Source organism: Equus przewalskii, chromosome 8 (assembly GCF_037783145.1).
Source record: "Equus przewalskii isolate Varuska chromosome 8, EquPr2, whole genome shotgun sequence".
Taxonomy (NCBI): Eukaryota; Metazoa; Chordata; class Mammalia; order Perissodactyla; family Equidae; genus Equus; species Equus przewalskii.
In genome coordinates this window covers 8,176,600-8,248,688 of record NC_091838.1, presented here as the reverse complement: position 1 = coordinate 8,248,688, position 72,089 = coordinate 8,176,600, and positions in this window count along the sequence as shown.

The window sequence follows — 72,089 nt, the reverse complement described above, 5'->3', positions numbered from 1 at the left end:
AAGACAAAAGTCATTTCCAAGTGGATTTCTTAGGAATGCCTGCAATCTCTGTGATCCCAGGGCACATGGATCTCTCACCGTTGTCCATTTTTTGAAGACTGAGGTCAGTGAGCCTTCAGACTGCAGCCACCTCCTACTCTTGAGTCCGAGGAGAAGTGGGAACCAAGCTACAGGCAAAACAAAGTCAACGATTTCAGGGTCTCGTCCTTGTCGCCAGTTCCGAGGAAGCAAACAGTCACATTTCATTGGCTTTACCCCAACAACAGTGAAAAATAATTCCCTTACTTTAGAACAGTCATGTTCAGGTCCTAAGGCTGCAGTCACACAGGACTTTATGGGAAGATGTGGTTTTAAGAGAATTTAGCAACCCAAGGAAGTGCTGCAATCCACGGTTTTAACGCCATCTTGGCACTCTCTGAATTCCCATTCCAGATGTTCCCCTAGGAGGCTGAGAGTGAGGGAGTCCCCCTGCTGTAGACAGTTTTTTCCTTGGAAATTCAGCAAATACCATGGCAGTGTGTAGTCTGTCCTCATCCCCAGAGAAATATGCTAAAAGGAATGCCTCACTTGGCACAAATTCAAAGACACACCTTATACCGGGAGAAATCATGCATCGTCCTAAAAGGAAATGTTAGATTTTGCTTAACATCGTCTACTTGCCTTAAGATATATTTTCATTTTAGACTCCTTCTGTGGAGGCTGCAGTCCAGGGAGAGTAAATGAACAAAGAGGTAAGATTATAGATACATGCCAGGCAGTAAAATCTTACCTAAAATATCAGAGACAGTGCACTTTATAGAAACTAAAGTGGTTTGAGCATTCCCCCTACATGTGGAATGGATAAGAAGTGTGCTGAATCCTGAGCAATCTTTCAATTTGCTATTGAATGATAGAATTTTGTTCTTCTTTTTTATTTTCAGTAAAATTTGACAACCTAGAATGGCATTAAAATTGTTCCCTTCAAAGTCCCTATGGTACCATCCTTGGATTAAGGCTGCCCCAGCTAGAGAAGCCCAAGGTGACCTGGCCTACATGCCAAACTATATGACCCGGTGGATTTTTTTATGGTATGAATTAGGGCTGCCCCAGGGAGAGAAGCCCAGGGCATCCTCACCTACATGCCGATCTACATGACCAGATTCGTATCTAAAGTTATATGACCACACAATAACCAGACCCCATCTGTACTGAAATCATTTAATGACTTTTTACATCATCTTTTCTTTTTCCAGTTAAAGTAAGTCACGTACCCATGCCTTATAAAATTAGCCCTAACCCTCAACTCAGGGCAGCAGCAGGAGCTCTGACTGCCCATGGGTCCTGTCCCCATGCTATTCCACACTATTCTCTAAATAAAAGAGCACCACTGCCAGATCTTGAGAGTCCAAGAAATCTTTCTTTCGACTCCTCGGCTCACCACTCCCGCATCACTAAGGCTGCAGTCACACAGGACTTTATCAGAAGATGTGGTTTTAAGAGAATTTAGCAACCCAAGGAAGTGCTGCAATCCACGGTTTTAATGCCATCTTGGCACTCTCTGAATTCCCATTCCAGATGTTCCCCTAGGAGGCTGAGAGTGAGGGAGTCCCCCTGCTGTAGACAGTTTTTTCCTTGGAAATTCAGCAAATACCATGGCAGTGTGTAGTCTGTCCTCATCCCCAGAGAAATATGCTAAAAGGAATGCCTCACTTGGCACAAATTCAAAGACACACCTTATACCGGGAGAAATCATGCATCGTCCTAAAAGGAAATGTTAGATTTTGCTTAACATCGTCTACTTGCCTTAAGATATATTTTCATTTTAGACTCCTTCTGTGGAGGCTGCAGTCCAGGGAGAGTAAATGAACAAAGAGGTAAGATTATAGATACATGCCAGGCAGTAAAATCTTACCTAAAATATCAGAGACAGTGCACTTTATAGAAACTAAAGTGGTTTGAGCATTCCCCCTACATGTGGAATGGATAAGAAGTGTGCTGAATCCTGAGCAATCTTTCAATTTGCTATTGAATGATAGAATTTTGTTCTTCTTTTTTATTTTCAGTAAAATTTGACAACCTAGAATGGCATTAAAATTGCTCCCTTCAAAATCCCTATGGTACCATCCTTGATTTTATGCTGGAGCATCTCCTTATACGTGAATCTGAAATTTAAAAATACAACTCTGCTTTCAGCATGTTGATAACCAAGTGCTGATGGAAACAGTTCCGTCAAGTCTTGTCTGACTCCGAATTTGGTTCCTCAGGAGATCCCAGGAGATTTTGCCCCAAGACGTTCTCTGCAGATGTGTCTCTGTAATTTAGAATTGCATTTATACATGCTTATATTCATATTTGAGGCAGCAAATAACTCAGTAATGTTTTTATTGATCTGACTTCAAAAGATGAGAGCTTAATTGGTAGGAAGAAATTGGTTCTGTCTGGGTATATTTGATAAGGTAGACCCTTAGGGGAGATCATTAAGGCCTGACTGAGAAAAGGAATTGGTTTTCCTGCTGTCCCCTCAAGCTGTTTCTGCTTATCTTATCAGGAGGTTGGTGGGTGATGAGGGGCTCTGTGCTTAGGCAGAAGGCAGGCCTGCACTTCAGGGAATCACCTGGGGGCTGGGTGACCAATGAGATGCTGTTGCTAAGGAGAGATTGCAACATATGCTAACTAAGTCAGAGTTGATATAAGTAAAAAAAAAAAAAACAGGAGAGGAAATATTATTTGTGCCTTTCTCTTTTCTCTCTCTTTCACGCTTTGAGTATTAGGTCACCTCTGTGTTTCTGACTATAGCACTATTATTTTTACCCCTTCTTTACCCAGACCTGGTTTTTTTCTTTTGCTCTCTCCATCTTATATACTTCAGCTATGCTTTTTATTCTAGCTACTCTATCACCTTCTTTCTCTACCAAGAAAATCGCCATCTCTCAATTTGTCCTGGGTAAATTGTTAATGATTCCCTTAATAAGAAATCTAAGATTGTAAAAAATATTTCACCAAATATCAAGAGTTCAAGGTGATAGGAATATGGTGGTGTAGGTCAGAGCAGCAGGCTGGGGAGGAAGTCTGGACAGGGTCCCAGGAACCAAAATGTCTGGCATCATTTCTGCTCACAGGGGAACCCACTTGTGCAGGATTCCACTTAATGGAATCAACAGAAACTCGTAAAATATGCCAGTTATGCAACATCCTCAAAATAATACAGTGGCTATTGCTCAATAATTATTTGTGGCCGATAAATGAATAGGAAATCAGTTGTCACTCTTCAGAGGCAATAATATACTATGGGTCCTTTATGTAGTTCAAGAACGGTTAAGATGACTCATAAGTTTACGAAACCCTCAATGTTTAGAGAAAATACACACATCCACCCACAACCCCCTCACATACATACAAACACTATATCGCATTAAGAGAGGGTTTTCTCTTTTTTCTCCTCTATTTCTACAATGAGTGATGTTGGATCTTTAATTAAACTAAGTATTAAAAGATGAATTCTTTGTTGAATTTAGACATGTTTAAAATTTTTTCCATGATACGGAGAAAAGTCTGTGTCAATTCCCCTAATTTGTTATTTGTGCCTTAAATAACATTTTAAATGCTTGCTATGTATTCGTAGTAACAGATCAGATAACAAAAAAAAAAAGAATTCCCACTTTCATTACTATTTACTTTTCCATTTCCAAGACAAGAGACTGGAGCAACACAAAGAAAGCTGTTTTTTGCTGACAATAAGGCCAAATTAGTTCTGTCTGCTATTCCACTGTGTTGACTGATACCTTCATCTTTCCAATCAAAGATTCTGGCTCCTGAGCTCAGTTAGTAAGAGCTATAGATATGGTGGCCCTTCTTGGTGCCAGGAGGACCTGGGATGGGCTCATTCTCAATCCCATTAAAACCGTTGTTTAATTTATTGCATGTCCTCACTCCTACAGGATTCAGGATGTACAAGCCTCGCTCCTGGCTGCCTAAGGTGGGACAAATCAACCTCGGAGATATAGCCTGACTCACTTTAATCCCAGGATGAGCATGTACGGTGTAGGGGCATCAAGTCTGGGGGAAAAGAACAACAGTTTTGTGCTCTCTATTGGCTGTTGTGAGAGGTAATCCCACATTTTATTTGCCAGACTTTTGTCTCTGCATTTGACTCTGAGCTGCCCTGCTAGTGTGTGGGATGTGTATGAAATGCCCAATATGTTTGTAATCTGCATTTCCCAACTCTATTTGGAAATCAATGCAAGAGTAGAGAAAAAAGCAAAGGCAACTATTATGTTGCCAAATATGTAATCACTCTTTTCCATAGTCCTTTTTTTCCTTGGAAATGATTACTTTGATATCAAGTGATGAGATGTGTTTATGGGAAAACAAGAACCATCTTTGCTGTGGCTTACTTCCTAGAGTATGTGTCACCAATGGATTCCTATCATTGTCAACATTTTGCCACTCTTTGCTATTCCCAAAAAACTCAGGACCTTAAATTTCATTTTTATGAAATGATCTAGTATTTCTGGCTGTGCAAGAAATTTTGCTATCATTTCTTAGGGCCCACCATGCCTGGCCCCACACTGTAGTTTCAAGCTATTTCTCTCACTTCTATTTATTCTCTGACTTATGTTATCCCTTGGCTGGTTTTTTATGTGTGCCATCAATTGTCCTAAATTATGCTGTTTCAACCTGAAAAATCATCCTTTAGTTCTTACCCTCATTCAAATTCTTTCCATTCTTCAACACCCAGATCAATTCTTTTCTATTCTTAGAAGCCTTGCCTTAGACTTCTGCTTACACTGACCCCTCTCTGAATTTATGCGTGTAATTTTTGTCTCGTCATCTAGATGCCAAATCACTTGAGAGCAATAGTCATCTCATACTTTTCTTGTGTTCCGCACGATAGCCTGCACAGCACTGGGCACAATGCAGACATTCACACTCACATATTACCTATTGGTTTTAAGCCACATTTAAGCCCTGAAGTCATATACGTTGTGTATAAGCCCCCAAATTAACGTTGCTCTCTACTGGGTGTTGCAATGACATGAGAAATGAGCACCTCTTCCCTTCCTGTCTTATGGGCATTTATTGTCTAAGATAAAAACAATAATAAAATAATATTGTCTTTGTCATTATTATTTCATGTATTGAGCGCCTATTATATGAGCTAAGCCCCACATATATCATCTCATTTGATCCTTATGACATCTAGCAAGGGATGTGTTGACATTGCCATCTTAGAGGTGAAGACATTGAGGCCCAGAGGCAGCAAATGATAAACCTGAACTGGAATCCAGGTCATCTTTCTCTTAAACAAAACAGAGGAATGTATTCTTTCTTTTTCTTGTCTCGTTTTGCTGTCTTTTAGAGTAAGAGTGAGGAGTCCCACTTGCCATTCTGTGTGTATGTGCCCCCTCCCTCTCTCTTAGGTCCCCACAGCCCTCAGCCGACCCCAGGCTGCCCAGGGGCCTTCTCTGCAGTCAGCACAAGGTCTTCCCATCCTTAGGGAAAATTATCCCTTCTCTACTCTTCTCCAGTTCTCATTGTTTCTCTTGTTGCTCTCAGTACCTTCCCAGGCGACAAGCTTGCTCATGTCTGACAGACTGATTTTATGCTGTACTACTAGATAATTATGACTTGATTTTCCTCATTCTTTCTAGAAAAATTTGTGTCCCTAAAGTGAGTTCCAAGAATCATAATCTTTTATCCTAAACTAATGAAGTTCCAATAATGAGAATATCATGGTTAAAGAAAGATCTAGAAGCCTGAAGCTTTCCACTGTGTCCCTCAAATCACATCTTGTAAGCAACTGCTTGTGCAGAACATTGGGGAACACCCGACTCTACCTCTCATTTCTTTTCCCTGACCTTTGCCTCAGAGCAAAATGGGATTGCCAGAAAGTGTGGAAACACTAGCTCCCCTTCTTACTGCCTTCTTTGTATTATTTTGCTCATTTCAGGTACCTAAAATTTTGACATCCATTCCCAGCAACTTACATGGCAGATGAACAGACTTGGTCTCAGGAATGTCACTTCCATGAGCACAGGGACTTCGTCTCCTGGTCGCTGCTGTGGAACCAGGCCTTAGAGTGGTGCCTCACAGAGCAAGCTCCCAAGAAATATTTACTGAATTTATTAATGAATTTATCATATACGGAAGCAATTATTCCTAAGGATAATCATAAAAACTAACATTTATTGAACTAACTATATGCCAGATATTCTTTTTTTTTTTTTTTTAAAGATTTTATTTTTTTTCCTTTTTCTCCCCAAAGCCCCCCGGTACATAGTTGTGTATTCTTCGTTGTGGGTTCTTCCAGTTGTGGCATGTGGGACGCTGCCTCAGCGTGGTCTGACGAGCAGTGCCATGTCCGCGCCCAGGATTCGAACCAACGAAACACTGGGCCGCCTGCAGCGGAGCACGCGAACTTAACCACTCGGCCACGGGGCCAGCCCCCCAGATATTCTTATAAGCACTTTGCACACACTGATTTAATACTCAGAACAACTATTCTGACCCCTGTTATACAGATGAAGAAACTGAAGCACGGAGATGTGATAGAGCTTACCTAGGCAGCAGCTAGTCAGTTTTGGATCTGGGATGTGAAACCAGACAAACTGGATGCAGAGGATACTAAACTTAACTGCTAAGAAAAGTTGTTCAGAAACCAAATCCTCCAGAAATCTTGCGCCAGCTACCACGCCTAGAACAGGCTGGGGAAAATGTCCCACTGGGGCTCACTGCAAATCATGTGCTTTGTATATATAACACTGCATTATAGTAATTCGTTTATGTTTGTCTTTGCCATCCTCAATTGAAATGAGTGGTCCTAGAAAGAATGTTTAAAAAAATTGAAATGAAATATTAAAAATAATTAATACGAAAATAATTAAAAATCAATTGGGGTTAAGATCAGAATAACCGGGCATTTTACAGCTAGAAAATTATTTTGATTATCACATCAAAAGATACAGCTCAATGCTGATTAGAAGAACAAACAAAAATAAGCAGTATCAGACTCCCGAGCCCAATAATTTCATATTATGTTAATTTCTGTGATTTGAATTTGCTGAGCAATAGCATCTGATTTTCTTTGTGCCTCCAATTTTAGTTTGTACTGTGCTATCTAGGTCAAATTAAACATCGTTTGTCACAGATATAATTTAATTAGCTCTCTATTCTGCTGTCCTGCATTAGGTACTCATTCTCCCTCCTACTTATTTGGTAAGTATGGACAAAGACGAAGTCTTTGGGAGATATGTTCCCTGAGTTAGCGTTATGGAAATGTGGAGCGTGACCCTGCCCTTGTTTACTGGGTCAGGTCAGAGATTGAAATGTCCCAGCTGGCTGCAGCATCTTGCAGCATGCAGGTCTGTTGCTAGGAGACCATATTTATCTTTTCTAGCCTCTTTGCTGATGACCTCTTCTACTTTCCAGTGATTGATGGCCATCATTGACAGCATTAAGTAGTTAGAAGCTTTGCCTTGCCTTCAATATTTATAAAGTTAAAAACTCTAATCACTTAAACTTAGAATGCTTTACGGAATTTTTTTTACACCTATAGCAGCCTATCATTAGAAATTCACTCTCATTTAGTGCGCCCAGTTGTGAGTATAGTTAAACATATATATTTTCCTACTTTAATATAAGTACAATATGATTATCAAAACCAACATGTTTGTATTAACCAAAGGCAATTTGCTTCCTGCTGATAAAAACTATCTTGTTTCACGTCTTCCTTACCCATTTCTTTGTCTTGGGCACAAAGCTCCAACTAGAATGGCCTTTCTCAAGATGACTCTATTTCAAACATTAAAGCACACCCCTTATGAAAAATAACAGAAGATTTAATCGTTCCTCAGCACTTTGACGTCTGGCCCCTAAAGGTCAAGTTGGACAGTGCAGTCAATAACTCGACAGCTAGTCCAATGAGAACACTGCCTTTCTTCCCCAACTCTCATGGTCCCCAAGGAGGAGCTCACTCAATCGGAATGCTGCTCTCATCAGTCAGGATGGAAGCCTATGCACTTCAGGTGTTCTGATTAGAGCGCTCAATGATTAAACGCCTGACAGAAATATAGTTCTGTCTAAAATTTTAGGGTAGATTAAAAATATCATATGGAAATTGTCTCCAAGTGGACAGGTTTTTATTAGATCTGTGAAAGATTCCACTTACGTGGATACCTCGGCAGTATTTTACCTATCCTGCCTCATCTGAGAGAGGGCCTTTCAGACTCCAGTATCCAATAAACCTTGAGTTCTCTGCAGTTTCTGGGAGAAAGAGAGATGTGATGGGAGTTTTCATAAAAATAATGGTAATAGATACTAGGTGCTTATTTTGTGCCAAACATTGACCTCAGTGACAGACAATTACAGAAAGGGAGAGAGATGACTTTTCTTATCCATCACAACAATCTTATTAGATATTATTATTATTTTAAATAAGATGAATATATTGAGGTACAGATGTGTCCAATGATTTGCTAGGGTCTACGCAGCTAGGAAGGGATGGATGGAGCCAGGATCAAGCCCAGGCAGTTTGAAGGCAGAGCCAGAACTCCTAACCACCACTAGCATGCTGTGCACTGCGGCAATGGTGGCTCATGTCTGGCTGAATCCAAGAGCATAACATTATTTTAGCAAAGTTCTTATGTAATCATCAGAGAACTCCGGAGACTCTCATCACTCAGCTCACCTCATCATCGGCCCCTCCATGCTTTATTGACAGCAGCCTCCATCAGATATTTTCCTACCCCAAAACATGGGTCTGATGATTGAATAGGGCAACAGTGCTTTTCCCATCCAGCATCCCCAGGGGAAGGCAGGAAGGGCTTTCCAAATCACTACCGTATAGAAGGATTGTCATTCCCTCCCCTGTGTGAACAATGACTATTTTCTTACATTTCCACATTCCCATTAATTTATACAATTTAATTCAGTTGCAGTTATCTCACCTTCCTAAATGCCCCTCAGTCTTCTCCCATGAAAAATATGGAGACGATTAATATCTGCAAAGCACTAAGTGAGATGCTGGGAATGAGATAGCATCCCGTTTTTGGAGAGTGGGCCACAAGGCGGACATTCTAAGGATTTAGTTCACTTTCCAATTCTGTCGATGTAATTTTTACTCTGCATGAGCTAATTCCTATGCACCAGAAGCCAATGATTTTATTCTTTCTCAGGCTTCTGAAAATATTGTCACTGAAACTCATGGAATATAAACAATTTAAAATATTCTAGGATTCCTTTTGTGATGAAGAATAATCTCTTAGAGAATTTTCAGTTTGGTCAGTAAATAAATGAAACTCTAGAAAATATGTAGGCATAATGTAGTAAAAAGGACAGTGTGGCTATCTCAATGGCTATATTAGTAAATTACAGTAATAGTAGCTAGCACATATGGAGGGCTTATTCTGTGCCAGGCAGTGTTCTAAGCGCTTTCCATATCTTATCTCTTTTAATATCCAAAACCATCCTATGAGGATGGTACAATTAGTATCTTCTTTTAACAGATGAGGAAACAGGCACATGTTAAGCAACTTGCCACAGGATACACAGCAATTAATTGCCAGAGACAGGATTTGATGCTAGGCAATGAGGCTGAAAAGCCCATATTCTTAAGTAGAGTGTTTACATTCATTTTAATTATTAGATGACACTTTTTCACTAAGTTAGTCTATCATGGCAAAATTTTCATTGTAATATGTTTTTGTGAGTTAGAGTTAACGGTTTATTAATATAATGCCTGAATTGGAATTTTTCTATTGGCTCAATTTTAAATAAAAATATCATTTTCCTCGTATTTCACCTCAGAGAATTAATCTCCATAGCAAAACTTGAGTTAAATTTACACAGTATCTATTGTGGAAAATTTTATTGTATCTCACAGTTACTCTAGAGTCACTATAATGCAACCAGGTCTGAAATGTGGTTGAGGAGAGCATGTTTCTGCACAAAAATCTTGAAATCTAGATATAAATAAATAAAAATGGTTAGTTATAGTTTTATGTATACAGTTGTAGGTAGTTTTTATAGAGCATTATATGATTATATATAGCTAGAAAGAGAGAGATGTATAACGTTATATAGAGGTGGCCATGGACCACAGGAAAGGTTGAAGAGCAGGCCCTCTCCAGGCCCAGAAGCTAAACCTTCACTAGCCTAAGAAAATCATGGCAATGACATTCCTTTTGCCAATGATTAGCTTATAAAAGGCATTGAGCACAATTATGGCCAATGAGACATGTTGGGGAAGTCAGATGGCTGGGTTTCTAGAAAAGTTATCCTTGGTTTCACTCAATTAACCACCCTGGAACCATGAACCAGGCTCCCTCTGAGCCAGTTGTTATATGAGATACATTTATCTTGTTGCCTAAGCCCATTTGATCAGTTTCTCATCACTCAGGCCATGTGACTACCCTTTCATGGAGTAAGTCCAAGAGAGATGACATAGATCGAGGTGAGCAAACATTTTCTGGAAAGGGCCAGTAGGTGTTTTTAGCTTTGCAGGTCATGAAATTTCTGCCACCGTAACTCAACTCTGCCCTCATACCAGGAAGCCGCCACAGATAGCACCAAACAAATGGGTGTGGCCGTGTTTCAATAAAACTTCATTTAGAAGACAGTTCTTTTATTCAATTAAATTGATTGAACAAATGCCTACTCAATCATAAAATCAACAATTACAAGACCCACCAGAGACCCACAGATGTTTCTTTGGAAGTATTTTCATGGGTCACGTTCATAATTTTGATCCGGGTTTGGGGGAGGGGCAGTTTCAGATGTGGGGTCCGGTCCCAGCCCTGTGACTTCCTTCCTGTGTAACCTCAGGCAAGTTACCCAGCTTCTCTGACCCTCGGTTACCTCCTGAGCGACATAAGGATGATATGGTATCTCCCCATAGTGCTGTGAGATTAGAAATGAGGTATGAAAGTGCTCAGCGGAGTGCCTTGCTATAGGAGGCCCCCACTGAACGTCGATTCTTATTCTGCTCATCCACAGGCGTTTCCACAAGGTCACTACTGCCAACAGGCTTCTCCCTGTGGGAGCTCAGGGGTTTGTAAACAAAGTTGCTTTTTTAAATAATGCAAAACAGATTTATTTGCGTGCACAACAGTGAGGATTAGAATTCTAGATAAAAAGAATGTAGTCTTCTGTCAAATGAAGTTCAAGGTTCTTAAGCAGCTGACTTTGGGAACTACTACAGTGGGAACACTTGCTGTGTTACCTTCAGAAGTTGTCTCTTTACCTTATGCTTCAGGAGGCTTTTCTAACAGTCCTTAGTGCTGGGCTAGCCTGTCTAATTTCTGACAGCCAAGATGGCTTCAACTGGATGTGGTCCACCGGCCACTCTTTGCCAACCTCTGATCCAGATGATGTTCTTCTGTTTTTTGAATTCGAGCACGCTTCGATGAATCAAAGTCTTTACATTGTCTGCTTTATTGTACTGTAGGACGCTTCCCACTGCACATGGGAACAAACCAAACCCAAACCGTCTTTTCCCGTGAAAAAGATTTATTAGCTCATATAACTGGAAAGTTCAGGCATCAATTTAACATTAGGCCAGACTTGATCTGGGATTTCAGATAACAATGTAAGTTATTTCTTTCTCTCCATCTCTTGGCTTAGGCTTCTGCCAGTTGGATTTATCCTCAGGCTGTCTGTGATGGTCCCTGACACTTCATGGCTCACTTCCTTCTGTCAAGTAATTCAAGGGAAAAAGCATCCGTACAAGTCCTGGGATTCACTGAAATCAAACCAGTTTGGGAAATATGTGTATTCCTGCACCAAACACCATGAGACCGGCACAATTGGAATTATGCTAATAGATGAATAATGTGCCAACAATCAAACTAATCTTCCTGATATATCCCTCAAGTCAGGAGTGACACCATTCCTGAATCGTACAGACCAAGAATAGGCAAATGATGGTCCCCAAAGGGAACGTGGAATACTGAGAAACATTACGGCTGGAAAATATCAATTGTATTTACTTCTTGCAATTGAATACAGTTTCTGTGACAAGGCATACTAACATTGTAGAATATGTAAGCAATGACTATCACCTCTTCTGTAAAGCCAGTCCTGACCCCGAAGAGAGAAATAACCACTCCATCCTCTGTGCTCCTACAGTTCTGCCCACCCTATGATATCATCACAACCCATTAATGCCCTAAATTTCTTGATTACATATAGATCTCCCCACCCATGACTGCCTTTTTCACAAGGGTAAAGAAGGTATCATTTCCTTCGTATTTCTCCATTGATTTCATAATTCCTGAAAAATAGTAGAACTCCTAATAAATGTTTATTTCTTGAATAAGTTATCTCCATACCTGATCATATAATAAGCAACAATGTTGAAAGATACCAGATTACATTAAGGAATCAAGTGAGACCAGCAGTTAGCCTGAGACTCTACGATCAATATCACTGTCTCTCTTCTCCCCCCAAATACTACAAATAAAGCTGTTCTTTGTTCAAAATGGTTTGCATATTGTAGAGATTGATTGGTCTGTGAGAGGAGATATTCACATAAATAGAAAGAGTAGTACAAAATCTGGGCTCCAGCCTCTAATTTGGGGGTTTGGTGACACTGCTTAAAATTAACATTGAAGAACTTGTTGAAAATACAAGTTGCTAGACAGTCACTGCATGTATAGTGTCTTATCAGCCCCATCAAACTACTTAGTTCTTTCAAAGGATTATATTTTTTTTATCCTAGGAGGCAAAAAGCTGTGTCGGTGGGAACACTGGACAGAGTATAGGAATACTTAAGGTCCAGTCTGAAATATCGCGCTTGATGGCTGTACGATCTTGGCAAGTCACTTAATGCCCCTGTACTTTAGGGTCTTCATGAATACTATGAAAAATGGGAACCATGAAACCCTTAAACTTCATCCCGGCTCAAGTCACTTATGGTCCTGACATATATCTAGGGTACTGTATGTGCTCAGTAAACATTTATGTGGAGGAAACTGAATCAAGACTTGAGTATTTTTTTAAATAAACTTTTCATTTTAGAATAATTTTAGACACAGAAAAGTTGTAAAGATAGTACAGAGAGCTCCCATACACCCTACAGCTACTTTCCCCTATTATTATCACCTTACAATATTATAATATATTTGTCACAATTAAAGAGCCAATATTGACACACTATTATTAAACAAAGTCTATGCTTTATTCCGATTTCCTTAGTTTTAACCTAATGTCCTTTTTCTGTTTCAGGATTCTATCTGGGATAGCATATTTAGATTTAAGTGTCATGCTTCCTTAGGTTCCTCTTGGCTATGACAGTTTCTCACTTCTTTTGTTTTGATGACCTGGACAATTTTGGGGAGGACTGGTCAGGTATTCTGTAAAATGTCCCTCGATTGAGACTTACCTGATGTTTTTCATGATTAGACTGAGGTTATGAATTTTGGGCATGAAGACCACGGAGGTTAATGGGCCATTCTTACCACATTACATCAAGGGTTCATATTATGAACGTGACTTGGGACTGCTGTTGATGCTGACTCTGATCACCTGGCTGAAGTAATGAGACTTGAGCCTTTTGTTAATCAAAAATTATTTTGTGCCTTCTATGTTCCAGGTACTATGCTAGATGTTGAACAAATAAAGATGGTCTCTGCCCCCATTGCAAATGTAGTTGAATAGGGAAATTTACCAAATAATTTCACAATTAATTGTGTCTGTATCTATATCTATATCATCTATATCTATATCTATGTCAATAGGGGAACCTAATTTAAATTGGTGGGTCAAGAAAAGCCTTTCTAGGAAATGACATTTAAGTGGAAACACAAATCACAAGTAGGATAAGGCTAGACAAAGATTTTCAAAGAGAGTTTAAGACATGGAAAACCATATCATAACATCCTGCTGAGCTGATTGGGAGAAAGAGAGAGATCCAGGAAATGTCCTGAAATGATGAAATGAATTGACCACAACACCCTTAGCATTTCCCTGAGCTTGATTTAACTTTAGATAGATTTCTTCCTGACTACAGGCCCCTGGCCTCCCTTTTCTTAGAGCATTTACTTCAGAAAACTGGCAATTATAAATTCCTTTGCTTGACTCTTTGAAATGTAAATCATTTAACAACCAAGATATGTTTTTCTCAAGGATCTGGAAACCATCCCTTTGAGAGGAACCATCGAAAGAGAGAGCACCTCTATCTCCCAGTCTCTGTAGGAGGCTAGAAGCCTAAATTCAAAAAGGGAATATTAACAAACACAGATGGCCTAATCACATTGACCAGCTTCCCCGTTAATGTGCTTTAGTGATTTTCCATTAGCTCATCCCACAGTTTAAATATCCGCCCCGCTCCCACCGTCTTTTCTTTCAGCAGAAGTGAGTTCAACTCCTCTACCCTATTGCAATAGTCTTGAATAAAGTTTTCCTTGCCTGTTTAATTGGTCTGTTGAAACCAAGAATATTTAGAAAAGGTGGGAAAATTGTTTAAAAAATATATTTGAAGGCAACAGAGAGTTAGAAAGTCCATGAGGACCTGAAGGGCCAAGACCTCAAGAGAAAAGAGAAGCCAATGACAGACAGCGCTTTGCCCGCAGACCATGTGAGTAATCTATACTGTTGACTGAGTGGCTGAGAATCTGAGTAGAATTTTCAGAAGTTTCATTTGGTGTGATTGTCCCAAATATTTCTATCCCTTCCTACGTACACAAGGAACTTATTTCCTCTCCTTTGGAATCTGGTCTGCCTCTGACTGCTTTGAACAATGGAATGCAGAAGTGATGTTCTGAAATTTCCAAGCTTAGGTATTAACAATACCTTGCTGTTTCAACTTCTTCTCTCTTGGGACACAGCCACCATACTGTGAGGAAACTCACAAAGTCACAGGAAAAGGTTCACATGGAAGATACTTGTAGAAGAATGACACTGCTGCATTGTTCTTAGTAGTTCAAATGTTTATCAACATTAGAATGGATAACCAGATTGTGATATGTTCACATGAGAGAACACCAGAGAGGATGAAAATACATTACTGCTTCATGCAACAACATGTATGAATCACACAAACATAACATTGAGTTAAAAATGGGCAAATCTAATTGATGGCCTATTAGAAGTCAGTAGATACCATTAGAGTGGACAGTGGGAATGTTATGACAGTGGGAATGTTATGAAGTACTGCAGGGTACTCCCTTAACACTAGTGCTGTTCTATTTCTTTATCTGGGTGCTGTTTATATTGGTGTGTTCACTTCGTAACAGTTCATTGAGCTGTTCTATATATTTATAATCTAATGATGTTTTTTCAGCAAAATAACTTCAGACTGAACCCAAACAGAAGACCTTTTCTTAGCAATGGGCTTAGTTTTTACCAATACTTCAGGGAGCAGAAAGAAAAACTGGAAGCATACAAGAAATAGTACCTCCAACTGTATGCCACAATATATATGCAATAGAAATGGATTTATTGTAAAGTCTATTGTATAATTTAATTTGTGGTGGTGTCAAGAATCTGTCTCATTTCTTGTTTTTTAGGTCATTTCCTTTAACCTTTGGAGTCCATTTTACCAGAAGGTTTGGATATTCTTTTCTTCTTTTTGGCGAGACCTCAGCTCCTTTTCCTTGTCACTCACTGATCTCATTCTATTTCACTAAATGGATTGTCTTCTGGGCCAAAGCAGTGCAGGTGGAAATGCTCAACTGTCTTATCCTTCAGGGTATTTGTTTTCTAATTTACATTTCTCCATCGAGTTTGCGTCTTTAAATGTCACACTCTAAACTGATGACTTTCAATCTGAGGTATGAAGCTTCTCAGTTTTCACAGAGGAAACAACCTTGTCTGCCAATCAAACATGAAGCATCAGAGAGAAATATGACTGTTTGTGAAGCTATTTCCACCGGTTCAGGGAGTTTGCTCTCACCTATTCACTTAGTGCCATTAAACCTGACAGCTTCCAGCCTTCAAATGACTCCTGCAGCGTTAAAAATCTATGTGTATTTCATGTCATCCAGCTAAGTTATAATGGTGGCTTGGCTATTTCCTCTCCACAGAGATCCTGTGCAGCCCCTTCTCACTGATAATCGCACATTTTTTTCCACCTATTTTTTCGCTGAACTGCTGGACACATTTCTCTACCATTTGTTGCCATTTAAAAAAATGACAGTGATATTCAGCTTTTTGCCCTTGGGTTTTATAAGATGGCAGATTATTACTATATTATGCTAAAGCATAAAGATACTTAGCCTAAAAGACACAACCACAGAGCACCACTGATTTATTAAGCTTTTCAATAGGGTGTTTTCTTTAGGAAGAGCTATGCAAAGCATCTTTATAATAGTTTGGAAGCAATGACACAGAAACACAACCCTTTAGAGAGCTAAAATAACGAATAAATTATATCAAGGAAGAAATACAGAATTCTCAAACTAAGTGGCCCTAAAGATCCAGTTCAAACCTACAAGCTTATAGCTGAGACGACTGGAGTCTAGGAAGGTAAGTGGCTGCCTAAGGCCTTCCAGTTAGTAAGGAAGAGCAGACCAACACTGGAAACAGGCATGCTCTATACCACACAACACACACATTTATAAACAAGTGCTAAAATGCGACAACAAAACCAGTTGTAAAACTCAGATTTATCTCATGATCTACTCCACTTGACATCCATTAAAACAATTTAGCCATAGGATAATTTTGCTCACTTATTAGGTAACCTCAGTTTTCCTGAACGAGTGGTATTAACTATCCTGCCCTCACTTTAGAATGAAAAACCAGGGAGACTCTGTCAGTACTGGATCCCTGAAGACAAATGCTGTCTATAAATATTTTATACGACAACTGATTTAAAGAGGTTTGGAAATAGCAGAGGCCAAATTGTTCTAAATGGAAATAAGTTAAGCGGAAACATGCCGAGTTGGAAATACTACAATATGGCCAAGAAAGAAAGGGAAAGTGGGAAAAAAGAAAGAAGAGAAAATATAAAAGAAAAAAAAAAAGAAGGTCAATGAATAGTCGTATGTTGAAAGAAAGAGAGAAAAGGGAAAGGAAATAAAATCCAAATATTCTCACTGAGAAGAGATGAAGGCAGACCATTCTGTGAAATACAGGGTCACACCAAGAATGACAATGTCCTATTATAGATGTCTTTTCAGGGCCAACCCTGAAGCACATTTACACTATGATATACAGTCTACTCATATTAAAAATGACGGTGCTAGAATTACAAATAGACTTTACTGCCACTGGAAATGAATGTAAAACTTATGTGATAAAATATCCACTCCCTAGGAAATTTTCTTTTTCTTATGCCAAAAACTCACACATATACCAATAAAATCTGGTTTTATTTCCAATGGTGCTTTTGTTTGATATGTAGACAGCGGGCTACTCTATTGAAAAATATTTCAACAAAACTATCTCCTTTTGAGTCCTGAAATAATGCTGAATAATTTGGGAGAAAGTAAAATGGACAGGCACATGAATAGTAAACACATCTATTATTAAGCCTGAAATGTTAGCAGTGGGTCCCAGATGAATCGAGATGACTAAGCACAGGAATGATCATAAATACTTTCCACATTGAGTAAACAATCCCAAAAAGATATAACAAAAAGGGAGCATTAAACACTAGCGTGAAGTGGAGGCGAGGAAGCAAGGGGAAATAGCGTTGTTCAAGAATGAGTTGAAGGATTAAGTCTTTAATCATAAATTTAAAATATCAAAGATTGTTGACTTGCAGAAAGCTACCATTTGAAACATAAAATGTTTAATGTTATTTGGATACACATTATAAGCAACATTTTGGTTTTATTTTTGATTTGATAAATAAACTAAGCCTGTAAACCAATTATTTTGACATTATATATACAAAACTGACTTTTTCCTTTGCCTTTTCTTCCTTTAGTAATCCAGCTAAATAAAAATGAATTAATCAGAATCTTTGGTGCATAGTACACTATCATCACTGGTCTGAGAGTGGTCCATGTTTACTCATTTATTCTTTTCTTCTTTAAATTATTTATTTTTTAAAACTTGTACATATGCATTGTTTACCATTTTAGCAATTTTTTTTTGGAAGATTTTCCCAGAGCTAATATCTGCTGCCAATCTGCGTCTTTTTTTTTTCTTCCCAAAGCCCCAGTACATAGTTGTATATCCTAGTGGTAAGTCCTTCTAATTCTTCCATGTAGTACGCCACCTCAGCATAGCTTAATGAGCAGTGTGTAGGTCCAAACTGGTGAACCCAAGGCCATCAAAGTGGAGCGTGCGAACTTAACCACTATGCCACAGGCCAGCCCCCATTTTAACAATTTTTAAATGTATAGTTCGGTGGCATTAAGTACATTGACATTGTTGTGCAACTATCACCACAGTCCATTTACACAACTTTTTTCATCTTGCAAAACTGAAACTCTGCACCCATTGAGAACTCCTCATTCCTCCCTGCCCCAGCCCATGACAACTACTGCTCTACTTTCCGTTTCTATGAATATGATGAATCAACCTAAGTACCTCAGATGAGTGGAATCATACAGCTTTTGTCTTTTTGTTATTAGCCTATTTCACTTCACATAATGTCCTCAAGTTTCATCCATGTTGTAGCATATGTCAGAATTTCCTCAGTTTTTAAGGCTGAATAATAGTCACTGTATGTATATCTCACATTTTGTTTATGCATTGATCCATCGATGGAAACTTGGGTTGCTTCCATCTTTTGGCTATTATGATTAATGCTGCTGTGAACATGGGTTTGCAAATACCTTCTCATGTGCCTGCTTTCAAATCTTTTGGATATATACTCAGAGGTGGGATTGCTGGATCAGAGGTTATTCCTATTTTTAATTTCTTGAGGAATCTCTGTACTATTTTCCATAGCAACGGCACCATTTTACATTAAAATCAACAGTGCACAAGGGTTCCATTTTCTCCACATCCTCACCAACACTTGTTATATTTTCGCATAGCCAATAAGAAATCAGTCAAACCTGTTTACTTCTTGTGGTTACAATAAGCTGATAAAAAATTGTGTGTTAATCAGTTAATTAAATTTAAATAGTTTGATTTAATGAATAGTTGCTAACTGTTCCAGTCATTACAGAATGTTCAAAGATCAATGTAAGTGATCCGTCCATCAACATTGTGCTTATAATCTTGCCATTTATTTGTTTACTTCATAAATGTGTTCAAAGCTGGGGGAGATACAAAGAAGTTTAATAGACATTGTCCCCTTCACAACCTTGCAGGAATGTAGGATCTATATTCTTAATCTGATGTCCTCTGTGGCAGACACAGGATTTTATTAAACCTATTTCCCTTTTCTTTGGAGCACACACCTAGAATACATTTTCCAGATCCTTTTATAGTTACCTGCGGCCACGTGCCTAGGATCTGGTTAATGGATTGTGAGAGGAAATGATGCGTGCCCCCTCTGAGACTGGAAACCTCCTGCAAACTTCCACTCACTCTTTACCCCTGTCTGCTGGTCAAGGACACTGAAGCCTTAGAGTATGGTGGAAACACAAGTTGGAAGGAGCCTCCATCCCTGAATCACTATATAGATGTCTGCCTGATGAACAATCACATTAAAGAGTCATTGAGCAATAAATAAACTTCCACAGTGTTCAACCTCCTGGAATTATTTAGAGCTTATCTGTTACCACAGATAGCATTTATTATATCTAATAATCCTCCTGCTCCTTAAAGGATCTAAATCCAAAACATTGCCCTTTTTCTGGCATGACGAGAACTGTAATTATGAAAACAATGTGTCTGTAAAGAGAACCTGAGGTTCAAATTATAGTTTTGTCATTTTATTGATTTATTCATTCAACAGATATTTTTATGCACAAATTCTTTTAACGTTGATGAAACAGCTGGTAAGCAAAGGGCCTGTTCACTGTTTTCATGGACTTGACTTTGTAAAGCAGAAAGATGGATAATAAACAAGCATATTAACATGTAATACAATGATGACAAATATTAGAAAAGTAGTGCTAAGAGGGAAGCTGAATGATTTAGGGAGATATTTAGATAAGTAAAATAAATACAATATTAGAAAATAATGAATTAAAATTTTCAGAGAAATATAAAAAGGCTGAATATTACTAAACTAGAAAAAATTTCATTTATTCTAACTAAAGATGATTTTTTTAAAAGGTAGTAATGTTTATGAGCCTCTTCTTCTATATAGATGTAAAGAGAATAGCCATATTTAATTTATAATGGTGAAATTTTTATAGGAATGCATTTAATGAGATAAATGCCTATCATTTAGTGGGTATTCACAGAATGATAATTGATTAAGTACAGAATTTTCTGAGATACGGTATTTATAAACCTCAAAATGTCAGTCCTGGGCAAGAAGAAAGGAAATATCACAAGTCAGCAGTGGAATAATCCTTAAATGGCTGATACAGACAAAAATATTATTAGAAGTTAGAGGAGGAAGGGCTCACTTGACAGAAAAAGATGGTATTGGGCTTAGTTTTAAAGGTTGAAAAAGCTTTGGTTAGGAAGAATTAAGGAGAGAGGAACCACTTCAATGCAATGAGGAGAAAACAGAGGTGTAAACAGAGAGAGAGAACAGCTGGACAGAGTGAAAAATATAGTCAGGGTGCAATGAAAGCTCATGTTATGGCTAAAGCCGCAAAACAAAGGACCTTGAATGCCAAGTTAAGGCACCTTGTAAACACAATTTAATAGTAGAAAGATCACACCAAAATTGATTAATTTCGTGTAGGAGACTTCTCTCGGCCACCTGACAGCTTTGGCAGCATAATGCCAATCATTGTCACTCTCCCAGCCAGAGGAACACTTCATAAAATTAAACAACATAACTTTTATTATTGGGGATCTTTACAAAGTCCCCTGGCCAGAGTCTATATCTAATGCATATTTTTCATTACAGATTTATCTAATCACCTCATAGGCATGCCAGTTAGCGTAAGATGAAATTATTTCTTTACAAGTCAGTGTAGACTAATATTTCTCCCATTATCCCAAAATGAGAAGACATGAGAAGCAGAAAATTTCAGAATACTGAAGAAATTAGCTCTGGTTAAAAAATATATATATATGTTTAAAATGACTTGCTTTGCCTAAACTTACACCTTCACCTCCAGGAGAACTGAGTGTAAATCTAAAAACTCTTTATTTTCCATTAGTGTCAAAAATGAAAACATTCTTAAAAATAGAAAGAGAAGAACAAAGGAATAAATAAAAGATATTCAGCTTATCCACATCTTCAGATAAAATAATTTCCAGTTTCATAGCCTTTTTATGGAGTCAGCTAAGATCTGCTTAATAATAAAATAAAACTTGTTCTTGCAATGATATGAGTCCTGGCTAATACCTCGCTCTGCTCTGTTCCACGTCACCAGTGGAGCAACCATGATAGGGAGAAATATTTTGACCAAAGCTGTAATTCCTTTAAGGGACATTGGCTAGCTGTATTTCAGCCAGGGGCCATTGGGAATTTTGAGAGCAGTCCCAGAAGGGAGCCAGAATGCTGAATTCTGTGAGCCCAGGGTTTCATTGTCATGTCTATAATTACAGCTTTCCTTTTCTTCCTATCACTTGGCAAGAGAATATGACAAAGGACATATGGAGAAGAAAATGAAAAAAAAGGAAAAAAAGGCCCTTGGAAAGCTGCATGTTAGCAGATTCTGAGAAGACAGTAGGTAGTGTCAAAAGTCTGTCTTCCCACTCAAAGAGGATTGCACTGGCAGAATCTGTCTGATGTAACAATTTTGGAACTCTAGAGTCTGTTGAAGTTTTGCTACTTTCAGGAGAAGGCTTGGATGGTAAATTGCCATTAATTTTGGTCAATTTCAGCTCTTATTTCTATAGTATCTATCTATCCCCCAACCCCAGCCAGGTCCCAGGCAGCTGTGCATATGTTCTTGGAGCAGCTTACATAAAGTTTTTGGGAGCCCAGGGTGGCCAGTGAGGACCCTTTCCAACAAATACTGGGGATCTGTGTTCTGATCTCTGATTACTGCATGGGATCATAGAAAAGCAGACACAGACGCAGACTGCCTTTGTTGTTGCACCTCCCCCCATTGTTGCAAGACCCTCCCCCTCTGGCTGAAGTGATTTTCTGGAGATTCAAAGGGCAAGAACCTTTTTCCTCCTTCGGTTCTCTCTTTTTGCTTTTGTGGGAACCTAATATTTAAAAGCAACTGCATATACAGGGAAAATTAGAAAGTCAATGCACATGCTTAGAGAAAGACACAGGCTTGGAGAGATTTGAAAAGAACCTAAATTTATATCTCAGGCTGATTCTCAGCACAGAGATAGCCTACAACAATGAAAAACAAACATGAAAATGGAAAATGCTAGGGAAGGGAGAGAAGTTGATTTCCAGAGTTACTACATTATTAGATTTAAATGTCTAGTTTTCAAAGAAATAAATCACAAGGCATACAAAGAAACATGAAAGTATGGCCTGTTCAAAAGAATTAAAAAAAAAAAATCAGAAATGGCTCCTGAGAAAGATTTGGAGAACTATGAGACAAAGAATTTAAAACTATCTTAAAGATGTTCAAAAAACTATAAGATGTGGAGAAAGTCAATAAGAAAACTATGTGTGAACAAAATAGAAATATTAATAAAGAGAAAGAAAATCTGAAAAGAAACCAAAAAGAAATTCTGGAGCTGAGAAGTACAACAATTGAAACGAAAAATTCACTAGAGACATTTGAAGGCAGATTTGAACAGAGAGAAGAAAGAATCAGTGAATTTGAAGATAGGACAATTGAAAGTATGGTGTCTGAGGAACAGAGGAAAATAAAGATTGGAGAAAAGTAAACAGAGCCTAAGGGACCTGTGGGATACCATCAAGCAGACCAAAACACTCAAGGTGGGAGTCCCAGGAGGACAGGAGAGAAAGAAAGGGACAGAGAGAATATGTGAAGAAATAATGGCTAAAAATTTCCCAAATTGGATGAAAAAATCCAAGAAGCTCAAAAAACTTCAAGTAAAATGAATTCAAAAAGATTCACACCAATACACATTATAATCAAGCTGCTGAAAGCCAAAGCAATTTGAAGGAATCTCGAAAGCAGCAATAGAGAAGTGACTCATCATACACAACACATATTCAATATGATTATAAGCAGATTTTGCATGAGAAACTTTGGAGTTCAGAAGGCAGTAGTCTGATACATTTAAAGTAGTAAAAGAAAAAACTGTTAACCAAGAATCCTATATCCCCCAAAACTATCTTTCAGAAGGGAGAAATTAAGACGTTCTGAGATAAACAAAAGTCAAAGGAGTTCATTACCACTAAACCTGCCTTGCAAGAAATGCTTAAAAAAGTCACACAGGTTGAAATAAAAGGACACTAGACAGTAACTAGAACCTGTATGAAAAGATAAAGATCACAGTAAAGATAAATACATGAGCAATTATGAAATCTAATGTTATTGTAACTGGTTTGAAATTCCACATTTTGTTTTCTACATAATTTGAGAGAATAAAGCATTAAAAATCAATCATTAGTTTATATTTTGGGACATATAATGTGTAAAGATGTAATTTTGCATCACCAATAATTGAAAGGGATAGACATGGAGCTGTAAAGAAGCAAAGTTTTTGTATGTTATTGAAGTTAAGCTAGTATGTATTCATATTAGAGTGTTATAACTTTAGCATGTTAAATATAATCCCCATGGTAACCATAAAAATATAGCGATAGGATATACACAAAGGAAATGAGGAGAGAATTAAAATATTTCAATACAAAAAAAAATCAACTAAACACAAAATAAGACAGTAACGCAGAAATGAAAAACAAAAAAGCTGTAGGCATAGAGAAAATAAATAGCAAAATGACAGGAGTAGGTTTCCCCTTATGAGTAGTTACTTTAAAAGTCAGTGAATTAAACTCTCCAATTAAGACAGAGAGATTGGCAGAATGAATTTTAAAAACATGATCCAGCTATATGCTGTCTACTAGAGACTCACTTTAAATCCGAAGACACAAATAGGTTGAAAATGAAGGACGTAAAAAGATATTCCATGAAGATAGTAACCAAAAGAGAGATATAGACTATAGAATATTATTTAGTCTTAAAAAGGAAGGAAATTCTGACATATGCTACAACATGAATAAATCTTGAGAACACTATGCTAAATAGGCCAGTCACAGAAAGACAAAGAATATGTGATTCCGTTTATATGAGGTACTTAAAGTAGTCAAAATCATAGAGAAAAAAAGTAGAATGTTGGTTGCCAGGAGCTGGGGGAAGAGGGTAAGGAGAGCCATTGTTTGATGGGTATAGAGTTTCAGTTTTACAAGATAAAAATAGCTCTTGAGATGGAAAGGGGTGATAGTGGCACAATAACGTAAATGTAGTTAATTCCTCTGAACTGTGCACTTAAAATGGTGAAAATGGTAAATCTTACGTTATGTATATTTTACCACAATAAAAAAATTGGGAAAAAATGTTGCATGTTTTCAAGAACAATTGTCTATAAGTACATAAGACAAAAGTCTATAAGAACAATTGTACTATAAGTATTTGCATGTTGATTCATTCTGAAAGGTTAATGGGAATAAAAATATTGATTTCCTTAGAAAATTGCTTTTAGATCATAAAAATAATCTAACAATATGCCAGAATTAACAATATAACAAAGTTTGGTATAAAGAGAAAAAAACTAACCCTAAATTACATAAGCTTAGAACTATAATTTTTTTTAAATTTTTATACATTTCCTTCTATTCTTTTTTAATATCATTTTTTAAATCTAGCCTTCCTCAGAATTTGTTTCTGAGAATACTAATTCCTTGAGAGGTTAATTAGTGCTACAAGGAAGGGGGGTTTTGGTGTTAAATGCATTTGAAAAATAAGGAGTTAAACAAAGGACAACAGAGTTCTTTTGTAGAAATTCTCACCGTGATTTATTGTGCTGATGTACATGGAGAACCTCTAAGAGGATGTATAGAATGCACAGGATATTCCAAACATATTTGAATTTCTTGACCATAGAGCATCTCTTGTAACCAATGTTTTATTGATTACACTTTTGGAAATACTACTTTAAGCAGTTGTTATTAGAGTACGTAGAGAGCTCATACACTGCTTTGTAATATGTCTTCATAATCAATGTTTTAACAGTGGAATTCAATATATACAATATTGCATATTGTGCTATATTCTGAAATATTCATAAAAATTTGATCCTTTCCTGAAAGCTGCAAACTATTTATTCGGGAGTGTATGTTGATGTGAACAGGCCATTTCAATCCAATGTGAAAAGTGTTATAATAAGGACAAAAAAGATTCTTGATAATTCACAAGAAGAATTTCTCACACAAGATTGGAGCATTTAGAAAGACATTCTAGAGGAAGTGATGTCTAAACTAAGATCTGAGGGTTAAAAAGGAGATGTCTTGGCAAAAGCGGATGAGAACAGAGAGTTCTCCTCACAGAGGGAGCAGGAGGTAAGAGATGCTTGATGACTCTTCAATGTAATGTATATACCATAATATACTGAACTATTGAACGAAAAGTCAAAGACTTTGTTTGATCATCTTTTTACTATTATATATTTTTCACATTATACAGAAAGAGGAGATGAGCATGTTTACCTGCATGAATTTTGCTACATTTTTTATTATTTTAAAGTGTTCTTCTGGAGATAGAACACTGAATGTACATAAATATTTTCATGGCCCCTCATGTATATCACCAAATGGCTTTTCAAGAGTTATATGAATTAGAAAAGTTAGTAACAGTATTTGTGAGCAAGAGTTTCACTGAATCCCCACCAGTAGTATTATATTCACCAAATCACTTTTCCTTACAGCACTGATTACCATCCCATGGGAATATTTAACGTTGTCAGGAACACATTTTTTGAAAACTAGATTTTAAGAAATCATTAAAAACAATAGAAAAACGTGTGCAAAATTAAAATAGCTGCAGCCCTAGGCTCATGCAATTATGGATTAGATATGTTCCCCTTTACAGTGTCTAGAATATTTCATTTTTCATTTTATAGTCTGAAATCAATTTTTTTATTTTTATAGTCTAAAATCAATTTTCTAATGCAATGAATATTTTTGCTTCCATTCCCCTTTCAAAACAAATGTATCTATCCATCTCTCTCTCTCTCCATGTATATAGATGTATAGATTATCTGTATCTATATGTAAAGTGTTGTGTATTACATGACATAAAATTTTATCATGTCTAACACAGTGTCACAGAATAATGTAGCAATATTAAATTATTAACAGCATTTATCATATACATTATATTATTAAAAATTTTGAAGTATAAAGTTTATTTCTCTTTCATGTAAATGTCTGGAGATGGGCATCCCAGGGCTTGTAAGTAGCTTTTCTCCATGAGATCCTTAGGGACCCAGGCTCTCCTCCTCCCCTCACTGCTCGACCATCCCCAGGCAGGTGGGTGGAGAAAAGGACAAAGAATTGGAAGGAAGAGCACTTAGCAACTTTCTTATGAAATGCAGATTGCTGGAAGCTGCCACCCACTTCTGCTTTCCTCTTGTTGATACCTGGCCACACTTAGCTGCGAGGTGCAGAAGCATGGAGGAAGCGGGCAGACTAAATCTGAGAGTCCAAGTATCCAATGGAAATTTCTTTCCTATGCTATGAACGGAATACAACATGAGTGTTCTAGGGAGCAAACTAGCATATCTGCTACACTATAGCACTAAAGTTTCTCTGTAACCCACTGTGGGGACTGGAATTGGCCACCCCAAGATATGTCTCTTTGGCATCAGGATTATTTGAGGCTGACTGCTTTTGATAAACTGGGACAGGGAAGGAGGCTCTGAGGAATGGAACTTGCCCTTCCTTAGGACACATAATGACATTGTGAGCTATTATTTCCACTTGGAAAATGAAGAAATTAAAATGCAGATACTAAATTATTTTAAGATCATGCAGTTAGAATTGGGTGGGGTCGGGAATGGGGATGCCCACTGTTTGCCAGAGAAACTTTTCATCTGTGTTGTCCCTTACAAGCTATGTGATCTTGGTAAGTCACAAGCTCTCTGAGCTACAGGTTGCTCAACTGAAAAACGTAGTGAAAATTCCTACCTCAAAGCACTGGTCTGAACATTAGAATAATGCCTTGTGTCTAACAGTGCTCAAAAATGGGAGGTGGTGACAGTCATCACCGAGGTGGTGATGGTGGCCTCAGCAGCACAGAAATAAGGAGCAGACTCCGGTTTCAGCCCGAAGCCTCTCTAGTTTTCTCCTGCATTATACTGCCTTTCAAAGCTCCTCGGTGACCTTACCAGTAATGAAAAAAAAATTTTTTTTGATATAATAGAGGCCAAGAAGCAGGGAGATTAAAAATGAGGTCTCAGTGATGCTGAAATAGCCTATTAATTCTGTCAGTTAGTCAGATCGATAGACATAATTGACCACTGCTTAACAAAAAGCCAGTCAATTTTACATTAAGATCCCTGATCCAGCGATCTAGATGAAATAACTTACTGCTTTACTGACTTTTCTCACTTTGCCCCATTGTCACTGCAGCTTTTAGGTATAGCTCACATCTTTCATCTCGAGTAATGGAGCTTAAACGAGGGCCTCCATCTCTAGTCTTGTTATCTTGTTTGCCAATACACCCTATTGCCAAACTTTCAGATAAGCTGATAGGTTTCTTTTTATTGTTTTCAGGGTTTGTTTAAAAGAATCTGTGGTTCTTTTTTATCACGAAGATTCTCAGACAGCACTTAAGTCCTATTAAATTAGAGTTCATCTTAATGGAACCCTACCGTCTGCCTATTAATAATTCTCCCGTGTTACTCTCATGCCCACACACATATATTTTGCCTTCAACCCTCCCTTGCATCACATCTCTTTTGCTAGTTATTCACGGTTACCTTAGCAGTATTAGAACCATAATCAATAGTCCTCTTATCTGAAGAGTTCTGCAAAGCTCTCTGCCTTAATGAAATTTTTAAAATATCGAAATAAACAAAGAAATCAAAGCCTGATGGAATTCTTTGCTAAGGCTCTCCCCATTCACTGACAGAGAAAAACCTGGTCAGCTGCAGTCTGTGTGAACTGCAGGATCCGGCTGGAAAAGTCAAGCAATTCAGAGCCTCTGGAACAGCAAGAAGACAATTTCGGACCTTGTCAGCATTCTACCCAAGCCATGAGCAGTCCTTACTGGGCCAAGCTCAGCATGCCCCTCTTGCAGAACAAAGAGCTGACCTCCACGCTCATTCTGCTGAGTCATTTTCTAAAGGCTTGCTGAGCCGAATTGAGTTGCCTGCATTAGCAGACAGACACCTTCACTTTTGGGCCAAGACTGTGGCTTGCAATCAGCACAACACGACCTGGCAGAACTATCACAGTGACCGCTTTACACCCTCACCAGCATCTTAAGTCTGCTCCATAAAATGTCTTACCTGTTTGCATGTCGTGCTAACTAGATTAAGAGTTCTTTGAAGACAGACATAATCTCTTTAGTTTTTTTAAATTATTAGTATTGTGGTGAAATATACATAACGTAAAGTTTATTTTTAAGGGTACAATTCTGTGGCATTAAATATATTCACCTGTTTTGCAATCATCATCACCATCTATCTCCAGAACTCTTTTCATTTTGCAAAATTTAAACTCTGTACCTATTAGAGAACTCCCCAATTTCCTCTTTCCCCAGCTGCTGGCAATCACCATTCTGCTTTCCGTCTCTATTATTTTGACTCCTTTAGGTGCCTCGTATAAGTAGAATCATAGAGGATTCTTTACTTTTCTTATTTAGTTTTGTATCCCCTGCTTAATCAGGAACAATGACTTTTCTACAACAGACATTCAAAAAATATTTGTTGATATAAACTGTTTGGGTATTTGGGTTCCACATGGAAAAAGTATTAGTTTCGAAATTTGAAAGAAAAAATAACGAAGCAAAAAAAGAACACCAAAAAATCGCTCAATTCCATAGGAAACTGAGTTGAGAAACATATGAATAATGTAATAGGCCTTAATCATTTCATTAAAGTCAAGGGCCTGAGGCAGGAATGCACTTGGACATTTCCTGGTGAGAAGGCAAGTGAGTGGAGCACAGTGAGCTGAGTGGGGCAAGGGGCGGCTAGCAAACGCTAAGACCTAAACGGTTGTAGGGAGACACATTACATTACCTTTGCAGGCATGGTCTGGGCAGTTATTGGAGAGGTAGAGCATAGGAGTCACATGATCTTATTTATTTACCCACTCTGGTTGCTCTGTAAGGGTTAAGAGTAGACCCAGAAGCCAATGAGAAAATGAGTTTAGCCTGCACTGAGCTGAGAGCACTGGAAATGGCAAGAAGTGGTAAGCTACAGGAGATATTTTGGAAGTGATGCTGATGTAGCTTAATTAGAAATAAGAGCTGAGAAAGAGAACAGAGCTTTGAATGAATACTATATTTTTTATTTTACTTGTTTTTCGCTCTAAGCAGCTCAATGAATTAAAGTGCCATTTACTGAAGTGGGAAAGATGGGGGGTGGGGATCAGAAATTTGTGGATGGGAAGGTGTCAGTTTTGGATATGTTAAGTTAGAGATTCCTATTTGACATTTAAGTGGGGAAGTGGAGTAGGCAGGACGATGATATAGCAGCCTGGAGTTCAAGGCAAAGGCTAGAAGACTAGAGATACACATTTGCTAGTCATCATCACAATGGTGATATGCAAAGCTGTGCAAGTGCCTGCATCAGACAGCCTTGGAATTGAATGTAAATATTTGAATACATTTATGTTAGCATATTAATAATATTTGAGTCTCATCGTTCTTCATACCGTAAGTGTTGTTAAATAGGAAGACTACACTATATATCTTTATCTCTGTCTACGTCTAAGTCTGTCTCTCTATCTATCATCTATCTATCGTTTCTCCACAGACAGTGCTATATATAACTGCAGGAAAAAAAAATGAAAATCTGTCTGCTACCTGAATAGACACACTAAAATTTCTCTGCTTTTTGACAAGCCAGTACATTTTTCCTTATAACTCATACATAATTGAAAACAGCAAACAGCTTACTGTCATAAAGAACTTTTATGTGATAGTAAAGGATCCTCTTGCACATGTTAGCATTGGTCATAAACAGAATACTGAAGTCAAAAGTAAATGGCATGAGCAAGAAATTTCATTAGATTTTAAATTAGGACAAATAAAATTCCATCGTGTTATAGTTGCTAATAAGTTCACTTCAATTAAACACATATTCATCGCATGTCTATTACGTGCCTGGTGTTGTGCTAGGGGAAAGGACATAAAGATAAGCCAAAAACAGTCACAGACCCTGGAGTTCACAGTCTGGCAGAAGAGAACTTTAATCCAATAATCACATTGCTGATTGTGTAACAACATATTGAAACAAAAGATGTGAAGGGTAGCAACTTGGATCTATAAAAGCATATGATAACAATAACTGACTTAGTCTGAGAAGTCAGAGATGACTTCCTGAGGAAGTGACACTTGAACTTGGGGAGGAGGAGAAGTTTATAAAGCAAATGGGGCTTGGAAGGTAGGCACCGTGTGGTTTCACAAAATGAAGAAAAACCCGGTGTCGATGGAGAATTGAGAAAAGTGATGAGAGATAAGGCTGTCCGCATGCTTCATCCTGCTTGTGGGACCTTTGAAAAAGATTTTAAAATTCTTTCATAATTTACTTTTCTCACCTGGAGAGCATGGTACTATTTTTTATTATCTCAAAGTTCTAACTCAAAAACTATAGAATTCTATCATTCCAGCTCACGATTAAGTTAAGGGTGCTGTCCACGGTACTAGAAAGTAGGTGTAAGAAGAGAGAAATGATCTAGGCCAAGGTTCCCAGACCTGACCATACTTTGGAATCACCTAAAACACAACACCCAAGATATACTGAATTGTAATCCTCAGGATTAGGGCCTTTGAATCTGTGTTTTTGTAGATATCTGCTCACAGGTGAATCTAACACAGAATCTGCAAAACTGGTTTCCAGGACTACCCTCTAGAGTAATGTTTTCAACCCTACCATATATGAAATACATGGAGAACTTTCAAAACAATTTACAACCAGACCCTTCTCCAGAATAACTAAATCAGAATCTCTAGAAGAGAAACTCAGTAATGAGTATTTTCTCAAAAATTCCCAGGTGATCCTAAGGAGCAGCCAGTAGCCACATGAGGGGATTTGAATTAGGAGAGGGGAATATTGTCTATGTTTACATGTAAAATGAATCACCAGAAAGGTTACCTATAAAGTATTTATGGTGTCAACACAGACACATACACATACACACATGCATGCAAATCAAAAGACAAGACTATTTTGCCAATGACATTTGAACCAACTGACTAAGAACATGTGTGGAAACAAATATTCAGAAGTATCCATTAAAACACATTTTATAAAAATGTTAATTAAATACCTACAAAAATTGTTAAATTAATACCAATTAGTTTGAGCACCCATAACTTTATATCAATTTTTCTCCCACTAAAAATATATTCAGTCAGAATAAATTTAATCATAATATTTTGATTGAGTGTACGGTATCTTACAATTTCCTTATGAAAGTAGGTCAGTAGGAACACGATATTTTGGGTTTGAGGTTATAATTAATTACACTTCTCTCATTATATTTCTGGATTAGGAACCATCCAAGAAGTAAAACTGGTAGTCAACAGATAGAAATAAGATAAATATATATATTTTATTATTGTTTAAAAGAACAGAATATGGAGAACACAGCTTGAGTGGAAAGCTACAATTCAGCTTTTGATAACTTCTTGGAAGTATAACCAAGAGAGATGATCTCACCATAGAAGAGTCATTTATCTTTCCTTGGGAAAGCATGAGGGAAAGGTAGAAAGAACCTGGAAATATTTCCTGCATATTCTTTTCTCCTGAGGACTAAAACATGAACTTCACTGGTAGTACGATAACATGAAGAGTGGAGTATTAGTATTTCTCACTACAAAGAGATACTTTAACTTTTTGAAAATATTTAATCCGGAAAGAATTACATCTAAAACTTAAGAATAGGGCAATTTGTTAGCTCAGGAAATAGACTTCTTTGCCTGGTTATTTTCATCACCAAATTGTCATAAATAAATGTAGAAAGACACTATAAAATGTTAATCTCAAAATAAAGCTGATTATAAATTATTTGACGTTGAGATTTTTTAAACATTTTTCTGTTAATTGTAGACTTTGTTGTTTTTTTTCAAAGTAGATCTTGTATAGGCTCACTCCTACTCACCACTGTTCCTGGACACTATGCTCCTGGCAAATGAAGGCTCTTCCTAGAACCTAGAACAAAGGCTCACCTTACATTGGCTCTGACCATGGTTTCAATGTACTGTTTCTTCATAATGTCCCAATCAACCAGTTGATTTGATACATTCAACCAACTAATCAAAATGGGTGTATACATTGATGGAGTATCAGAATGAGTTTATTCATCAATACAATGCAATCCAAAGCAAATGTTTAGAAGGCACCTAGATATCTTTCCAGAACTGTAATTTTAACGTCCTCAGTGATACTGTCCTGGGTCTTTCTACAATAGCCCCTGTACTACCGGCCCCACTAATATCTTGCTTATGATAAGGAGTCAATAATTACTGAATAATTAGATAAGATGAAAATTTGTCTTTCCTGACTGTAACAACTCAGATTTACTGAAGCTGATTCAGGCCCATGAGTGATCCTCGGATCTACTCAAAATTCTCTCAATTGTCAAAACAACAAAACCCAGTGTGAAAAATAAAATCTTGGGAAAGAAAATGAAAAAAAGATATTTCTCTCAGAGTTTCTAAACGTGCATTCTCTTGTAAATGTTGATAATATTAGCAAACAATATGGAAAAAAATTAGTTCAAAAAACAGAATATGAGGTTAAATAATCAATGTCAAAGTCCGATTTGGTAAAATTCAGCTACAAGTACTGAGCATCTGCTAAGTATCAAATATTTTTGCATGTTGGTTGTATGAAGGCCCCCAAGGAAGGACATTTTACCCATTGTAGATGCAATAAGAGTGGTAGTGGTGGTAGCGATGCTGGTGGCAGAAGGAGTAGCAGTAATAATGACTTTCATGAATTTGATAATTCTTTGAAAATATCTTGAATATCTTATTGGACTCAGAACAAAGATGTTAGATCTTATTTATCGTCATGTTTTAAGCAGACTTATAATGATGAGTATACAGCAATAAATTCAAGTTTCAGGAAGAATCAAAGCTAGGGATTAAGAGAAAAGTTTAATGAGTGGCCAGCCCTGTGGCCGAGTGGTTAAGTTTGCACACTCTGCTTTGGAGGCCCAGCGTTTGCAAGTTTGGATCCCACACATGGACCTACACATCGCTCATCAAGCCACGCTGTGGTGGCATCCTACATAAAAATAGGGGAAGACTGGCACAGATCTTAGCTCAAGGACAATCTTCCTCAAGCAAAACATAAAAAGTTTACTGAAAATAGTTCAAAATCCACAATAAAAGTTCAAGACACCAGGGAAAAGAAAAGATCATAGCAGAAAATCTCAGCATTAGAGCAAAGATCCTAAACAAAACAAACGTGAATGGATGCTGTATCCAGCTCTTCAGACTCCTGTCTTCATTATACGACAGGCTGAACCATTAGCCTGTGGCGGGAGCAAGTCCAGTTCCAGGGAGTACTGGGTCAGTGGGTTACGACTCTACTCCCATCAGCCACAGAAGCTCACTCATCATCTCAGGTGTGTCTGCTAGTCTTTGAAATACACCGGAGCAAAAAGAGAGAAACCTGGGTGAAATCTTTCCTCAGAGCAAGGAGATATGTAAATGGCTTGAATGCAAACCTCATGTTTTATTCATCATGCTTCAACTGATAAAATTTTAAGGAAAGTGTCAAGTAAGGCAGATAGATGATTTTAAAGGTCTTTGGTACTTTTGCTATCAGTGTATTTCCAGTTTTCCTGGGTAACATCATTTAACCTCCAAGTTCTCCTTCTTTATAATGGAAAAAAAGCAAATAAAATTCAATTTTTTTCCTCATTAGGACTTTTAAGAGAAATTATGCAAACGATTAAAAAGGATTTTTCAAGAATGATGTATTATTAAATGCTTGTGTCATATATACAAGCAGAGGACACAGAGATTCAGATGTCAAAGGAAAATGAAGCCCAGAATTTAAGACAAAAGATGAAGAAGACCAAGATCAGGAAGCAAACTAGGTGACCAAGACAGAGTAGGGCTACTTGCCCTCTGGGACTGTGGCCAGCAAGAAGTCACATGCCCTGAACGAGATTAAACATTTTTGTTGAGCATGGAAACCTTCCCAGAAGTTACTCATTATTCCAAATCATTTTACAGATGAGGGGGAAAATTATGTCTTCCTGCATGCCATTCAGAAGAAGCAGGCCTTAAATATAGTAAATATAGCAAATGGCAAACCATATAGGAAAAGACAAATGCGGTTATAACAGTGTTGAAATTATACGAAATAAAGAAATGTTATAAAAACAGGTGCAATAAGAAAAATAATGTTATTCATGAAAATAGGAGAAAGGGAGGAATTTTCAGTACTCTGAAGGGGAGAGAAGGCTAACCATCAAATAGCCCTTTTTCGTTCTTAATGGCAGTAAGTACGCAGTGGAGAAGCGTGACTACCCACGCTATCCCAGCATAAAGGGAGTCTCTCTTAAGAACATCCATGACTGAGTGCAGGCTGAGAGTCCAAGAGGACTAGAGTCAAACCTTATTTCTCTCTGATTGTGCTTCCTATTTGGTCCGACTCCAGTGGTCCACTCTACAGTTGCTTGAGAATCGCCTTACACCTCCCCAGCCAGATGTCCAGCTCCTTCTCAAGTGAGCCAAGTGAGGATCAGGAAGGCTAAGCTCAGAGTCCCCTGCTATGCTACCCAAGATTGGTGTGAATGCTTCCCAGGTCGGTCAAAGGGAAACCCAAGATCTGGTCTGTTTCCACATCTTTTTAAGATGAAGAGGACAGAGCTTCATTCTGCCCTTGGTGTGACCTTCATTATTCTAGTGCAAGTATGTGACCTTTTGCTCTCCTCCTTTATCACTGTTATTCTCTTCCTCTTTTTTTACATAAAGCTTTAGATCTAAGCCGTCAATTGTAGCTATTGGGGTGCTAAAGTATAAAATAAAGAAATTTAAACATTCTTTTTTCAAGACATTCAACGCTTTCAAGACTATTATCATCTTGCTGCAGATCATATTTTTGACTGTTAGAATCTCTCTTTCTTGTAGCATTCTTTCTAGAGAGCAAATTATAATCTCTACTCTGAGTCTGTTGGCCTACTTGGACAACGATCAGGGCTCAGACAAAGGGGATATGTACATTAATAACTTTCAAAATAACCCTCATTACACTTGTAAGAATGGTCCCTGGAATATGCTAAGCATTCAATAAACCACAGTTATTGCTATTTTTAAAATAATAATTATTTGTACTAATAATAACATTTGATAGTAATGCCCATTTAGTACTCATCAAATAGTGAGCATAATATCTTGAATTGTGATATGAGTAGGTATCTTCTCTTGCAAATTAATAGATAAGCTCTTATTCTTTGTTTATTTTATTTAGATTGAGACATCTAGAGCCTGATTTGCCTCATCTGTACCAGCAGAATTAGTGTTTGTGAACTCTGACCCTGGAGACAGTCCACAACAGCCCCTGAGGACAAGTGAATTCCAGGTCAGGCTCCCATGGGCAGCACTCACTCCTATAACAATTGGCCTAAGGACCAGTCAAGGGCTGCCCTCTGCTTCAGTCTGGTATGTCTTGCTGAATAACAGACAAAGTTTTGCACAACTCTCGGGGATGTTCTGGAAGCCATGATGAATCCAGAATTACCTTAGCAATAACTCCCCAAGCGGCCAAAGTGGATTGTTATACAGAGACAATGATTATTGAAAAAGAGGTTTGTGTTCTTGAAATATTTATTCCATGGGGCTTCCTGCTTCCAGAAAGCATATGTTTTTGATGCTTTCTGAAAATAGAAGTCCTGATGATGGAAAGAAATGATCTCATGAGGAAAGTTTCCCCCTGCCAGTGTAAATCTGAGCTCCAGCCTCGAGATGACACTGCATTTCTGTGACAAGGCAGGCACACCAGGACAGCCAGTGGTGCTGCAGTCACAAGCCATGCAGCAGATGCAGCTCCCCTGCCCTTCACATATCAGAATGGGTCAGCGTGACTAAAAGTGGTTTCCCCCATAGCCTAGATCAGCATTCAAGCCTAGCCCTCCAAGATGAAAAACGTGTATTGCAATGAGCACTTCCCATGGCAGCCTATTAGTCTCTATTTGGATTAATTATGGTTATAGGAAGGGCTTCACCTCACTAGTGATCTGTATCCAAAAAGCCCCATTAAGGCTGTCTACATTATTACTGCTTGTCTCGTCTGCTCATTCACTCTTCAGCTTGAGTTGACACGCACCCAGTGGGTTATTATGAAGCAGACATCTCCAGAAAGCCCACCAGAGCTTTTGAATCAGCTGAATGAAATGCTGTGCTCAGGACAACCTCTCGATCACATTCTGACGCTGCATTATGATTCTCTTGCTGTACTTTTCTCCCTTCAGGTCATCTGCCTGAATGGAAATGAACTACGTCTAGAAGAGATGATGTGGCAATGCATTTTAAGTCATGCATTTCTTTATGAAAATAACCATAAATCCTAGCAGCAGAGGGCCGGGAGAAAAGGACCTGCCCTGCCCACAACACTTTCACGAATTAATTTTTATCCTTCTTTTAAAAAAGAAATCCTGTAGTAAAATGGAATTTAGCTTGCCAATTAAATAGTAAATTCTCAAGAATAAGCTAGTCGCACTATAAAGTAGGACAAACCCGAAAATCTCCCTTCAGTGGCAGTAAGGAGTGGAAGATAGCTCTCGGCAGCGAAAGCACAGACTCTGGAAAGAGCCTGAGCTCTGTAGAAAATGCCTGTTTGAGAAGCAGGTACTTCGATTCCCCACCGGACATCTTTCAAGCAGAGCTTCTCAAACTTTAGCTAGCATTAAATTTACCTAGAAGGCTCCTCAAATTGCAGATTGCTGGACCCCACCTCCAGAGTTTCTGATTCAGCAGGTCTGGGGGGACCCATGAGTTGACAAGTTTAATAACTGCCGGGGGATGCGGGAGCTGCTGATCCAGGGAGCACACTGGAAGGACTAGAGAGCTACAGGGATATTCCTGGCCATGCTCACGCCTAACTCTCTCTTCCCCAAGAGAGGAGGACTAGTTGACCTTTTGGGGAAAATTATGGAACAGGTTCAGCTCAGCAGTTTCTTCTTTTTCTTTGATCTTGGCAGGGCAGGCTCTGCCCTTCTGAGAAAGGCTGAGGATGCCCAAAGCTGAAAACTACTGGAGAACTACCAACACGTAATTTTCAAAAGCTGAAAATATGTCTGCTACAAATATACAGTTAACATGCATCATGGATTTATTTAAGGCAATAATGAGGGAAATGGAAGATTGATAAAGCTGCTTCAAAAGAGTATAGGGGAGATGGAAGTATTTATGGTTAATGAAGGATGGAGTCCTGAAATAAGATTACAGGTAAAATACAAAGCTGTTGATGTCCTGTGCAATAAAACTGCAAAATTTGGGGTAATCATCTCTACTCGTTAGAAAACTATTACATCTCTTTTGAGCAAAAATCATTTATAACATATAAATTTGTAAATCAGTATTTCACTTCACAGAGTCTCGGCCCCATTCCATGGTAAATAGCAAATCAAACAAAACTACACTCTTCCAGAGTGGGGTTAGCAAACTACAGCCAGTGGGCCAAATTCAACCCATTACCTGTTTTTGTAAATAAAGTTTACCGGAATACAGCTACACTCATCCATCTATATAGGTTTGCAGCAGTTTTCAGCTACAACAGTGAGAATGAAATACTCCCCAGACAAATTTATTATAATGCTCCAACATGTCACTTAAAGGTCATGTGGTCTTTCTTTTATCTTATTTCCTACTTTTGGATAGTTTTTCTTAACAGAAAAAATAAGTACTAAATGACGCCTTAGAACAAAATGAGTTCAGAAAAGATAAGTGTGCTGAATTTGTACTGTACCAATTTAGTTAAAAACCTCATTTCCTAGAATTCCCTTCCCTGAGACCAAGACGGCCTCAATGTTCCCCTCAGCTTGACTACACTTACGACAGGCTCTTTCCTGACTCTAGGCCTCTGACCTCCCTTTTCTTAGAACATTTATTTTAGAAAACTTGTAATTGTAAATTACTTCTCTGCCTTTTTGAGATATAAATCTTTTTAAAAGCTTCTTGCTGGTTTTACAACCTAAGACTGTCTTTCTCAAGGACTTGAGAGCCATTCTTTCGAAAAGTAGTCATCAAGGAAGATGGTACCCCTGTCTCCCAGAGTCTGTGGAAGTGTAGGGCCTAATTTCAGTGGGCCCCTTGCTCCCAGTTGTAAAACTCTCTCTTGTCATGAAGGTAAGAGAAAGTTTACTTTTCCCTTAGGGAAGGCCAATTAGCAAACACAAATGGCCTATGATCCCCCAACCCCAGCTGTTAAAAACTCCCACCATTTGTTTCAGTGGCGTTGAGCTCGGACTGAATTCTGATATCTCTCCTATCATAAGAGCCTTGAATGAAGTCTTCTTTGCCTGTTCAACATTGTCTGGTGCAGTTTTTGCTTTGATACCTGGATATTTCCTTATTAGCATAGACCATAAGGGACATTTTGCATGAAATTTGGAAGGCAGAAGTGAAGAAAGAGCCATATTCTTTTTACATTCAGGTCAATGCAGAGCAAAAACTGCCGTTGCAGCTCACTCACGTTTGTCCCTGATCTGCCGGCTTATTCTATTGTCTTCCGACAGCAGCTAGACCTGCAGCTTCTTCAGCCCTGTGAACTCTCCTTCTTAGGTGTCGATAAGTCCACGGCTAGTGTTTGCAGCAACCTGGACAGCAGCTGGGATTGTAGCCCCTCAAACTATTGCCAGATCCCTAAGCTCTGTGCATCCTGGGCACCAACTTCTTCAGCTGGTTATTGGTATCATCAAGGTCGGAGGCTTGGTGTGAGGCAGTGAGAGAGAGATGTCCCAGCCTGTGCATTTCAGTTTGTCCTTGCTACCCGCCTCCATGTCTCCTCTGTTATTTTACTGTCTTCCCTGCTATCTTCAGACCGAGAGCCAGGTGTGGAAGCAACAGCTGTATATAAACCAAATCCCGTAATTGCACAGTTTAATAGCAACTGAGTCAAAATGATCTAGTGGGCTAGTTGATCATGATGTCCTTAGAACCAAAATACATGGGCGGCTTGCTAAAGTCTCATTTGGTTTGTATACACAGAAAAACTCTCAGTCTAGTGAATAGAAGCCTGATTTAAATCACTACAATTGAGGAATTATACCCCTCAACAAATTCCCGAATGTGAACTGGTTCACAGACCCAGAGCCCCTGAAATGAAGGGGAGGCCAGGTGCCCTTGAGGAGAAACGCTATTCCATGATGAAAATTTGTAATGTAAATCTTCTAGCCTTCCCCTAAAGAGGTGTGCAGACTTTTACCGGGGTAATTGTGCATTTGCAGAAGAGAAAATAATCAGATTTTTGAGGGCTTGCTAGACATTGTCTGTAAACTTTAATTCCTGGAGACCAAAACTTTCACTGTGCTGCACCAGTCATAGTAAAGGTTAATGGAGGGCTGTGATCAATGAAGCTTTGGCCGGGGTCTGTCTCACAGTGAACCAGTGAGTCTCTAAACTCACCCTGTGGGAAATTTCTCAGATTCTTGAATGCGTGATTGTAATATAAATGCTCAGAAACTGGCAGAATTCCCACTTTGGTTTTCTAACCTATGGAATGAAGACTATCATGTCAGAGAAAGCCAAGCAGAAGTCACTAGAACTGACCACGTAAACCAAAAACAATATTGCATTCCTAGACAGATTGTAGAGATTAGTGCCACCATTAAAGATGCAGGAGTAGTAGTTCCTACCACATTCCATTTAACTTGTCTGTTTGGCCTTTGTGGAAGACAGATGGATCTTGGAGAAAGACAGCGGGTTTCCATAAACTTAACCAGATGGTAACTCCAATTGCAGTTGCTCTTTCAAATGTGGTTTCATTTCTAGAGCAAATCAACATATCCTCTGGCATATGGTATGGGCTATTGATCTGGCAAATGCTCTTTGTTCCATACCTGTTATTAAGACCATCAGAAGCGGTTTACTTTCAGCTGTCTGAGACAACAATACATCATCAGGCTCCTACCTCAGGCCATGTCGATATTCCAGCCTTACGTCATAATCCTAGTCTGCAGGGACCTTGATTGCCTCTCCATTCAATGGGATATCATGACGATCTGCTTTATTTGTAATATTTAGCTGTTTGGGAAGGATGTGAAAACCGTAGCAACTACTCTAGGCATTGTTTAAAAACATCTAAGCCAGTGGATAGGAAATAAATTCCACTAAAATTCAGAAGTTAGCCACCTAATGAAATTTCTAGGGATCCAATGATCCAGGGCTTGTTGAGATCTCTCTTCTTTGTTCAAAATGAAGGACAAATTGCTGCATCTGACCCCTCCCACCACTAAAGTGAAAGCACTAATTGTACCTCTTTGAATGTTGGATTCAAAGTATGCCTCATTTGGACAGGCTGCTCTAACCCATTTACCTAGTAACCCAGAGAGCTTTTAGTTTTAATGGAGGTCCAGAACAAGAGAAGGTCCTGCAATATGTACAGAATGTCAAGCAAGTTGTTCTGTCCTTTGGGCTATGTGATCTACAATATATGACAGTGCTTGAAGTGTCTTTGTTAGACAGGAAGGCTGTATGGAACTTTTGCCATCCATATAAGTGATTCACAAAGAAGATTTTTAGAAGTTTGAAGCAAAACTAAACCTTCCATGGCAGATAATTATTCTCCTTTTGAAAAGTATCTGTGACTTGTTAAAGAGCCTTAATAGGAGTCCAACAACTAATCATGGGCCACCAAATTACCATACAACCTGAACCACCCATTAGGATGATGTCTGACTCATGAATACAAAATCTTAAGAGAGCACAGTAGCATCTCATCATCAAATAGAAATGGCAGACATAAGATCGAACTCAACCAGTTTCTGAAGACGTAAGTTACAAAAGCAAATAGCCCAAATGCCCACGGCCTATTTTCCTCTTATATCGCCTCCTCCTTCTCAACCTACACCTACAACCTCATGGAGGGTTGATTGAGGAAGAAAATTTGGGCCTGATTTACAGATGGTTCTGCATGAACACCGGCACTACCTGAAGGTGGATGGCTACAACACCACAGCCCCTCTCGGGGACATCCATGAAGGACAGTGGTAAAGAAAAATCCACCCAGTGGTCAGAAATTCGAGCAATATGCCTGGTTGCTCATTTTGCCTGAAAGAAGAGATGACCAGAAGTATGAATCTACACTGATTGAAAGGCATCTTTCCCCAGTGGATCAGCCAACCACTAGGGGGAAAGTTGACTACACACAACCACTTCCATCATGAAACAGGGCTTTGTGTTCACTGAAATCAACACATTCTAGACACTGATTTGCTTCCAGCAAAATCTCTATCCATAAACCTAAGAAATTCCTTTTACGCATTTTGGCATTTGTCACAGCATTGCTTATGAACAAGGAACTCATATTACACCAAATGAAGGGTGATAATTGACTTACCTTCATGGAATTCACTGGCTGTACCATGTTCCCCATTGTCCATCAGCAACTGACCTGGTAGAATGGCAAAATGGCTTTGAGGTCTCAGTCATAACACCAGCTGGGTGACAACACTTTCAGGGGCTTGAGTCATGGCTTCCATGTTATGTTATAAATCAGCAACCAGAAACAGCTGTTTCTTCCATAGCCAGGATTCATAAGTCCTGGAATCAAGGATAGAAATGGAAGTGGCCCCTTTCATTATAACTCCAAGTAATCCAGCAAAGTGTTTGCTCCTCATCCTTGAAACTTTGGACTTTGTTTCCTAGTTTCCAAAGGAATAGAGTTTCCACTAGGTGATAGAGTTAAGTATTTTATTACACTGAAATTTGAGACTACCACCTGAACACATTGGGCTCCTCATGCTATGAATCAATAAGCTAAAAAAGAAGGTGTAACTGTAATTGCAATGGTGATTAATTCTGACCATACAGGAAAAATTGGGTTGCTACTCCACAATAGGGAGTAAGAAAGAGTGTGTCTGGAATTCAGAATATATTTCTGTATACATTAATCAATTTTTCTTCTCCTATTTCTATCATCTAACAGAGGAAGGGAAAACTGTTAATAGTAATTAAACTTAAATATAAGTTATTAAGTTACAGACTAACAAAGGGGAAATACAACGCAGCTAGAAGAGGGAGAGAGACTTTGTACCCTCTTACGTGGAAAGAGTTTCTGATCGTAGAATGGATAGCTATATCTTGTTAGGCAGAAGCATCACCTAGTTCTGTCTTAGTTTAGAAGTTGTATTAAGAATGGTTGAAAGAAGAATACATGAATGCCAAATTGCAAGGGGTAGAGTGCAGTGGATTTGTGCTGTGCCGATTTACCTAAGCTGTAAATACATTTCCCGGGATTCCCTCACCTCCATGGCTCATGGTTAGCATGGGTCACAAAGACACTATGCGTGAGGTGTCAAAAGGGAATTGAAACAACAGCTTCAACGTTGAACTTTTATGCTCAGAAGGCTGATGCTGGCCCCAGGCTGTGTTGCCACTCATACCCGTGGTGACTGATCTGGTTCACCTTGTTGGTGAGGGGTAGCAGCCAGGCTCACAGCTTCCCTAGCTTTCACTGGATCTCTTTATGTCTCTCTAAATCCTGGCTAGGTACATGTTTAGCTCTGTGATGAAGAGTGCCAGCTTTTTTCCAGGTCACTGTCATCATGAAAGCTGGAGGCTTGGTGGTGGTAAGAGGCCTATATGGGTTCTTGCTTGTCCCTGTGGGTTCTGTTTCCTTACTTTCCCCACTGCATGACTATCTTTCCTTCTTCACTGTCTGCTCAGTTGACTTTATTCTCAGGACCAGATGTAGAACCAACAGCTATCCATAAAGTGTTTAACCAGCTCCCACAACTGTGTAAGATTAATAATAAATAATAAATCCCATATTCTGTGTCATTTCCAGTGGCTATGTTTTTCTGATCAAGTCCCAATGAATAAGCAATAATCAATGAATGAACACATAATCAATGAAAATTGATTCCCAACCCATAATCAATGAAAATAATCTAGAGATGTTGGAGAAAACCTAAAATAAGAGATTGATTTTAAGTCAAAATTTGAAAGAAACAATTGCAAAGGATGGGATGGGACACCCCTAGATGAAAGAGGAAATACTACATACACTTTATGGTAAAGAGCAGTGAGTTTTGCCCCTCTGGAGAACATGTCAGAAGGGGGAAAAATATTTTGAGGTAGGAGAGGGGATCAGAATATGGCAAGATATGAAATTCAGGCTGAGAAATTTTTATGTCTTCTGGTGAGCAACAGCAAGATGGGCTAATGGCATAGCATTTTTATCATCAGGGCTGAAGTGTCTGAGGCCTGAGACACCAGCTCTAAAAAGTCCTATTAGAAGGCCTAAGACAGAGGGAGGTAGGAATCTTTTCTTAGGAGCAAAGCCAGGAATGGTTTGCTAAGATGTGACATGTAGGAATGTGAGTCCAGACATAAGACAATAAGTCTCCATGATTAGAACCATTTTAATAATAACCACCACTTACTTAGCCACGTATAGTACCATTTAATGCCGCTTTATATACATTGACTCCCCAAAGCTCACATAGTGGATATTATTGTCTCTGTTACACAGATAAAGAAAATGACGCCCAGAGGTTAAATAACTTTCCCAAAGTTACGCACTTAGAATGAGAAGATCTTGCATTCAGACGAAGTTCTCCCTAGCCCTGAATGTGTTGCTCAGAACCACTACGTCATAGAGCCAGGTGGGACTTGAGTCAACGCTAGGACAGTAAACTACAAGTTGAGGACCACTGATGTTTCCTATGCCTAATGCCTGACTTTCTTCCAATGTATGTGAAGTTATAGGTGGAAATTTGAATGGACAAGCTGAAAAAATTACAAAGATAGGTAGATGGGAGCCAAATGGAAATACAAGAACTGCAAATTGCTGAGCGCACAAAAGAATTCTGTGTGCGTATATATATATATACACACACACAACTTGACAGGAGTTTGTCAAAAGCCAAATAAAACCCATTTTCTTGTGTATATAAATTATACACCAAGTGGCATGAATTCCAATTTTACATCTTTAATGAAATGGACACAAAAATTCTTCATCTATGTCAAGACAAAAGGAAAGAACATTTAGAAAAAAAAGAAAAATGTGCGTGTGTTTTGAACGTCAAGCTGCTGCAAAAAGTGGCCTGGAAAGCCCAGTGCTCTTAAGAAGCAGCACAGGGCGGTGGTTGGAAGTGTAGATTCTGGAGCCAGACTCTACATGTTGAGTCCCGGTTCTGCGACATTCTAGCTGCGGTAAATTGCTCAATCTCTCTGCAGATCTGTGTTCTCATCTGGAAAATGGGTCTGATCATTGTTATGAGGATTATTTATGTTCCTATTTGTAAAGCATTTGAAAGAATACTTGGCACGTGGGAAAGCACCATACTAGGTAAGTGTTTAATAAACACTTGACCTTTTTGAGAATTTACCGTAAGTGCAGGTCATCTCCTTTTTAAGACTGGTTCAGCGACTCAAGCAACAGGTATTTTTGGAACACCTGAGAGGTTCAAAGTAATGTTCTTAGTCGAGGATTAGAGTGGCGAACAGACCTGACATTAAACATGACTTCATGGAGATTATCATTAATCCTATAATACCTTATGCGTTATATTAGAATGCTATTCTGATATATTAGAGCATTCTCCAGGTTTTGATGTAAATTTTACTTACATAATTATTTTTCTCACTTGTCTATAAAATCTTGAAGACCCTGAAACATAGGCTTCTATATATTTAAGTTCATGTAAGAATAGAACTCCGGAAATGCCAAGTGAACTAAGAAGGAAGGAAGGAGGGGAGGGAGGGAGGGAGGAGCCAGCAGGGTGGGATGGGGAACAGCACCAGCGGTGGATTCCAACAGCTTAAGCTCAAATCCCAGCCACTGCTGAGTAGTTGTATGACATTAGGCAGGTTACTTAACCTCCCATTCTGGTGCCATCAGCTGTTAATGAGGATAATGATAATAGTACCAACTTTAATGAGGTCTTCCATGAGATTTAAAGAACTAATGATTCTGAAGCCTGTTGCATAATAGATGGCACATAATAATTACACAACTTAATATATTACTATTATAAACCAATGAGAAAAATAAACTTTAGATAAGACATTCTCTAAAGATGATGCTATGATTCAACATGTGTAGAAAGTGTTAAAATTCCTTGATGTGTGTGTGTGTGAAATGATATTCCTATGATTTGCAAATCCTGTGATTTTTATTTGAGCAAATAAAAATTATACCAAACATTCAGTTTATCTAACTTACTACACAGTATTGTAATGTGAAAAAAAGAATTGCAGTGCTGGGTCCCTGCCACCCTGTTATACAGACCAATTGCAGCAAAGCCGATGAATCAGATGCAATTTAGTTTGGCTCAACTAGATCCAGCTGGAAGCTGTTTCCGCACATGAAGCAGAAAAAACATTATAGACCATAATTTCTGCTTAGATCAGTCAGTCTCAGTCATTCTACTTGGCAAGCAATTGGTCCGACAAATGATTCGTGTGAATGATTCTGTAATGGTGGAGAAAGCACAACCTTTAACCTGTAATAAAGTAGACCTGATACATTCTTGTTAACTCAATACAGGATGATCATCAGGCATGCAGGCTGGAACTTCTCCTCTATACGCCTTCCTGAGTCTCTAAGAGAGCCACATGAATGCTACCTCATGAAAGACAAGAGAAGTCTTTTTTTTGTCCTGGGAGTTATTGAAGATCCATTAAAGACACTAAGGAGTGGCAGGAGAATCACTATAAAACATTATCTGCTTCCTCTGAAGCAGAGTCCCAAAGACAGATAATATGATTCTTTACATATTAGGGGCATGCCCCTAGTGCCTACTAATATTTGGTCTTTGACCCTGGTTCCTGACGCAGAGCTCCTAAATCCCTTGAATTTCCTGGGTGATAGGAGAGTCTTTTGGTCTAATGAGGCTACACTTGGTGGGCTCCTGGATGGGGCCTGGTCGCCAGAAAGACCAACCGATGATCAGAAACTTGAAACTTTAGCCCCACCCCTCATTCTCTGGAGAGGGGAGAGGGGCTCATGTCTACATGATGAAGCCTCCATAAAATCACAAAAATACAGGGTTCAGAGACCTTGTGGATTGGTGAACAGCTTCATGTGCTGGGAAGGTGGCAGAAGCTCCTGTGGTCAGGACCCTTCCAGACTTCATCCTACATGTCTCTTTATCTGGCTATTCATCTGTATCCTTTATCATATCCTGTATTACATAATAAACTGATAAACATAAGCAACTATCTCCCTGAGTTCTGTGAGCAAATTATTAAACCCAAGGAGAGGGTCATGGGAGCCACAACTTATAGCACGTCAATCATAAGTGCAGGGGACAACCTGGGACTTGCAATTGGCATCTGAAGTGGGGGCAGTCTTTTAGGACTGAGTCCTTAACTTGTGGGATCTGATGCTGTTTCCAGGTAGACAGTGCCAGAACTGAATTGAACTATGGGACAATCATTTTAGCCGGCTGGTGTTGGAAAATTGATTGTTGTGGTAAAAACCTACGCATCTGGTCACAGAAGTGTGAATGTGAGACTAAAGGAAAACAGAGAGTTTTTCCCAGACAGATATGCAACCAGACAACGATATGGACTCAAAGCTTTTCTTCCTGTCTGCAAGCTTCTCAAGGGCAGAGGCCATGTTATAATCATTATTACACCTCTCATATATGTCTGAATGCTTCATTTTACAAATATATAATGAGTAGCAGACAGGGTTCAGGTACTGTTCAAGCAACGGAGAATACAGGGATGAGTAACACAGACAATGGCCCTGTCCACTTGGAGCTGACATGTTAATAGAAAGATAATATACACATACACACACATGGGTGTGCAAACACATGCGTGTGTGTGTGTGTGTATTTTCTGAGAGAAATAAGGGCTACCAAAAATATTATAGCACTAGCGAATACATTTTTATCAAAATGAACAGATCAGTGCTTCCTAATATTTTTCACAAAATTTTCCAACCAAAAAAACAGAAAAATGCTAACGTTTGTACCACACACCATGGTAAAAGGAAATGTCTACTTATGGCCATTGATGGCTGACTTGTGACCTCAGGCTACCCGGCCCCAGAATGACTGCCCTCAGGGCTGAGAGGATACCTGGGCTGTTCAGGTCAGGATCTGTGAAAACTACCTGAGCCACCTTAATATAGACTGTGGATGCATAGTTAGCCGGACTGGATTCAGATAGTGGCCAACCCAACAGCACAGCAAGCAGCTATAAGTTACAGCATACTCTGGATGTTAGACATTCAACCTCCACTTCTAAGTCTTTCCCCAAGAACTTGATTTTGTACCCTCATTTTGGCCTGGGAATAAAGCCAGACACTCTTCCTCTCTAAGAGTTGTATTTCTACCCTTGGGCAAATATTCCATGTCATTTTCTGTAGTCCTTTCACCTACCTCAGATCTGTTTTATACCTGTTACTCTTGGATAGCGGGATGGACAGTCAACCATGCTCAGTGGTTGCCTGCTTCTCTTCTCCTCACCTTGTGAAGGAAAGATTGTGAACGTGACAATCTGGCATGTGACAAAAACTATGAAGGGTCAAGAATTTTGTGCCCATGCAGCAAGTCCATAGTTGGTGTGCTGGATTACAGGGTGAAATTCTATTCTCAAAGAGGACACAGGGCAAGACAGTCTTTGGAGACAGGATTAGGGGGAACTCTTTTACTGCAGGAAGCTGGAGGACTCAAAGAGTGATCAATGACAACTAAAGAAAAGGAGCCGCTTATTACACTGAACTAAAGTGAAAAGGGGGTAATGAATTACAAAATAGCCACAAGTTTTTCCCATCCCTGGATGTACACTCCTTTGCCGTGTGACTTTGAAGCTCCTCTCCACTCAGGAAAAATGGGCGTGGCCATGTGAATTTCTTTAGCCCATGGAGCAATGGCAAATGTGACAGAAGATGAAATTTGAAAAACTCTTCTGCATTGGGCTTGCCCTGTCACACTGCCTTTGGGCAATCACTTGGACTCTCCTGCTTAATGATGACAGACGTGGCCTGGAGCCCTAGCCAACTGCAGCATCATCACTTAGGCCACTGGTCACAAACTGAACACACATACATGAGTGAGTCTGCTTAAGAGCAGCAGAGCAACCACCAGCTGAGTCCAGACCCAACTGCTAACCCACTGAATGATTAGCTAATAATGATTGTTGTTTTAAGCCACTATATTTTGAGGTAATTTATCATTTGGCATAAGATGATTGATGTATAACTTGTTACCTATAAATGGGATCCTTCTTTACCAAACATGTTTTACCGAAACGTATATAATTAGCTCTGGGGCTAGGCTACAAGAAAAATATTAATGAAATCTGGAAAAGTGGTAACAAAACAGTAGAGGCTGAAAAAGTGGTGAGAAAATTGCTGTAGCATGTCGGAAAAATGAGGACTCATGTTAGACAGTTGTGAAACAGTTGGAAAAATTGTTTTGTGTGATGGAAAATGTACCTGATGAAATTTTGGATGTATCTACAGAGATCTCCAGGCAGAATGAAGAAAGTGTCTTTTGGTAGGTCCTCTTTGCGTACAACAAGATAGGAGAATACAGAAGAATTGAGAAGACATACAAAGGGCTTGGATTGGACAATAAAGCTTTTCTCACTGGCAGTCTCCCCAGAGTTGTTAGGGACAAGTGACTGATACGTGTGCCCCATTTCTCCTCTTTTTGAATGGAGGTTTTTGTTTCTGTGACATTGTCCCTACATCCTCACTGTGTGCTGAGTGTGTAAGAGGCAAATAACTGGTCTTTTTGGATCATAGGTTTCTGGATCAATAGAAACCACATGTGAGAACCTGCATTTGGATATGTAGAAAATTATAAGATGAAGATTATGGACTTTTGAGCCTACTGCCATCATTGGGTGATGATGGAGGATCCTAGATAGAGATGAGTATAGTCTGCATGTGGAAATAATATATGACCAGTGTGACCAGAGGACTGGCTGTGGAAGAGTGTAAAACGAGTCATAAATTCTTTTCCTGCCTTCATCTACATTCTTGCAAATGGCACCGCAGCTTCTACCATCAAGAGATAGGCTCTGTGTATCCACACAGACCTTGAATCTGAGCTGATTGTGTGGTTTACTTTGACTACCAAGATGTTAGCAATTTTGACACAAGCAGAGACTTTAAAAGAAAATATTTGTGCATTGGAGTTTGTTCTTTTGCTATGCTTGGAACCTGAAGACGAGCACACAAGCTTGCCTGCTGGAGAGTGAGAAGCCACGTGGAAGAGAATTTAGGTATGCATTCAACAGCAAGCCAGCCCCCAGCATAAAGCAGTCAACTGCCAGACATGTAAATGAGGCCAACAACTGCTCACTAAATGCAGATACACATACACTAGTGAGGCCAGATGAGACCAGCAGATTACCATTCAGCGATCCAAGCTCAGTTGTCCGTCTATAGAATTGTAAGTTAACAAATAGTTGTTTTAAGCCACTATGTTTAGGGATGATTTGTTATATAGCAAACAGCTAACTGATACAATGTAGAATGGCCATCTAGGGGCAACACTAGTGCCAGGGCTTGTCCTTGGATCCCATGTATTTTTGACAACAAAGAGATTTTGGAGCACAGGCGAGCTGACTACATTCTAGATCCCTGTACGGAGCAGATCAGGAGTGTTCCATATGTTCCTCTCTCAGGACTGACCACAGCAGGCACAGGACAGAGGTTACAAACATTCAGACTTGAGAAGCTGGGGAAAGCCAGGGCAAAGGAATAAAGTGGTGGATAATGCTGCAGCGCCTTCCATCACAGCAAATGAGAGAATCCGATCAGGCAAGACTTAATTTTACATTTAAATGTTCACTGTGACCAGGAATCAGTGACTTAAAAAATAGCATGTGACTTGGGCACTTTTCTAAATTAAGGATGCTGTTAATATTTTAACTGGAACCTAGATAATTAAATGCTTCTGTTGAGCTCTCTCTAGAGTGGCGGTGGACAATGACTTTGAACTGGGATCCAGATAGAAGATAGTAGCAGGGTGTTTTTCTGTGTTATTTGATGCAACAGTTCACTGGTCAGGCTTCTCTCTTGTCAATGCCCACCTGCTGATATCTGCAGCAGCGTCCTCATCTGGCTAAACTGTGCGCCATTCCCTGATAGCTTCTGCTAACTTGACCCAAGGCTCAGAGTCTGTGAGTGACTGTGGACTCACGCTGCCTTCTAACCAATCAGACAGTCACCTTCACATCCTTTCTGTCTGTTTGTCACAATAAGAGAAGACATCATGATTAGTTTTGTGGATTTTATAGTCTTCGTTATATCGTATCATTACGTTAGTAGGATCTAGTAGAAAACATATGGATCCTAGAGCTGGCTTCAAATTCTGAGTCCACCACTCAATATATCACCGGCCTTGAGAAAGTCGCTGACACGTTCTTAGCTTCTGTCTTCTAAATTGGGGAATGTCACACTTGATTCATCTACCTGGTGGAATTGTTGTAAAGATCAAAATATTATCCATACGACACACATATATATGTGTGTGTGTATTATAAATATAAATGTTTTTAGGATTTCAATAATTATTAATTATGATTATTACTGTTCTTTGATAGTCCTAAAACTCTTGCGATCAGGGCTAAGATGGTAGAATACATTACAATTTAACCCCTTACGTCTTTAGCTGTGCATTCTAGTCCTCAAATTCAGAGCGAAATAGATCCATGTGGAGCAAGTGAAGAAAGCCTGAATGAGTATTAACTTGTTATTGGCTGAGGCAGAGAGATTTTCAGACAGAAATTTGGGGAGGTGGGTGGCGGTGATGTACTCTGAAAGAGAAAACAAATTCTCTTTCTTTCTAATCACTTGCTACTTCTATTTGGGTAATTCATGGTATAAGCAACTCAAAGTCCCTAACTACCTCACAGAGGAAAGGTGTTTCCAACAACGGGGTTACAATGTCGTTATCTTGCCCAACCTGTTTAATAAGCATCCACAAAGCCAAGCCAGTGAATTTCATTTCATGGCCACCAGTTGATGCCAACGAAGAAAACACCTCTAAGAGGAAGAAATAATTTGTAGGAATAAGTGAAAACAGAGATAATTATTTTTCTCTTTTTTCTTTTGCAAAATGCCAATATTTTATTCCTTTCAAGGACCTTTGCCTCTTCAACTTAAATATATTTTGGTAAGTGCTTTTGACTTTGAATATATTTTGAAACATATTTCATCCTTTTTATGCCTCTGATGTCGCACTCTATACAATGACTAGAATGTGCACCTGTTGTATTCGTTCATTTCGCGCATATCTGGTGGTTGGGTGATGCGTATCAGGTACCGGGCCGTGGACCAGGATGCAGAGCTGAGGGAATGGTGCAGTTGCTGGCCTCCTGGGCTCTAAGATTCTACAGTAGTCCCCACTTATCTGCGGTTTCGCTTTCCGAGGTTTCAGTTACCCACATCAACCATGGTCCAAAAATATTAAATGTAAAATTCCAGAAAGAAATAATTCGTAAGTTTCAAATTGCATGCCATTCTGAGTAGGGTGATGAAATCTCGTGCCGTCCAGCTCCACCTGCCGGGGATGTGACTCATCCCTTTGCCCGATGTTTCCACGCTGTAGACACCACCTGCCTGTTAGCCCATTTGTTAGGAAAAATCACAGTATAGATAGGGTTTGGTACCATCTGCAGTTTCAGGAATCCACTAGGGGTCTTGCAACTATCCCCTGTGGATAACAGGGGGCTACTGTATTGCTATTCAAAGCTTTCCACCCCACTTCCACTCGCCCTACCATTCACAGCCCCCTTCTCAGGGATTTCCCTTTCCTCTGAGACTTTGTACAAATGAAAATAATGATAATAACAAAACCAGCTCATTTCCACAGTGTGCTTATTGTATTGACAGGCACTAATAACTGCTTTTCATAAATTACGTCATTTAATCTTAGCATCTTTACAAGGTTCATTTTATAATGATGCCAATTTACAGATAAAAATACTGAGCTGTAAGTGGTAAAGCCAGTATTTAAAGCAAGGTTTTCTTGACTCCAGTGTCCTTTATATACATCATATGGTGTTATCAGTAGTCTTCCCTGTAAATAATCCACCTTCTAAAAATGGATTTTAAGGCCTCTGAAGGCAAGCAACATAATTTTCATTTATATTAATTGATCCATCTTAAGTACACTATCTCAATTAATTCTCAGGACTGCTTATGAAGCAGACATTTTAACTCCACTATAGAAATGAGGAAACTGAGGATCAACCTGGTTAAGAAACATGTCCAAGATCATTTAGCCAATTAATGGTAAAACTAGCATTCAAATCTTAAGTCTAAAATCCATGTTCTTCAGTTGCTTCTTTAAGATTTGAAGAATTTATTGCAAATTTGAACAATGGATTGTGGAGATAAATGCGCTTCCTCAACTGCAAGAAGTTCAGGACAAGGATCACATTAGGGGCATAGGAGTAAATAGAGAAGAAATACAAGGAACCCTGATGTTAGCATCCCATTATAGTAACATTTATTAGTGAATGCCTGTAATTAACTTTTGTTTCCATCTGATTGAAAATGCGGTTTGAAATCTAAAAAGACAGAAAAGTAATGTATGTTTTTATGTAAATAAAATCAAGACTGTATATTACAACGTACAGAAAATATGAATTTAGATTTATCTCACACATTAAGCGTAATAATTAATTCCAGGTAAGTTAAAGAGCAAAATGTAACATTTTTAAAAAATGGCTGACAACCTTGAGGTGTTTTTAGTTTTTTTATTTTCTCTAAAGGAAGCTGTGGTCTGATGGACAATGTTCTGGCCTTGAACTCAGAAGGCCAGAATCCATGCCATAGATTTAGTACTTTTTGCTTCTGTAAAATTTGTTAAATTGCTTAGTTTTGAAGTTGCTGTCACAGTAGTGAGATTAGAATAATGTCAGAATGTTTAAAAATGCTATATGAAAAACTGGGGGGAGAACACACACATACACACAGGCTCACACACACACACATACCCACACACACACAACACATGCCTCTGTGCAGAAGGACTGCCAGTCTCTATGGTACCTTTGGAGTGCCCGACTTGGCGTTTAGAATATGGGCTCAGCTTCTTAGATAATAATTTGTAACTGTCTAAAACTATATCTATGTGAAACCAAAATAGCTTACTCTATCAGTTAAAGTAATGAACTGTCAATTAACATGCACATTTGTTAAATAGGTTGCTCAGTGCCAGGTAGTTCAAGCAACTACGGTTAATTGACTGAATTACCAGCGTATTAAATCATCCAATAGAATAACAGAGTAGACCCCTCCTAAGTGCGTGGCCAGCCCGGAGACTCTTAATGAAGCCAGATTTTAATGGTGATGATAATGGTGCTGCTGATTTCTTTGTATCTTATGATTCTTTTCAGCTTACAAATTGTTCTCACACATATGGTCCAATTTAATGGCTCAAAATATCTGACTACATATAAGTATTTGCCTCTCTCTCACACACACACACACACACACATATACACACACGCACATGACAGAGTTCTATTATTGAACAAAACAAAGAGTAAAGTTCACACCCACAACCTCTTAATTTTTTAATCATGTAACTTTATGATCTGATTAATCAGTTAAAAATCAAGTGGTGTTTATTCACATTTAAACAATTTTTTGATTAAAAGAATATTTACCTGCGGGTGCCTTTAAATAGTGACTCTCTCTGTCCTAATAAGTATGTTTCTGTTTAATAAAGTTAAAATCTAGACACAGGTTTTGCATAACAATACATGACTGTTTTAGTCACTAGTTACAGCCACAGCGTCTTAAACAACAAAATCTATTTCTCACATGCACAAAGTCTGATGTCAGTCAAATGTCTTTACAGAGCTACTTTTTTCCATGTGGTCACTCAGACTGCTTATTTTGTGAGTACTGCCATTTCAATAAACAAGCTTCGTGGTCACTGCCAGAGAGGAAGGGAGATAATGGAAGTGGCATACTTGTTCTTAAAAGCTTCAGCCTGAAACAAGATGCATCAGTTTCACTCACATTTCACTGGCTAGAAATAGTCACATGGCCCTGCCTGACCGCAAAGGGGCCTGGGGACCAGATTCTTCCTGTGTCCTCAGGAAGGAGAGAATAATCAGAAAAGAAAAGCATTAATAGACTTTACCACAGTGCCTTTGCAAATATTGAGATAACATTTCCTTTTTTAAATAGCAATTTTTCCACTGCTTGCTCTACTTTATAATAATTCAGCATTGAAGTGAAGATTTTTCTTACTTTTTTCAATATGAAATAAAACAGTATTTGACAAGCTTCATGCCTTTAGTTTTAACTACAAATTATATGGTTTAAACATAATGGCAATGCTTCAAAACACAGTTTGGTACACGTCAGTAACAGCTCTTAATGACTCAGAAAGAATGTAATAATCTACTATAAGCAAAACTAATCTGCCATAAAGAGTACAGAAATATCAAATGGCTTATTCTGTGGAAACAAATTCAAATTAAGTGCCTCATTTGTTACATCATATACAATATACACTTTAACATTGCCATGACTTTATATAAACATCTAGCCTCTCAGGGAAATTTAGAAAAATATCACCAAGTAAGATTTCATTGTGAAAAGAAGTAACATGTCTAATGATGCAACTGTTAATTCTCTGTGGGTTTTATTATTATTATGCACAATTATTTATTGAGTTATGGTATTCTGAGTATAACAAAAAAATGAAATAAAATAAAGCTCTCCACTACACCCATTTCTTTGGTAACCAGCACAAATACACACACACACAAACACATGCATGGACGCACATCATCTTTACGTACAATTCAATAAAAGTCCATGTGATCTAATTATCCTACATAAAACTACAAATGAAACACTTTGTCCCTCATCCAAAGACAGCACAAACTGTCCATCTTTCCAGAATTTGTGTAAATCTCATCTACCTTGTCTATTTTTTCTCTTCTCTTCTTTTCTTTTCTTTTTTTTTTTTTTTTTAATATTATCCTTTGTCTTTGCGGGTTTAGAGCATTTTTATTCTTTGGCTGGGTTTGGCTCTAGACTGTGGGTTGGGTTAGGTCTTCTGCACCTATATTCTTATTCTGGAGTGGCTATGTGAGTGATGCTCTTCTCATGCACAGCACAGGAGCATAAGAGGACACTTGCAATGGATCTTCAGTTCTCCTCTGGGAACTGGCATGCTATCACTTCTGCCCACATGCCATTGGTCAAAGCAAGTCATCTGAAGCCCCCAAATCAATAGGGTGGAGAAGCATGCTCTGCCCTCAGGAAAGCTATAGCAAGGGTAGGGAAGGGAGGAAAAGTTGTGAACAAGTAGTACTATCTCAAACGAATAGTAATAAATTATATTTATCCTTTTTCTGTATGCTTGTACTTAAATGACTGATCAGGTTCCTCAAATCTGACTGCTCATCAGAATCATCTAGAAAGCTTTTAAAAATATAGAATTGACCATAGTATTCCAGAAACCTATTTTATCAAAATTTTCAGTGTGGACTGCAGAGTTGGAATCTTCTACTCTGTATCATAAATTTCAGCACATACTATTCACAACATTCCTAGACAACATTTCAAATGAATTCTCTTTACATGTTTTAGATCTCTGCTTATCCAGCTGTCTCTTTATTTTATTTTACTTTATTTTTTTTGAGGAAGATTAGCCCTGAGCTAACTACTGCCAATCCTCCTCTTTTTGCTGAGGAAGACTGGCGCTGAGCTAACATCCATGCCCATCTTCCTCTACTTTATACATGGGACGCCTACCACAGCATGGTGTGCCAAGTGGTGCCGTGTCCGCACCTGGGATCCAAACCAGCGAACCCCAGGCTGCCAAGAAGCAGAACGTGCGAACTTAACTGCTGCACCACCAGGTTGGCCCCACTGTCTCTTTATTAATGTGTATATGTACCTAAGAAAAAAATCTGAAATAAATCTCCCAAAACTTTCCTATAGACAATAAAAAAAATCCCAGGAAGAAAAAGAGAACTAAAAAGATAAATATTCAGAATTAAAGGGCACAATGAATACTCTGAGAAAAAAGATGTGCTATCATAAAATTTCAGAATACCAGGGAAAAGAGAGCTTAAAGCTTCCAGAAACAAATCAAATGAAAGTCAAACACAAAGGATTGAAAATGAAAATGAATTAGACCTCTCAAAAGTAACAATAAAAACTAAAAAGCAATGGGACAACGCCTTCGAAATTCTAAGTGAAATGGTTTATGACCTGGAATTATATATGAATGATCAAGTGTGAGGATAATGGAAAAACACTTTTCATAAATACACTGTCTTGAAAAATCTAAGTTCCCATTCATGCTTATATAGGAACTATTGGAAGACGTTCGTCACCAAGAAAAAATAGTAAACCAAAAACAAACAGAACAAAACAACAAAGAGGAAGTGACAGAGTCCAGGAAGAGGAAACAGAAAGGAATCAAGAGCTTTCCTAGAATGATATTGAAGAAAAGTCCATGAAAGACAATTTTGCAGTTGGCCCAATACAAAACCAGTGTAAAATGGATCAGGAGACTGGAATGGGGGTGTTTCCAAGAGAAAGTATAAAATAGATGAGTTACCTGATTGTGTTTGACTATATTAAGAATAGTTACACAGATTGTTTCTGGGTAAAATAAGGATACATAAGCCAGCCGATAAAGAAGGAGGAGGAGGAAGTGGAGGAGCAGACAAAGAAGAAGAAAAGAAGAGGATAAAGAAGAAGAAGAAAAAGAAAAAGAAGAAATAGAAATTATTAACTACAGATAAAAATAATTTTCAAGAAAGGAAATCACATACAGATACAGTTATATATACGTATATATATATACACATATGCATATGTAGACATACATATATAAAACTATATCTGAAAAATGCTGAGGGTCGGGGAGAAAACCTTTGAGGAGTTATTAAAGCTAATTCCTTTCATTTGTGGGGGATAAGAACTTGCCACCCCAAAATGCACCTCTTTGGCTTGATTACTTTTAAGAACAAAAGACTCAGAAAGAAACTTCGACCTCCCTCCCTAACTGCCTAAAAGAGTTTAAGGCAGAAGGCCTGTTGGAGGAAGGAGCCATCACCACAGACAAGTGTAGTATAGTATGAACCAGGTGTGGTAGACAGGGAGAAACCTAGCAAGACCCATTTGATCCGAGTCCGCCCCATTCTCATTATTTTCACAAGGTATGCAAACATTTATTTACCAAACATTGGCTTATCCATCTCCAGGTGAATTGCCTTCATTCCCTTTGAAATCCCAAACCACTACTTCCAACATTCTCTTTTGTCTTTAACTGAAGATGATAGTTAAGGTGGTGGTTTTGGCTATTTTGGCAAGTTACTCAGTTTTCCTGGGTTTCTCCCATGTATACATGTTGTTAAATCTGTTTGATTTTCTCCTCTTATTCTGTCTCATGTCTATTTAATTCTTAGAGCATGCAGAGGAAATTGCAGGGTAAAGGAATATTTCTTCCTCCCCTATAATTAGAAAGCTAATTTCTATTTGAAGAGGAATGCCCTCAAATAGTCTGAGTGCTTCCAGAAATGAGTCAAAATTAAAAGTCAAATGCACAGGACTGAAAATGAGAAAGACATTAGAACTCTTAAAAGTAACACTGAAAGCTGAATTTGTAAAATTTAAAAACCACAATAATAATACAATATATTATTTATAAGTATGGGGTTAAATATTAAAAGGAATAGTTAAATGACTTGAAAATGAATTTGGGGGGAAACAGTATTCAGGAATGAGGAGGAGTGGGGAAGAGAATGCCATCTGGAGTTATATGCTTCATAGTAGTACATACTATACACACTCATTATTTCACTAAATGTAATTTAAATAATATACACAGATCATTTTAGTAAATTTAATTTAATTACTTTTTAAAATTGTGTCTAGTGTTTTCACCATAAACATTTTTGCTGCAAATATTTTTGTTGCATAACTAATAATTGGCCGTAAAGGCAATTTTGCTGTAAAAGACGAAATAATTAATTGATTGACAGTTTTGTTTTCATTATAGCTTTGTTTGATTAGAAATGGTTTTCATTTGGTTATAAGTATTCATCCTAGTGTTTGCATGAAACTGAAACCTCTATTAATGAAGGGAAATACTTTAGAGGAAAAAATAAAGTGTGATGCCAAACAATGATTCAAATCAAGATGCAAAAAAACAAAAAGTATATAATACTATGAATGAAAGACTGGGAAGACAATCTGCTTAGGTCACAATTCACCAAATAAGATCAGTTCTTAGTGCAGTGTTCCCATGAATCCACATACATTTAATACTGAAATATTTGTACTCAAATATTTTGTATTTTCATTTTTTGCAGTCTTTAGTTTTGTTATTAATTTTTCCTGTTTCATCATGTCCTTTTTAATGTCCCCCTTTGTATCTTTTGTGATTTTATCTTTTACAGCAAAATTTCCTTACTGCCAATTAGTCATCCTGCAATAATGTTTGTCGCATAATTGCTTGTGGCAAAGATGCTTGCAGCAAAAATACCTAGAGCCCTTTAAAATACGTACCTGAGCCAATGGGCATTTGGCTCAGTAATATTATTCAAGGCAGACTACGTGAAGTACCATAAGATTTTTACAGATTAATATTTAGTTATTTGATAATTTGGGGCTGAATGTGGACTCAAGACTGGGGATCTAAAATATCCTCTTTCATTTCTCTCTGTCTCTCTCTCTCAGTTATTGCATTATAGTCATAACAAAAGAAGTGTTGTGTTCATTTCACACCATCCAGGAATAAGTGGATATTGTGGAAAATATCTCAGAAGTCTTGTTATGTTCATTGCTATCTCTCAATTATTATTTCACCTGTATTTGATTTGCTAATCAGTTTTAAGGAATTTCACTAAAATCTAATTTAAAGTGCATCTGCTTGATGGTCTTCATACTTCACAAGCAATGACCAGCCCTCTGTTTGTCCCTGGAAGCGTGGCCACAATTTAATTATCTTGGCAGCATGAGGTTTTAAAAGACGGAGAATAGTTGGTGAGCTTTGCTTTCAAATGCCATTCTTTTAAACATTCTAGAAATATTCTCTCTAGAAAAATGACTACAAAACACCCAACCAATAGATCCCAGTTATAAACTAGTTTTAATTTCTAGTATTCCTGCAAGTCTTAAGTGGAAAAAGCACTAAACTTGACGTGGGAAGACCCAACATTGCCCCTAACAATTGTGTAAATTTAGCCAAGAACTTAACCATTGAGGGCCTCAGTTTTGTTATGTAGATGATGAACATTAAGTTATCGATTCAACAAATACGTATTGAATGTTTAGTGTTTTCTGGCACTTTGTATGCATGGGGGAGCCAAGATTGAAGAGGACAGGAATGGTCTTTGCCTGGAAAACAAAAATAATATCAACTAACAGCATTGTTGCAAGAATAAAAACAAGATCATGAGTGCAAGCGTTTTTAAGACTGTAATGCATTACAGAAAACCGGAGCTTTATTACTCTTGCTAACCTGACCGAATGAGAATATTTTAAAATGTCAAATGGTGGTAAAGATTTACTCAATAATATAAATGCATGCCATCAAATTGATGTTACTCTCAGCTTTTAAATATGCACAAGATTCTCCCATCCATATAGCCCAAATCCTCCTTCAGACACAGCTCCATCTCTACCTTCTTTTTCAGAGGAAACTTCTGAAAGAGTTGTCCATTCCAACAGTGTACATTTCCTCACCTTCTACTTTCTTGTCCACTTTTTTTTTTTTAATCAGGCTCCCATCCGCATTATGCCAACAAAACTACCCTCACTAAGGTCACAAGTGATCTCCTTACCAGTAAATCCAATAGATATTTTCAGTTTTCTTTTTTTATACTCTCAATAGCAATCAACAGTGTAGAACACACTCTCTTTACAGCACTCTTTTCACAAGATGCTGTCACGTGGCGCTCTTCTGGATTTCCTCCTTTTACTCTGGTACCTCGCCCAAGTCTGCTCTGTTGATTGCTCAATCTTTACCTAAACACTAAATTTACCAGGTCAAGTCTCAGGCCTGGAACTTCTGTTCTCACTCTATACTTTTTCCCTGGATGATCTAATGCATTCCCACCACTATATGAAATTAACTCACAAAATAACACCTCCTGTGAGGGGGCTGGCCCCGTGGCCGAGTGGTTAAGTTCGCGCACTCCGCTGCAGGCCGGCCCAGTGTTTCGTTGGTTCGAATCCTGGGCGAGGACATGGCACCGCTCATCAAACCACGCTGAGGCAGCGTCCCACATACCACAACTAGAAGGACCCACAACGAAGAATATACAACTATGTACCGGGGGGAGGGGGGTGGGGCTTTGGGGAGAAAAAGGAAAAAATAAAATCTTTAAAAAAAAAAAAATAACACCTCCTGTGCAGAACCATTGTCTAAGTTCCAAGCCTGAACATCCAATCAAGTATCTGGCATCTTTTGTTATATATCTTTAAAGCACCTCAAGCTGATAAGACACCATTGAAAACCTGATCTTCTTGAAACCAGGTCCTCTTCCATGGTTCCTTGCTCTGAAGGATATCATTATAGAGTCAGATATGCAAGACTTAAGAGCCATCCTGATCACCTTCTCATCATCTGTCACTTTTCTTTTCTAAACACCTCTTTAATTCACTCACTTCCCTGCCTGCCTCCTCCCACTGCCTCATCAGGTTACTGTCATCTCTTGCCTGCTGTATGACAATAGCCCAAATACTGGTCTACCTGCACCCAACTACGGCCCATTCTCACCCTGCAACCAGAATGACTTTTGAATTCTTTAAGCCCTTCCTATTGTTCTAAATATCCAAAGTCCTTCACCTGCCTGAAAGGTCATACATAACCTCTCCGGTCTATTCTTCCAGCTTCAACTTGGGCCATCCTTCGTCTTGCTGAATACTTTCCAAACTTATTGGCCATTTTAGTTCACTGAAGTACCCAGGAACCCTCTTTTCTGTGGGACCTTCGCACGTCCTCTTCTCTGCTGGGAATGTTTGTCCTTCCTCTCCTCAGTGAATTTACTTACATGGCCCTCAGACCCTCTCCCCAAAGAATCCTTCCTGGGTTCTTGATTTAATCAAATCCTCCGATTAACCCCTCACAGCCCCTGGTATCATTCCTTCATAATACATACAATGGTTTTAATTTTCATTTATCTTGTTATTATCTTTTTATTTTCTACTTCTTCCACCAGAGTTTCAGTTCCATGAGTTCAGCAAACACGTCTGTGTTTGTGCACTTTATGTTTCAGACAGCTAGCAGAGGGCCTGACACATAATAGGCACTCAATACGTGTTTGAAGTGAAAAAATGAATGCATGAGTCGTATAAAGCCATACAACTCTCAAAGCCTGAAAACCGGACACTAAATGACTATAACGAATCGCAGCTGTAAATACAATTTGTGATCTTTGAGAACGCCGCTCTCAAAACTTTTAATCTCACAAAGGTAAATTCACTCAATAAATACTCAAATTAAAATTAATTAAATAAGGGCCAGCCCCAGTGCCTAGTGGTTAAGTTCAGCGGGCTCCACTTCAGCAGCTCATGTTAGGTTCCCAGGCGCAGACCTACACTGCTTGTCTACCAGTGGCCATACAGTGGCAGTGGGTCACATATGAAAAAAAAATAGAGGGCCAGCCCCATGGCCAAAGTGATTAAAGTTCCTCACTCTGCTTCAGCAGCCCAGGTTCACAGGGTCAGATCCCAGGTGCAGACCTACTCTACTCATCAGCCATGCTGTGGAGGCATCCCACATATAAAGTAAAGGAAGAGTGGCACAGATGTTAGCTCAGGGTGAATCTTCTTCACCAACAAAAAGAAAAATTAATTGAATAAAAGAACAAGGTTGATATCATCAGCATCATCTTTGATTCTGTAAGTAATAAAGTACACTCAGCAGAAATACATTTTCATCAATACCAACAAATTGCTATGGCTTGAATCAATTCCAACCCAATAGGTTAATAAGGTATTTTCCAGATATCTCACTAAATACTCAACATTCATTGTATCTTTATAAGAAAAAGAAATAAACAAAACTTCACGGTGGAAAACACAATTACCTGTCAGCCAAGGAACCTAAAACTTAATTTTCATTCTACCACCAACTAATAGTTTGCCTCTGAGCAAGTTTCTTCACTTTTCTTCAATCAGTTTATTAAATAAAGAAATTTGTGATTTCTACATTCTGCCAGCTTCCACAGTGTATGAATAAATGATCACTTTCTTGCTGGTACTAGGAACTCTATTGAGCGGCCTGCTCTCTGCAGTTTTACCAGATCAATTGCTTAGAAATTGCCCAATCACACAAATGGCCTCTGCTACATTGTTGCAAGTGAGAGGATATTTCAGAGCATGTTTGTTTCTGATTTTTAAATTCAGTTCAGTCTTACAATGTAACTTCAAGGGAAATGGCCCCACCGCCCAAAATGATGCCCTTTTATTACTTCTGGTTTGAGTTTGGAAAAATGATTTAGAACCTTATTTTTGAACTTCCAATCAGGATAGCATTGTAAGTTCACCCTCTGATGTTACCTCCACTCTAGATATACAGCAACGATAGAAACAACATGAAAGGAGAAACACTTTCTAAAAGATAGTCATGCTCAAGCACAAGACAAACGTGTCTGTTGGCCAGAATCAAATACAAGTGGGGCTGAAGCCAGCAGCCTGCTGGACTCCAGATCAGGAAGCATGTTGTGGCAACCTTGAGTCTTCATTTGTTGGGGGAGAATAGGCCACCTTAAAATATCCCATATGGCATATTGATTATCTTGAATTAAAGTTACTTGAGAAGTAGCCAATGCAATGGAATTCTGACCTTTCTCTCTCTGTTCTCCTGAAAGCAGGAAATAAATCTGCCAAGTGAAAGGGGCTCTGCCTGCATCCTTATCACCAGAACTAGGGGATTCAGGGCTGAGAAGCCCGTATAAACAAAACTTGTTACTTCTTTACTACCCCAAACCCAAACTCTGCTTAAATTACTTATTAATTGAGCAACCAAACCTGTTTCTCTGTCCTATCAAATCCTCACAAATTTGTCTCTTTGTGTAAAAAGATATATCAACTGCCTGCTTTGTTCACTCTCTAAGCATCATTTTTTATGATCTTCCGTGCTCATATATTAAATTGGTTTTTCTTTGTTCATTTGGTCTTGTGTCAAGTTTGTTATTAGTCCAGCCATAAGAACTCAAGAAGTGTAGAGGGGAGAATTGCTCCCTCCGAGACACATTGCTCAGGAAAATGACAAGAGTCAGGAGCCAGAGTTGCTTAAGGTAACTGAGGATTAGATATAGTCTTGGGAAGTTTAATAAAGAAGAAGGTAAGGAAATACAATCTCAAACCAGATCATGGACAAGAGCACCCTCTGACTCAGTGACTATATCTGCATTATAGCTTACATCCCCTTGGGTAAGGAGCATGAGTTCCCAATTCAAGACCGGGCCATTTTCTGGGAGTCCGGGGCAACTAAAAACCCTCAAGAAAGAGAAGAAACACAAGTAAAATTCAGGAGAAATACTGATATCAAATTAAATTTGGAAGTGATTTTATATATGATGGTGGTCTTCAAAGAGATAAATCAGGGAATAACATCCATTAAAAAAGAGGAGAAGGTATGAAATTAAAATGAGCAGAAATCGAGGCCAGTCCCATGGGCCAGTGGTTAAGTTTGGTGCACTCTGGTTTGGCAGCCCAGGTTCAGTACCTGGGCCTGGACCTACACCACTCATCAGGTGACCATGCTGTGGCTGTGTTCCACATACAAAATGGAGGAAGATTGGCACAGATGTTAGCTCCAGGTGCATCTTCCTCAAAAAAAAAAGAGCAAAAATGAAGACAGGCCAAATAAAAATATAATTTACTAGAAATTCTAAATAAGAAGATATTTCACTGAGACAATCTAAATAAATATTATGAATTTTGTACTAGACACAGCCAAAGAGAGAATTAGTAAGTTGAATCTAAAGCGTTGTTTCAACAGGGTCTGAGTGGTTGAAAATATGGTGATGTCTCCCCTACTTTTGTTGCTAGCTCTTCAAGACCAGAAACTTTCCATTCACTCATACAACAAATATTTATTGAATACATCTTTTGCTTAGTTACCTCAAAATGAACATTTCCAAACAGGTTCTTTTTACCTTATTATCAAAAACTGAAAGCTGAAGGCGTAATTTCCTCCATTAAGTAACCTCGTTAAAACACAGGCATCTGAAATATTTTTTATGGTTTTATTATCAAGTTTACCTTACAACTCCAAAATATGCAGTATTTCTGTTATTTTATTGAGAGATATTTTAACTTCTTGATGCAAAATTTCTCTATATTTAGGAAAGATTGAATTGATTACTCCTAAATCATTAAATAAATAAATCCATTTCTTTCCCAAATATTTTATTTTTCAATTTTATTCAGAGACTAGAAGATTATATGCCTCTACCAAAATGTAAGTTCCTTGGGAAGAAGGATTTTTGTTTATTTTGATTTTTGTCTACTTTTGTTCAAAAAGAACAGTACACATAGAACACTACTTGGGTCATAGTAAACTCAATAAATATTTGCTGAAAAATTAAATGGTTCTCAAATAATACCTTGGTTTTGGAATATAGCAGGCATTGAAGTAGCTGATGTTTTTATTATAAATGCCATTACATTAGTGTAATGCCATAAAAGATTTCTTACGTATCACTCTTTCTTAAAAATTTAATCTATATACCACTTTGGATTATTTGGGCAGAAGAAACTGTCTCAAGCTGACTTCAACAGAAAGAAGGATTCATTAGAGATGCCATGAGTCACCTCTGAGTTTGTTCCACTACAGCACCTGCTTCATTCTTTCTCCCTGCACTCCAGCTTTATCAACTGTCCAGATGCCATAGTGGAAAATGAGCTTTCACAACTTGTGGCATTGCCTTCAAGCCTCCAGCCACTAGAACTGAAAGAGCACAGTAAAATATTCAAATTTCTGTAGACAGGCTCATTATCCTAGCTTAAGTAGTCGTTTATCCTTAAACCAACCAGATTCAGCCAGAGAGACCAGGACCATGAGACTTCTTTATCATTAGTGTTTATTGGTATTGGGTCAGATGTCTTAGTTACAAAGAGCTCCTGGGAAAGTTAAGGAGTTTTGGTGAAGAAAAATGAGAATGAAAGACCTTCCAGATATAGGGTCCAAGGTTTTCTAATAAAGAAAGGTGGAGGACCTGACAATGACGTTGCTACTAATTCAGCCCCATGCACTAGAAACCTATGTATCTTGACAAGATCTTGGAGCACACATTTCTCCTGGAAGCCCATGACTGGACTACTACCAAGGGCATTTTTCAGTATTAATATTTGATGGCTGTTGTTAACAACAGCTGTCTATCTCTGTCTCTGTGTGTGTATGCCTGTGTGTGCATATGTGTATGTATATGTGTGTGTATATGTACATATGTATATATATACACACATATAAATGTACATGTATATGTTTACACACATATGGAATAACAGAAATACATAAATATGTAGATCCATAAAAATATAGAAATAACTCTAAAATAAAGAGACCATCTGTTATATACACTTTAAACATTAAAGGTAATTAAATTTTATTTGAATTTAACAAAAAATAGAAGAAATTACCAGTCTTTTCAGATAAAGGTATTTCATTAAAAAATATGTGTGATTCTACAATATTCCTCGAAGTTTCAGGAATAAAAGATTATTTAAAATACTGATATTAGAACAATTACGGCATTTAAAAAATACTTTTCCAGTTCAGACAGCTTTGATTTTCTTTCTCTGATGAGAGAGGAACTGATTAGCATTCTTACGTTTCTGCACACCTCCTCTCTCCCTCACTTTTCAGTCTTTGATGCTTGTATTATCTTTGCTTTGTCTGGATGAATGAATGACATTTACATTCTCACCTGCTATCATAACTTCTTTCATTATTTTGTCTTGTTCCCATACTTTATTGGATTAAATTCTTACTGAAAGGATTTAAATACTTAAAGCCATTTCACCGTATTTGGTCCATTGTTAAATTCTGTCTTTTGATATAGTTCACATTTGGCTGGATTTCAGTGAATTTTTTTCCTTTTCTTCAGAGGGACTTATGGGTACCATATGACCTTTCCTTTTTGAGAAAGCCTCTCTGTGGCATTTATTCTTGAAACCTGACTTGGATGAATGCAATAAACTTGCATTGCACTTTTTAATCCCTTGGTACTTTGTAGACACTGTTCCATTGAAGGCTGCTATGGGAGAGAGGTGAAGTCCTCTGAACATTCTCCCTTCATGGGTGATAAATATTTTTTGACCAGATGATTGAAGTCTTTTTTATCTTTCTAGTTCAATAACTTACCTGGGATATGTCTCAGGTTCCATAATTCTGAATCAACTTGTCTTTGTATATCAAGGTCCTTTCCATTGATTGATCTAGCCTGTTCATTACAGACAAATTTTAATCAATTGACTCTGAAAACACTTCTTCCTATTTCATTTGTTGAATTCTCTACTTCAAGGCTTGTATTACCTCTATGCTAGATTGCCCTTTTCTCTGTTGCTGGACTATTATTTATTATATCCAATAGCTCATTTAATATTTTTAGCTTTTTTCTGTACTCAGTGGGATTGGTATGTATACTTTAAGTTTTGCTAGATAGTACCAGATTATACACCAAAAATACCACAAGATCCAGCTATTCCACTACTGGATATTTATCCAAATAACATGATGAAATCAATAATTCAAAAAGATGCATGCACCCCTATGCTCATTGCAGCATTATTCACAATAGCCAAGACATGGAAGCAACCCAAGTGCCCATCAATAGATGAATAGATAAATAACATATGAGATAGATAGATATATACACACACACACACACAGTGAAATACTACTGAGCCATAAAAAGGACAAAATAGTGCCATATGCAACAGAATGGATGGACCTTGAGGGTATTATGCTAAGCAAAATGTCCGACAGAGAAAGAGAAATACCGCATGATTTCACTCATGTGTAGAAGATAAACAAACAAACAAACACATAGATAAGGAGAACAGACTGGTGGTGACCAGAAGGGAAAGGGGTGGAGGGAGGGCGAAAGGGGTAAAGAGGCACATATGTATGGTGACAGATGAAAACTAGACTGTTGGTGGTGAACTTCGTGCAGTCTATACAGAAGCTGAAATATAACAATGTACACCTGAAATTACACATTGTTATAAGCCAATATGTGCTCCATAAAATAATTTTAAAAAATACTAGAGAAATTCACCACCAGTCCCCAAATTGGGCTTTGAATACCGTTGAATGGTAGATTCTCAGCTCTCCCCTCAACTGCCCAAAATGACTTACTTTCTGGGAGGGGAAGGGAAACCCAAATTTAATTAAATAAAGGAAAAAACAAAGGAACAAAAATTTCTCAGATACCTTGATTCAGTGTCAGATGAGAATCACGGGCCTTCACCACTTGCTTTCTTTTGCCCTCGCAGCCAGGGAACTCCAGTGTGCCTCCCTTAAATTAGCTGCCTAGCTCTATGTCAGCACCAGCTGTGATGCATTCGCCATATAGTCGGGTCAGCTGAAAAAAATCTAATGAAAATCAAACAGTGAAACAGCCAGAGCACTTTCATCTGAGAATGTCTGAGAGGAATAATAAGGGACACTCTCAACATACGAAAATCGCCCAGAATCCCATGGCTGAAGGCACCAGGAAAAATATCACCCTCTTCATTATATTTCCTGGGCTGTATTTTCTCATCATCATAGTTATCTACTAACACCATGATAGAGATGTCAGAGTCATTATCTTTTCCTGCTTTATTAAAATATTCATCTAAAGTTCCAAATACAGTGAAAGGTAATAAATCATACCAGTTTTTGATTCAAAGCATTGCAGAGAGGATTTTTTTCAGGATTCTAAACTGTTATGTTTAGACCTCGCATCTGAATAAGATAAGAGGTCAATCAGGGAGAACACCATGGGCACAGCTGCTCTGCTTGGCCAAGATTCCTTATTGCCTGACATAACTAAGAGGTTGGGGTCAGGTCCATTTCATGTTTGTGTCTGACCTTTGCTTTCCTTCTTCTTTGATTGGACATGCATAGCCGTATGATTCATATAATCTCTTTGAGGCTGTAAACACAACCTGTTCACCTCATTTCCAACAGGTCATCATTTGAAGCTGCAGAGACAGCTCTGCCCTGGAAATTTTGTAACGGTCCCCTGCCTCAGCCCCAACAAGAATGTTTAGAAGACGACCAGTGTCCACGTTCCCCCAATGAATCACTATGCTTTGGGTCTTCTGAAGGTTAATTTCTTTTCAAAAGAAGATTTCTGTATCTCATATTATCTAAAATCAACATTGTCCTAGAGATAGGTGGACACAGGGAAGAGAAATCGGAGCCACAGAAAGTCTGATTTTGCCTATTACCCAAGGTCTCCTTAGTTATCTGTTTGATATTTTTCATCATTTTAAAAAATGTTTTTACTCAGCATCTTGAGTCCTATCATTTTGGCATCACTGGATCAAGTGCCATATGCGGAGCCCTACTCCAGCTGCATAGCAGCTGTGCAGTGTGGCGTAGTGCTGAAATTTACACAGACCTGAATTCAAATCACAAGTCCCGTCACTTGCCGTATCTGTGAAATGCTGTGCAAGTCATTTAACTTCCATGAATGTCAGATTTCTTACACGTGAAAAGGGGATAACTAAAAAAGAAACAATAAGGTGAAGATAACGATGATGAAGATCAGATCCCTGTGACCTGTGCAAACCCTTATGGTGCATTTGTGCTGATTAGAAAAATGCATCCTTTCTTCATCCCTTAACTCTACATTCATCTCAGAAACTTGTAATGTTCTGATTTTGTTAAAATAAGCCACCATACAGTCATCTGATGGAGAATTGTCATAATAAATGCATAACTATATGACATCTATGATGAGAATAGCGCCTTTAGAAGGGGTACCCTTGTAGAATGGATGACCTACATAACCAAATGAAGAGTAAGTGAGATGATGTGTGTGAAGTGCCCAATGTGAGACATATCTTGAGTTCTCAAAACTTGTTGACCATTACAATCAAAGAATTTGTAGTTGGTTTATTTTTCTATACCAAGAATATCAGTGAGACTCTCAAGGAATATTTGTTCTTTATTTTATTTTAATTTTTTAAAGATATGACCCTATAAATCCATTGCTTTCTGTAACCTAGAATCAAAACCAACTGGAAGATGCTGGAGTGAAACAGAGATTAGCATTGGTTAGACACAGTAGATACAGATCATGCCATCCAAATTCTGGCTGTTTAGGGTGGTAGTACTAAGTTTTGGAAGAAACTCTAAGTACCAGATGGTAAAGCAGGGTATGGAAAGTCCACATTTGGTGTCCAGACCTATGTTTGGATTACAATAACCGTATGAAATAGGTATCATCATCATCATTACCATAATTTTACTATTATTATTCCTACTTTACAAATAAGGAAAACAAGGCTCACTAACTTGGTCACAGTCACACGGCCAAAAAGTAATGGATTTGGGATTCAAAATTCAGATCTTTTGGGGCTGGCCTGGTGGCATAATGGTTAAGTTTTCGTGCTCTACTTCAGTGACCCAGGGTTCACTAGTTCAGATCCCAGGTGCAGACCTAGCACCACTTGTCAAGCCACACTGTGGCGGCGTCCCACATAAAATAGAGGAGGATTGGCACAGATGTTAGCTCAGTAACAATCTTCCTAACAAAAAAAAAAAATAGATTTTTTTAACTCTGAGGTCTTCGCTCTTAACCACTGCTATTTCCTCCCCAGGCAAGAGATGCTGAAGGTCAGAGCTAGAACAGAGACCAGAGTTATAGATAGGAGAAGACATATCAGAGAGATGTGTAGAAGCTAAAAGCATTTGCACTTGAGAGATGTGTTGGAGAAAGAAGGGTCAGACATAATTTCTAGATTTTAGTTTAGATGACAGCATACACCACGAGTCTCTAATTGAAAAGAAAAACCCAGAAGAACAGGTGTGAAAGGAAGAATTTAAGTTGAGTTTTGTATGAATTTTAGGAACCTGGGGACCATCCCAATAGAATTTTCCATTGGCAATTTTATATTTAGTTTGGGGATATTTTAGGAGAGATCAAGATTGGAAGATATTTGGAAGTCATAGCACATGAAGATAGGTAGATCTTAAGAGTGACTGAGACCATTCAGAAAGATTTGTAGAATTACATTAGAAGTGCACCCAGGACTGAACCCCGAGGAGCTCATTTTCCTCAGGAATTGACTAAGGGTAATCACGGAGGTAAAATTAAAACTGGAAAGTTGTGGTATTAACAATGGTAAAAAAGAGAGTGTCTCAAGGAGGCAATAGTCAGTGGGGAAAAAGAGATTAACAAAGGGAAAAGGAGCTGACTGTGGACAATAAAAAGAATTAACCAGTGTGAAGGGCCCAACTTAAGGAGAAGTCACAAACTGGAAATGGCATATACTCACATGAGTTTGCAATCTTCTCAAAGAGTATTTAGTAGTTGGATGGAAGATTTCAGCAGAAGATGGACAGAGCAAGAAAGGACCAAGGTAATGATATTCAGGATAAAATGTATAAGTGCTGGACCATGCCTATCTAAGTAGGACATTAAACGAGTCTAAAACAAAGATTGTGTACTGGGTGGAGTAAGGGGAAGGGAGATAGGGACCATTAAGGCTGGAAAGAATCTCAATGAGTTTGGAAAGCATAAGAAGTTGAGATCAGTGAGTGGAAAATAAAAATTTAAAATTCCACACATGGAGAAATGCTAGATGATAACAAAAGTTCAGGTATGACTTTACTAGTGAGGAAATTATGTGAAGTGAAGGTTAAGTTTTATAGAGTTAAAGTTAAGTGTTAGGTTGCCGTTGGGTGTAATCTAATTTCCCAGGATGGAGACTGGACTTGTGCTGGTCAGGATGACCATGAGGTGGAGGCCAGCGTCCACAGAGTCCACAATGTCCCCAGGTGGATGACAGCGTGAAAAGGGAGGCTAGCAAAGCTGGGAGGAGTGAGCATCCTAGGAGGAAGGTGTTTTGTGAGAGGACAGGGGGATGAAGGTTCGAGCAGCAATATGGATCTTGGAAAATGCACACACTTATTTCCAAACTCTGGCTTACTAACTATGGGATAAAAAGTGGCCTGTGCTTAGATATATGAATGAAATCAGCTCTTTAGGAAAATAAATATGTTTTGCTTCAGCTAAGAAGGGAGGAAGAATACGAGAGGAGGTGAAGAATTTAGGAGAGTTTGTTAAAGAAAAAACCTACCATCCAGAGAGAGCAGGAGAGCCCAAAATTGGGAAGGACTGGGCGAAAGGAGATAGAGGGATAACAGGATGGAAGGAGGGTGGACAACATGCCTAGGGTGGCTTGTCTCTTAGGTGCCAACTAAGAACTGAGAAGGTAAGAACCCTCAGGGAATTTTCTGGTCTAAATTTCACAACTGTGGTAAAAATTATTTTGGGACCTAAAAACTTTTGGCCAAGAACACTAGGTGATGTGGGCCCAGGTTTCTGCAGCATTTCCTCCCTGCCTGTCGAGATACTATATGTGGATTCCTGGGGATGTCTAACGGGACAAAATATTTGAAATCAGAAAATGGGTTTCCAGTCATACTACGTCATGCCCAGGTGCGTTTGTCTGATATGGTGGAAACAACTTGGAAACTGGAGTCAGAGAGACCCGGATATGAACACTAGCTCCACAAATTTTGAGCGATATTCAGTGGGTAATCAACTTTGTGAACTTCCTTTTTCTCCCTCACGGCTTTGCTGTGAGGAGTAAATAAGACAACTTACCCGAAAAGCTGGGAAATCTGTATTAAAGTCAGCTTTTGAAACAGTTAATTCCTCTCCTCTTATAAGTATCAGATAAGATGGATGGTAGGCTTGCTG